Here is a 71581-nt window from a genome sequence, read left to right on the forward strand (position 1 = left end):
AAATGATTAATAGACCCACTTGTTTAACTACAGGTGCCGTTCCTGGTGATCTTAGGCCCTTAGGAGGGCATTGACAGTAAATTACTTATTTGTGTGCATTCATAAAGTGAGCTATCAATTCCTTAGGCCTGTAGTTCCCAAACAACTAAAAAGACTGAAACAAAATTATCAATTAAATACTAATGCACTACAAAACTAATAATAATTATTATTATTTATTTGTAATTAAGTTATTAATAATCATGATTTTTTTTTTTTTTTTGAGACAGAGTCTCACTCTGTCACCCAGGCTGGAGTGCAGTGATCAGTCATAACTCACTGTAACCTCTGCCTTCCAGGCTCAAGAGATCCTCCCACCTCAGCCTCCCAAGTAGCTGGGACTAGAGACATGTGCCACCACGCCCAGCTAACTTTTGCACTTTTTGTAGAGACAGGGTTTTTGCCAAGTTGCCCAGGCTGGTCTCAAACTCCTGGGCTCAAGTAGTCCACTGGCTTTGGCCTCCCAAAGGGCTGGGATTACAGGCATCAGCCACCACACCTGGCCAACAATGATTATTGTTACTGTTTATTCACCCAAACACTGCTGTATGTACTGTCCCTGCCTCTCTGATTCAATTCTCACAACCTCCCTGAGAAATAAATTCTGCATCCATTTAAAATTAGGCTTGACTGCATGTAATAGAAAACCCAAATAATATAGATCTACAAAATAAAGGGGTTTGTTTATCTGTTAGCTTTTGCGACATAAAAAATACCCCAAAACTTAGTAGCTTAACTAGTTTAAGTGCACCACCCTTCAGGAGGTAGAACACAACTCCCACTCCTTAAGCATGGGCTGCATGGAGTGACTGTCTTCCAAAGAGTACGGCATGGAATGGAGGAAAGAAAGAGTGCCTTTACAGTGGAGAAACATGCCAGCAATCAAGGTCAACATCCACAGTGAGAAGTCGTATTGATACTAGGTCCCCCCATCTAAAGCGATGACATTGGCACTTCACCTCTGCGGTCTTCCTCCCTAAACACATCACCCCTGTCTAATCACAAGAAAATCACCAGAAAAATACAATTTGAGGAATGTGTTACAAAATACCTACCGGTTGTCCTCAGAACTATCAAGTTCATCAAAAACAAGGAAAGTCTTTGAAACCGTCACAACCAGGTGGAGCCTAAGGAGACACAACTAAATGTAATGTGGAATCCTGGATGGGATCCTGGAACAGAAAAGGGATATTAGGGAGAAACTGAGGAAATCTGAATGAAGTATGGACTTTTCAGTTAATAATAGCAGTATTGGCTCATTCGTTGTGACATATGTGCCATACCCTAATATAAGATTTTTTGGTTTTACTATGTATCATACCCTAATATAAGATTTTTTTGGTTTTGGTTTTTGAGTTTTTTCACAGACAGGGTCTTGCTGTGTCACCCAGGCTGGAGTACAGTGGCGCAATCAGAGCTCACTGAAGCCCCAAACTCCTGGGCTCAAGTAATCCTCCCACCTCAGCCTCCTGAGTAACCAGGACTACTGGTATGCCGTCACACCCAGCTAAATGTTTTATTTTTATTTTTGTAGAAACAGGGCCTCACTCTGTTGCCCAGGCTGGTCTCAAACTCCTGACCTTAAGTGATCCTCCTACCTCGGGCTCCCAAAGTGCTGGGATTACAGGCGTAAGCCACCTCGCCTGGCCTATAAGATGTTAATAATAGGAGAAACTGGGTGTAGGGTATGCAGGCACTCTCTGTACTATCCTTGCAATGATTCTTACATCTGAAACTGTCCTAAAATAAAAGTCTTAGTTTAAAAAAAAAAAAAAAAAAAATCTGGGAAGAGTCAGCCCAGGGCTGCTGCAGTCTCTATGGTATCATCAATGTTTCAGGTTCCTTCCAGCCTCATGTTGCTTCATCCTTATCATGTGTCTTCATCCGCAAGGTCACTTCTTGATTCAAGATTGCTGCTGGGGCTCCTGCCATAATGCCTGAGTTCCATGTAGGGAGAAGGAGAAAGAAGAGCAAATGGGCTTTCCTCCCAGATGTATTGGCCCCCTCTAGGGGTAGTCCTCAGAAGCCTCTCGCTGAATAACTTCCACTCACTGGCCACCAGTAGCTGTAAGAGAGGCTGGGAATAAAGTCGTATTTATCTGGATATATCACCATCAGGAATAAAATCAGGATTCGGTCAACAAAAAACAGGGAAAGAAGGGAACTGCATAGGCAACAGCAGTCTATCAGGTGGTATTACATTTTCATTTTAAAGATGAGCAAAACTGAGGTTTAGAGAGGTCGAGTGATTTGTCCATAGTCTGAGGACTGGGCAGAGAGGAAGACGCATTTGAAGTCTGAAATTATGAGTCTTAAGCCTGCAGCCCTAAACATTAAGCTATGCTGCCATATCATCAATGTAACAATATTAATTAATTAATGATATGGTTGATGTTGCTTTGCTAAACCTGAATTGCCACCAGCAGTGTGAATGTGGGACACTCAATTGCGATGCCATTTCGTTTGGGTTTGTCATGCACTTCCACCCAACTCTGCATGCTGATGATGGCTTTGTTCTCCCACCATTTGGCACCATTTCACCCATGGTGAAATTTCTCCCCACCCTGTACTTCTGCATCACTGGCCTTCACTTAGCAGGAATTCATCTTTGCGTATCAAAGCCACCTCTGCCATTTTCTCCTCTGGTTACAATGGTAAAGTGTAGTGGGCAAGATCACAGGCTCGCTATTGACATTGCTGCAAGTTACTTAACCTCTCGGTGCCTGGACTGTCTGATCTGTGAAATGGGGATGCTGGTGGTATTTATCTTATAGGGTTGTTGTGAGGGTTAAATAAAATTTTTAAAAATAGATTAAAAATGCTAAGCGTAGTGCCTGGGCCATGGTGAATTCTTGACAAATGCTATTCTTTGCTGCCAGTGTGATCCCAAGTCCAAAGGCAAGCTCAGGTAGGACTTACCTGTGGCTCTGCAGATGATTCATGATATGCTTGAGTTACATTTTTAGGATTATCATCAAAATGAAAGCAAACAGTTTAAGAATTCCTTTGGAGAACTCATTAGCCACTACCCCCAATTCACCCTCCTTACATTTAAAGCAAAAAGCACCAGTTTTTCAGACCTGGCCCAGACCCTAGTTCTGCCATGAACTTGTGGTGTGACCCTGCACAAGCCTCTGTCCCTCTCTGGGCTCAGCTTACTCAGCCCCCTCCTGGGCCATTGATGCTGTTGCCAGGGCCAAACGTGACAATTGGTTGGGAAAGAAATTTGTGATCTGCCAAGTGCCTGGGGACCCTGTTCATCTGCGGTAAACAGGTCCTGGTGATAGTTAGAAACAAGCTTCCTAACCCAGGAAATTTTTCCCTCCAAGGGCTGGGATTTGCAGGGCCCAGCTCTCCTGGATCTGTCCTAAACCTGTTGTGTGGCTTTAAGTAAAGCCCTTCCTCTCTCTGATCCTTAGTGTCCCCATCTGCTTACTGAGGTGCCCCCTGGTTCCATCCCAGACAGAGAAGTTAAGTGATTTGCCCAAGGTCACACAGCAGTACATCATGAAGAACCAGACTCTGGGTCCAGTGCTCTTTCTGCCCAGAACTACTGCACAGCTGCCTGCACATAGTAGAGGGCCACTGCTCCATTGCACAATCTGCCCTTAACCCCCAACAATGCTGTCTCCCTAGCCACCACATTGGCCAAGGTGAACTGCGTGGCAAACACCAAAAAACTGACTAACCAAGGAGCCCAGCAGTGGATTTATGGAAAGGCACTCCCAGGATGAGGGAAGAGCAAACCCCCAACACGAGTACTCTTGCGGGAAGAACAGGAAAAGGCATCTCTGGGGATCTCAGGGGCAGGGCCTGTGGCTTTCCTCTCTAGGGTACTGGCCAGGAATGATGCATTTCCAGCCACTCTCTGTCTGTGTGCCCCATTCAAGTTTCAAATTTCCAATAGAGACTCTTGACTGCCCAGCCTGCAGTCAGGTATCTGTTAACACCGGTGAATCAGCTATGGCCAGAGGACTGCGTGTACAATTTATGGCCAGTGGGAACATCACAGTGATAACTACCCCAGTTTGTGTCCATGACACTCATTCCCACCTCCAGGCATGTGCACAAGCCACTGCCATCCTCTAGAGGGAAACAGGAGGTAGTTCTCAGAACTGGGAACAGAAATAAATGCATATTTTCATTTTCATAAACCTGCCCATGGATTTACCACTTATAAGCACTGTGATACTCAGAGCCTGGCTTTAGGTGGTTGCACAGGCAGGGGGTTGGAGGCAAATGAACTAATTTTGCTTTCTCAGAAATGCATGCAAGCCTGGCTCAGCCTACAAATGTTTGTCTCTAAGAAAACCAAACGTCCTCACCCTGGGAGGCTCGGCCCTGTTGCCCCTTCCAGCAGGTACAACCACTAGAAACGTGACTATGATGATGATAACACACCTAACTAACATTTTTTGAGTCACTCTACTAGGTGTCTGACCTGCATCTCTTCTGTAATAGAAGGTATTATTAATAGCCCCATTTTATGGGTGAGAAAACTGGGGCTCAGAGAGCTTGAGTAACATATTCAAGGTCACACAGCTAGTGAGAAGCAGAGCCAGAATCTGAATCCTAAAATAGTTAGAACTGCAAGGGCCCCCCAAACACATCTGGAACACAAGACTATTTAGCAGATGGGGAAGCTGAGGCCCATGCAGAGGAGGAGGTTGGATACATGCATTTACAGTGCTCCTGCCAAGAGTTTCATCTTCATTGGCTCATTGACCATCAGAGGAAAGCATCCCTATTCCCATCTTATACATGCAGCTCAGCAAAGGGGAGTCCCTCAACCAGGGTCACATAGCTGGTGAGTGACAGAGCTGGGGTTTCAGGCCTAAGGTTGTGATTGTTCCTCTCTTCCCTGGGGTCTCAGATTCAGGCCTGGCTCCTGCACCCTTGGCCTGTGCTCTGCTGTGGGGGTGAGGGCCTGGACCAGTGGGGAGCCTGCCTGAACTCGCTGCTTGGGGAGCTGAGGGTAGATAGTGGGTGGCCAGGGGCTGGCTCTCTGGGAGTCCTGATGAGCAGGCATTGGCGGAGGGACAGATACAGCAGCCTCCTAAGAGAGGAGAGGCTGGGACTCGTGGAAGCTCCAGAGCTGGGGCAGTTTCTGCCTGATGTCACCTCCCCGCAGGAACCAGGCTTCAAGTCCTGTGTGCTATTTGAGCCTCAGTTTCCCCATATGTACATGAGGGGGGTGGGCTTAGTGGTTGCTAAGCACTCTTTTAGCTCTCACATTGTAGGATTCTGGTATGCCCATATTAATCATCTATTGCTACATAACAAATAATCACAAACTTAGTGACTTAACACCCATTTATTTTCTTACAGTTTCTGCAGGTCAGAAGTCCTGGCATGAAATGACTGGCTTCTTTGCTTAGGGTCTCACCAGGCTGAAATCACCGTGTCAGCTGGGCTGTGATCCTTTGTGCAGCTCAGGGTCCACTCTAAGTTCCTTTGGTTGTCAGCACAGTTCAGCTTCTTGTGGTTGCCAGTCTGAGGTGCATGTTTCCTTGCCAGCTGGGAGCTGGGGGACCACTCTCAGTTCCTAGAGGTCACCTCGGGTCCCAGCCTTCCTTCATGTCCCTACTTTCCCCACATCCCACATCTAATACATCCCCTGTTGGTTCCACATTTGGGGTAAATCCAGAAAGATCCAGAATCCCACACCCCTCAGCCCCCACTGCCTCTACCCCAGTCCAACTCCTTCACCTCCTGCCAGGACTATTACAGTAGCCTATTCCCCGCAACCCTGCAGCCCATTCTCCACTTGGTAGCTGGAGATGGGGGAAGGTGTTAAAATGCAAGTCTGATCCTGTCCCACCTCTGCTTACCCCTCCCATGGGTTCTCAGAGGAAAAATCAATGTCCTAGGCCAGGTGCAGTGGCTCACACCTGTAATCCCAACACTTCAGGAGGCTGAGGTGGGCGGATCACCTGAGGTCAGGCATTTGAGACCAGCCTGGCCAACATGGCAAAACCCCGTCTCTACAAAAATACAAAATGGGTGTGGGGGCACATGCCTGTAGTCCCAGCTACTTGGGAGGCTGAGGCAGGGGAATTACTTGAATCCAGGAGGCGGAGGTTGCAGTGAGCCGAGATTGTGCCACTGCACTCCAGCCTGGGTGACAGAGTGAGACTCCATGTCAAAAGAAAAAAAAAAAATGTCCTCACCATGACGTATGCGACCCTATACCATCCAGCCTCATTCCACACCGAGCGCACCTCCTAGTCCTCTCCCCTCACGCCCTTCACTCCCTCCTTGATGGCCTCCATGCTGTTCCTCAAACACTCCAGACACACACTGCCTCTGTTCCCTCAGCCTAGAACACTCTTCCCTGCAGATACTCCTTACCTCCTTCCGGCCTCTCCTGAAATACCACCTAGTTGGTGAAGCCTGCCCTGACCACCCTGTTTAAAAGCATGAGATCTGCTTCTAATAAAGTTAAACATACACTTACCACCAGGTTCAGCAATTCCACTCCGTGGTAGTTACCCAAGAGAAATGAAAATACACATCCACACAAAGAGCTGTTCACAAATGTTTATAGTAGCTTTATTTGTAATAGCCAAGAAATGGGAACAATCCATATGTCCGTCAACAAGTTGAGTGAATAAACAAAATACGGTGCATCCATACCGTGGAATCCTACTCGTCAGTAAAAAGGAACACACTACAGATACACTCAGCAACACGGGTGAATCTCAACGAAGTCCATGATGCTGAGTGAGAGAAGCCAGATTCCATTTGCATGAACTCTGGAAAAGACAAAGCTGATCTACAGTGAAAGAAAATTATCTGTAGTTTCTTTGGGTGGGAGCAGATGGGAGTCAGGGGTTGACTGAGAGGGGGCATGAAGGAACACGGTGGGATGATACAGGAATTCTAGCACTTGTTTCTAGTACCATACAACTGTCAAAATGCATCCAACTGTACACCTAAAATGGGCCAACTTTATTGTTTATCAATTAAACCTCAATAAAAAAAGGAAAAAAATCTATAGTTCCCCATCCTTCCCTGCTTCGTTTCCCTCCTTAACATTTTCACTCTGGTAAGTATTGTCTGTGTCCCCTCCGGAATGTCAGCTCCTCAACAGCAGGGATTTTTATCTGTTTTGTTTTCTGTTGCATCTTCAGTTCCTAGAAGAGCATTTGGCCCACAGTAGGTGCTCAATGGATACTGATGAATGAAGGAATGAATTCAGTCCCTGCAGGCTGATTCATTGACAGGGATGGCTGTTTTGGAGTGTCCATACACCCACCCCACCTGGAGGTTGCAGAACAAAGGCGAGATGGGAGGGCCTGTGAAACTGTGGGCAGCGGCATCATTCCATCTGGGGCCGTGTCATCGCTCAGGCATTTGGACGACGCTATTCCCAAGGCAGTGTCATGCCCACCAACCACCTTGGCGCGTGGCCCAGCCCAGAACCTGATGTTCATTGGCTGGGATTTCCTTTGGGTGCTGTGTTTGTGGAAACCCAAATATGACCGTAGAGGGTGGAGCCACAAAACCAAGCTGGGCAGAGCCCACAATGAGGCATGAGGTTGCCCGGGGGTGGTAGCTGGCTGGGCCTGCAGGCCTGCTTGTCTGTCTCTGTTTCAGGTTTCTTGTCTACTTTCACTTGACTTTAAATGTATTTTTATTTTTTCTGCACAGATAACACATTCACATGATTCAAAATTCAAAACGTATGTAAAGTAAATAGTGAGTCTTGCCTCCCTCCCATCCTTGACCTCAACCTGCCGGTTCCCCTCCCCCGGGGCAGCCAGTGTGCAGGGTTCCCAGGATAATTCTCCAGGGAAGTTCTGTGCCAGTACAAGAGTACATGGGCATGTGTTCCTGCTTCCACCAGCAGCTGAACACTGTGGGTATCATGCCACAACTTGCTTTGTTCACTGACCTGTGTTGTGTATCTTGTGATTCCTGTTTGCAGGACGTCTTTTTGAGGGCTGCCTAGGATTCCCTTGCATATCTGGGCCTGAGTTTCTTCAGCCATTTCTTCAATAATTTCCAATTATTTGCTATTGTAAACAATGGTATAATAAATAACTTTATATGCTTGATATGGGGGTAATTTTACATTTAAGTAGTTACTTGCCAACATTTAAATGGTGAGAGAATAACATGTCAAACGTTTTTTGCAGCCTCACTAATCAGGAGAACTTGGAAGCTTTGGCCCCACTGAGTCTGAGATACTGGTGATGACAGTAGGCTGGGCAGGACCTCTCCATTCACCTCCATCCCATCCCTGATTTGCCAATAGGAACACTGGAGACAAGACAGGGAGTGGCACACCTACCCAGGGACACAACACATGCCACCGGGGCTTGGACCCCAGAGAGGTGAGTGCCCGGGGCCTCTGTCCTCCCTGGCTGTAACCTCAGTCACATGGCTTCCCCCTTCTGAGACTACGCTGGAGGAAATGGGAACCCTGCGCACTTCATCATGACACCCCCTCCAAGGAACGAACTCCCCTGGAGCAGCTGGCTCTGTACTGGACACACAGTTGGTGCCTGGGGCTTGGTAGGTATTCATTAGCTGGTTTATATATACATTATTCTTCCAATGGTTTAAAAGTGTAAATATTGATAACAAACTACTTTTTTTTTTTTTTTTTTTTTGAGACAGAGTCTTGCTTTATTGCCCAGGCTGGAGTGCAGTGGCACAATCTCGACTCAGTGCAACCTTAGCTCCCCAGCTCAAGTGATTCTCCTGCCTCAGCCTTCTGAGTAGCTGGGATTACAGGCGCCCACCACCATGCCTGGCGAATTTTTGCGTTTTTAGTAGAGATGGGGTTTCACCATGTTGGCCAGGCTGGTCTTGAACTCCCGAACTTATGATCCACCCACCTTGGCCTCCCAAAGTGCTGGGATTACAGGTGCGAGCCACTGTGCCTGGCATACAAATTACATTTTTTAAAACCTGTGCAGTGTATACAATGCTAGTCCTGATAGTGCCCCAGTGCCTGGGATTAAGGGATTTGTCCTATTAGCAGACACTGAGGTGGGGGTGGCCCAGCAATCCACCCAGTGCAGAAGTAACAAAGATGTGATTTGAACCCAGGCCACCTGGCTCCAGGTGCTTATAATCATCACACCTTATCAGAGACCCAGGGCACCGGTGGTTAAGGGAGGGCACTCTTTGATAGTGAGACCACACACACACAAACACACACACGTGCACCAGGTGACAGGACAGGGCTGGGCAAGACAGGCTTGAATCATAACTGCAATGTAACCTCAGTGAGGCAGCTGTCATCTCTGAGCCTCAGTGTCCCCACCAGTAAAGTAGCTACCGAGCAGGGGTGAAATTAGAAACAAACCAAGAAAAAGATTTGCAAGCTGCAAAGGCTGCAGGCCTCTAGAGGATTAAGGGATTTATCCTGCCAGTGGACACTGAGGGAGGAGGGACCATAGGTGGGGAGGGAGGTCTGGGACATCCAGCAGGCCCTGTTTGCCCTTAAGAACCTTCCAGGACTGCCTGGCCCAGCTGTCAGGTGGCCTTGATCCCAGCCCAGCACCAGGCTGGCAGGCTCCAGACAGAGTCCCCTGGCTCCAGCTGGGCGCCCCAGGGAGGGTAGGGGCCCAAGCTAGGGGCTGGGCTAGGCTATTTTCAAACACCAGAAGGCCAAAGAGAAAGCCCCAGCTCCCTTCTCCCCCATAGGCCCTGCCCCTCCACAGCCTGGAGTATTCCTTTCCTGTCCTAGAACCTCCCTAGAGACCACAAATGCCTCACAGCTCAACTGCAGAAACCAATGAACAGAAAGGATTGCCCAGCTAGAACTTGAACCCAGACTTCCTAATTCCAGTAGCTAGTTCTTTCCAGCATTCGCTCGCTCATTTTCACTCATTTCTTTATTTGCAAATGTTTATGGAATGCCTATACTTCCCCTGAGGCTGAGGACACAGACTACAGCAAGGCCAAGTCCCTGCCTGCCGAGCTGCACTCTAGTGAGAGATCCAGAAGAGAAACAGACAATGTGGCCTCTGGCTAATATAAGCCAGGAGCTGATATGTGCTAGGAAGAGAAATAAACCAGGCCAGGGAAGTAGAGACTGTTGGATGCTGACTGCTTAGCTGGAGGGGCAGGGGGGTTGTGGTGGGTGGGTAGGGAAGGCCCCTCTGAAGAGGCAGAGACGGAAATGAAGTGACAGAATGAGTCGACAGAGTATCTGGGTAGGATCGATACTGGTAAAGGCAATGGCAAGTGCAAAGGCCCTGAGGTAGGAATGTGTCCGGGGTGTTCCTGGAACAGGAGGGAGGCAGCATGGCTGCAGCAGAGTAGGTAAAGGGGAGACTGGAGGAGTAACAGGGTCCCAGATCATGAGGGCCTTGTGGAGGAGTTAGGCCTTTGGGTTTTATTTCAGGCTGCCTGGCAAGACAGACCCTCACATTGTTCAAAGGCTCCAGCAGCCCCACATCATCTGGCCCTGGTGCTTCAGGCCCAGCCCCACCCACCTTTTCTCTATTCCTGGAATCGACTCCTCCCACCACAGGGCCTTTGCACATGCCCTCCATCTAGAATCATTTTCCACTCCTATCTTTCTTCTCCTCATTGTCTCCTACCTATCCTTCACATCTCAGCTTAAATATCTTTGGCTTCTCAGATCAACCCGGCCGGGTCAGCAATCTCTCCTTTCAAAATCTACTCTCAATGGTCATAAAATTATTAAGATGATCAATTAATGTCTGTCCACAACATAGGCTGTGAGCTTCCCAAGGGCAGGTGTTTTGGTCCATTTTGTTCACTGCAATATCCTCAGGGTGGGACCAGTAGTTGGTACATAGGAGGCCTCAATAAATATGTGCTGCATTTGTAAACAAATGAGTTGCACAAACACTTTATAAAGATCATCTCGTTTCATTCAATTTTATCCAATTTATGGAAGCTCAGAGAATGAGGCAACTTGACTAAGGGTCAGACAGCAAGGATGGAAGAGCCAGGACTGGAGCCCAGATTTTTTTTAAATTCCAAAACTGAGAAATTTCCCTAGTTCTTTACCTGTACACATAGGTAAGTTGTTTGAAAATCAGCTACAATAATTCCTCCCTATCTGTACTCATCCCCTGTGTAATGTGACTGAGATGGAGTCTATGCCGGGCGCGGTGGCTCACACCTATAATCCCAGCACTTTGGGAGGCTGAGGCGGGCAGATCACAAGGTCAAGAGATTGAGACCAGCCTGGCCAACATGGTGAAACCCTGTCTCTACCAAAAATACAAAAATTAGTTGAGCATGGTGGCACGCACCTGCAGTCCCAGCTACTTAGGAGGCTGAGGCAGGAGAATTGCTTGAACTGGGAGGCAGAGGTTGCACTGAGCCAAGATCGTGCCACTGCACTCTAGCCTGGGCGATGGAGCCAGACAAGCCAGACTTGTTTTCGAAAAACAAAAACAAAAATGAGAGAGAGAGAGAGAGTGTCTATTTCTCCATCCTTTGAATCTGACTTGGCATGTCACTTGGGCTATTAGGACATTTATAATCTTGACACAAGTAGAGGCTCAAAATGCACTGTGCGTTGGAGCTTATCTTCTCTTGCTGAATGTGGAACCCTGAGGTCACCATAAGAATGAGCCCAAGCCAGCCTCATCAAAGCAAATGGAGGCACCCCAGCAAACAGCCTGCCAACTGCTAGGCATGTGAGTGAAGCCCTCCCAGACACCCCACTCTCAGCTGACTGCAGCAAGGCAAGCGAACCCAGGTAAAACCAGAACTGCCCAGCTAAACCAAGGCCAGACTGCCAATTCACATGGGCTAGTAAGTGGTTTTAGGCTTCTGGGCTTAGAGTGGTTTGTTATGCAGCAAAACCTCACTGATCCACATACCTGGTGTACACACCCTCTGAGACAACACACTCTCAAGAGTACACAGATGTAACTTCATAAATGGCCTCCATAGAAAGTCTGTTGCTGCCACACAGACACTCACACACCCCTTGCAGGCCACACACACACACACACACACACACACACACACAGCCATCACTCAACCCCAAACACCCCTTTATTTAGACTACTTTCCTGGCAGCTTGCATGTCAAGGTCAATGCCTATCTGGGAATGGGTGAGTCAATACTGCCCAAGCTCTATGTCCCTGGCCCTGCCCAGCCCAGGGCTGGGTGTGGAAAAGGCATCCAGTAGATCTGTGTTGAATGAATGGATGAATAAAGCAAAGGGCATGGAATGAGCCAGAGGTTAGCACCAGTGGGTAGACAGGAGAGGACCAGGTAGCTACAGGATGGGGTGGGGACAGGAGCTGTGCATCTGGATGTGAGACAGTGCAGTGTGTGGTTAAGAACCCAACTGCATGGGTTCGAATACTGCCTCTGCAGCTTATTAGTTGTGTGACCCTGGCCTTGGACTCTCTTGGCCTTAGTTTCCCCATCTATGAAATTGTGACAAAAATAGGACCCCCTTCAATGGGTCTTTGGGAGGATTTGATGGGATAATACATGGAAGTTCTTCACACAGCCCTTGGAACATAACAGCTATTTACTACCCTTACCCACCAAGACCCTCTTCCTCCGATGGTACTTCCTCTGTGAAACCCACTCCCTAGCTCCCCTTGCTCCCCTGCCATCCACAGCCTCCACTCTATCCCACAGCTCTAGTGAGCCCCTCAAGGGATGGGGAGATCATTGCTATGTACCCAGCACCCATAACAGAGCCCCAGACAACATGGTTAAGGAGTGATTGCAGAATGACAAAATGATCCTCATTTTACAAATAAGTAAATCTGGGCTCCCTGAGGTGCTGAGATTCCCAGAGGTGCTGAGGTGTTCCCAGGTTAATGCAGAGGCTGGGGGTGTGGAGCTTCAGTTTTCATCCCTCTTGGAAACCCACACAGGCAGGGATATCACCTATCTGGCTACCTTCCTACTCTGCCCAGCACAGCTCCTGGCACATAGTGGATGCTCACAAATCCTTATCTTACAGACTGTATTTGAGATTCTATTTTTAAAATTGTCTCCAATTTTTTAAAATGGACAGGGATGCTTCTTTAAAAGCACTTGAAGGGTGTCAGGATGTGTAATGTTAACTATGGGGAGATTGAGGGTGTCAAAGAATTAAGAGAATTAAGGATGGGTTAAGAGGAAACTGAGGTCAGGAGATCGAGACCATCCTGGCTAACATGGTGAAACCCCGTCTCTACTAAAAAATACAAAAATCTAGCCGGGTGAGGTGGCAGGCGCCTGTAGTCCCAGCTACTCGGGAGGCTGAGGCAGGAGAATGGCGTAAACCCGGGAGGCGGAGCTTGCAGTGAGCTGAGATCCGGCCACTGCACTCCAGCCTGGGCCACAGAGCGAGACTCTATCTCAAAAAAAAAAAGAGGAAACTGAGCAAATGAAAAAAAGCAAAGCCAGTAGTAACTCCAGGAAGAACAAAGAGTTGTATAGGAAAGGAAATGTAACCAAAATATATGACTAGGCTTCACAGGAAACAGTATTTATATATTTCTAATATAAATAACACTAAAATCCACTTCACAAAAAATTGTGATAAATGCCGATTGAAAGGGGGGAACCAAAAGCTAAATTTTTCTTGATAATAATCATTATGAGAAGAAAAAGCTTGACTACTCATTGAGTGATGTTCATTATTCTAAGCCTTTTACATGTTGAATCCTTACAACAATTCAATAACCTAAGCACGGCCGGGCGCGGTGGCTCAAGCCTGTAATCCCAGCACTTTGGGAGGCCGAGACGGGCGGATCACGAGGTCATGAGATCGAGACCATCCTGGCTAACACGGTGAAACCCCGTCTCTACTAAAAAATACAAAAAATTGGCCGGGCGTGGTGGCGGCACCTGTAGTCCCAGCTACTCAGGAGGCTGAGGCAGGAGAATGGCGTGAACCCGGGAATGCGGAGCTTGCAGTGAGCTGAGATCCGGCCACTGCACTCCAGCCTGGGCGACAGAGCAAGGCTCTGTCTCAAAAAAAAAAAAAAAAAAAAAAAACCTAAGCACTATTCTTATCACCCTCATTTTACAAACGAGAAAACTGAGGCCCGAGGAGGTTAAGTTACTGCCCAAAGTCATACAGCCAGAAAGAGGAAGGGCTGGGATCCAAAGCCAGGCAGCCAGGCAGTGGAGGCTACACTATGAAAACATCAGACCAGAAAGTCAGTCAATATATGCCTAAAATTGGTCAGACACAGTGGCTCCCGCCTGTAATCCCAGCACTGTGGGAAGCCAAGGTGGGCAGATCACTTGAGGTCAGGAATTCAAGACCAGCCTGGCCAACATGGCAAAACCCCATCTCTACAAAAAATACAAAAATTAGCCAGGCATGGTGGCATGCACCTGTAGTCCCAGCTACTTAGGTGGCTGAGGCAGGAGAATCGCTTGAAACTGGGAAGCAGAGGTTGCAGTGAGCCAAGATCACACCACTGCACTCCAGCAGGGGCAACAGAGTGAGACTCTGTCTCAAAAAAAAAAAAAATATATATATATATATATATATTTGTATATATATGGATATAAAAATATGTCCATGGTGGGCAGGCAGGAATCGGCAGGAGAGCGATGCAAGAAAACTTTCTGAGGTGACAATGATGCTTGATACTCTGATAGGGGCCTGGGGTACAGTATGCATTTGTCTAAATTCAGCAAATGGTACCTTTAAGATCTATGCATTTCATTCCACATAAACCTTGCCTCCAGAGGAACAAAACAAATATTGAATTCTAGCTAATGGCATGCATACTAAAGTACTTTAAGGGAAGTGTACTGATATTTGCAACTTTGAAAAGCTTTATGAAAAAGTAAGTTGTATTAATGGATGGAGAGATGGGTAGATTCCTGACAGAGCAAATATAGTGGAATATTAACAAGTGTGCTTTAGTAGGCAGGTATATGAATGTTCACTGTATAATTCTTTCAACTCTATGTTTGAAATTGTTTTTAATAAAATGTTGGAAGAAATGTATGAGTGAATTATCTGAAAAATAATATTACCTTTTTTTAATTTGTATTATACTTTAAGTTCTGAGATACATGTACAGAATGTGCAGGTTTGTTGCATAGGTATATATGTGCCTTGGTGGTATGCTGCACCCATCAACCAATATTACCTTTCTAAAAACCTGGATGGGGTGTTCACTCCTTTTTTTTTTTTTTTTGAGAGGGAGTCTTGCTTTGTCACCCAGGCTGGAGTGCAGTGGTGCGATCTTGGTTCACTGCAAACTCCACCTCCAGGGTTCAAGCGAATCTCATGCCTCAGCCTCCCAGGTGGCTGGGATTACAGGTGTCCGCTACCATGCCTGGCTAATTTTTATATTTTTAGTGGAGATGGAATTTCGCCACCTTCTCCAGGCTGGTCTCAAACTCCTGACCTCAAGTGATCTGCCCGCCTTGGCCTCCCAAAGTGCTGGGATTACAGGTGTGAGCCACCGCACCCGGCCAGGTGTTCAGCCCACCCGGATCGACCAGCCTGGATAGGGGACCAGCACAACTGTAAGCCCTCCTATATGCACATCTAATTGGCGGCCAGCTGCAGCGCGCTCTCACCTATATCCCCACCCTACCCTGGGGTCCTAGAGTCAAGGAATTCCTATAGCCAAATTCCTCAGCCCTTTCCTGGTCCCCTGCACACAGGATTATCAGGTAAGATGGGGGGTCTCCTTGAATGTTTTGGTAGCAGGAACAGAACTGTTTAACCAAGGACAGGAACAGGCCTCTGCAGCTACACTCCATCCTCTGCCAAAAGGGTAAACTGAGGTCCGTGGGGGGCTGCCTTTCCCAGGGCCCATCTACCTTCATGATAGAAGTGAGCAGCCAGGTTGCCTGGTTCCCAAATCGACGTGTATATAATTAGCTGGTGGGAAATGGATCAGGGAGCAGATCTCATCTCTGCCTAATTAGGGGCTAGGCAGCTGGGGCCAGGCTGGCCTGGGGGAGCTGCTTCGGAGGCTGGGCAGCCCCAGGAGACAGGGCAGCAGCTGCAGGCCCTCCGAGGGCTCACACTCCAACTGGAGGCAGAACAATAGAGGGGCTGTTTCCACAGATCCCCGAGGCTGCAGGGTTGTAGGAGGGAGGAGTGCAAAAGCCCTCCCACCCTGCTCCCTCCACAGAGGCCTGCAGGGAAGGCGGGAGGCTCAGAATCCTGGAAGAGGGGGAGCCCTCCCAAGACCAAGCCATAACCATTGGAGAAGTCAAGACTCAATCTGGCACCTTCCCTACTTCCAAGAATCCCTCCTTGCTCTCTCCCCAACAGACCCTCCCAGTGGATTTATGGAAAGGCATTCTCTTTGCAGCTATCCACTGGTCTAGCTCCTGCGAACAGCTCTGGTTTTAGGGCAGAAGTCCCTGAGTATACCTGCTTTACATTCTATGATTATTTATGTGCTGAATGTTTAGTTGCCCATTCTCTTCTCCAGACTAGGACAGGGGCCATGTCTGTCTTATCCACTGCTGGGCACCCAGTAGATGCTCAGTAATAAAGTAACCAGAAGAAAAGGCTGCCAAGATGAGAAAGAGTGGTGGGGTATGTGTTGGGAGAACCAGGAATACAGACTGCGATGTGTCTGGCAGGCAGGAGTGTGACCCCAGGCTGTCCTGTAGACCTGCTATGTGACAGTCTACAAGTTGCTATCCTTCCCTGAGCTCAGCATCCTGCTCTGACAATAATTCTGGTCCTCAGATGGCTACCTTGAGGATTCAAGCACTGAACCCTCCTTCAGAAACAAGGTGTCACCCACCAGTCCTGTGACCTGAACCTCAATTTCTTCACATGTAAAATGCAGCCAGCCCATCCACCTTCTTGCGTTACTCAGAGGCTGCCAGGTCACAGCAAGGGGCAATGACTAGCCCTGAATTCTAGCAGAGGTGTCCAGGAAATCTAGTCTTTGACACCTCAAAGGGCACCACGTCTGCAGATCCTGCCTGGATTCTCTCTCCTGACACCATCACTCCTTCAGCATGGGGACCCTGGAGGCCCAGCTCCTGCACTGTCAAAACTGCTGGGCACCACGGGGGGTTGTGGGTAGGTCACCACCCTCCTCATGCTTGTCTCCCCACCTGTATCACAAGCTCCAGTCTCGTGAGCTGGAACACCATCCTCTTCTAGAAGCCAATTTTCCCTTCTTTCACCAAACTGCCCAGGCCCATCCCAGGCCCCTGGGGGCGAGTTGTAGACAGGCAGACAGAGAGATGGACAGCTAGGCTGACCTGGATGTTTGTCAACAGTCCAACGGAAATCTCCTCTTTATGCTTAAAATAAAACCTACATCAAACCTGTCACCAGGGCCCCCATTAGAGCTTCCTGTTTCTGAGTGCTGTAGCCAAGGCAGCCTGTAAAAGGAAGCACCACCCACCCCTCTCCACTCCCACTGTGGGGCACCAGAGAGGCCACCACCACTTTCGCCCTTTGTAAGCCCAGCCCTAGCCCTAGCTGCTCCACTAGCCAAGGTGGGGTCTCCTAGTAGGTAACTAACCTGGAGGGAGACTGGAAGAAGCTGAGGCCTCAAAGCCCAGTGCCAGCCCCTTCCTTCCCCTCTCCCCAGGTATTGGAATATAGCATGAAAGGCCCAGAATGCACCAGTGCCCCAACCCAAGGAGGACTGTGCTGCCTAACTCTCCCACTGAGGCCCAGAGGGAGACTGGCTTGTCCAAGATCACCAGGCAAGGCCACTCATTTTGTGCCGTCCACCCCAAGTCTCTCGTCCTCCAAAAACTCCCATTTCCCATCCTCACTCTATGGTCTGTGCGACCTCAAGTTCAGGGTTTACCCTCTCCAAGCTTCCTGCCCCCTTGGGAACTGGGCAGGGCTTGGATGAGGATGGAACACTCATGGAGGGGGAGAGTCTATGCACCCCATCGGCCTTTCCCCTGCAGGCTTCCTTCCTGGTGCAGGGGAAAGACCCCATTCCTACTCCCAGCTCTATTCCAGCCCACTCGTGGCTGGACCTCAGTTTCCTCCTTGATGAAGCAGGCCTGCCAGCCTTCCAGGAGAGTTATGAGAACCCACCGCGGGGACATGTCTCCAGCCAGGCCAGCTGCTATCATCATGCCCCACCACTAGATCTTGGGGTAAACAATTACTGTTTTGATGGCCCCACCCCAAGACTTCTTTTACCCCTTCTCTTGCGAACACAGAAGAGTCTGAAGGCCCAGCCCTCGAGAAACAAGCATTTGTGTTTATTAACCAAGGGGAGGGAAGTCAAAGCAATGCAGACTCCTAACCAGTCCCTCCTATAGTCTGCCCGCCTAGGCCCGCTGCCAAGAACTAGGAAGAGCAGAGGATAGGCCCCTCCCCACTGCCCCGACCCCAGGGTGAGTTCCGCTGGGTAAGGAAGAGGAAGTCAGCAAACGACAGAGGCCAAGGAAGGAAGGAGGAAACAGAGCCGCTGGGGAGACAAGATTGAGGAGATCCCTTGGCCCCTCACTCTCAGTGGGGAGGGCAAAGCACCCCAAATGCAGGCCCACAAGAGGAACTAAGCAGGAGTACACTCATGTCAAAAACCTTGTATTGGGGTGGGAGGAGGGGGTTCTCAAGTGTCCAAAGTCAAGAGCAAAACCCTCCGAGAGTCAGTCCTTGTCCAAGAATGCTGGTCCAGCATCTAAGGCTTTGCCTCCACAGCAAGTTCACACCAGGGTGGAGCCTCTGACATGGCCATCCAGAGAATTGGATGCAAGAGAGGTCCAGAGACCACTTGCCTCTGTAAGATCTGTCCTGTGGCAAATTCCCCAGTGGCACCTAGCCTTCAGCTGCTGGGCTCTCCCGTGCCTGCCTTAACCCATACAGCCACTTGATCACGCGGGCATTGCGCTCCACCACCGACACGCCATAGGGAACGCGCTCCCGGGCCCGCTCCTCAACAGTAACCGAGCTGCGGCGGGAGCAGCCCCCTTCAGAGCTGCCCGGCCCAGCACTGGGCCCTGCCAGGGACACGATATCCGAGCTGGCCCGTGCCAGGTGGGCCACACCCAACCCTCTTGCCTCCTCCGGGTCCAGGCCGCAGAAGTTAAAAAAGCGCTCAAGGTCAGCAGCTGCCCTAGAAAAGCGCTCGCTCAAGTCGGACTTAGAGCGTTGCAAACCCGGCGGCCGGGCTGGGCTGGAGGCGGCGGCAGGACCCGGTGATGGGCAGAGCTGGGCTGGCGACGCAGGCAGGGGGCGGACGTCCACTCGGCGGACCGCAGAGGTACTGGGCGGCGGTCGTGGAGGGGTGGCTGGGGGAGGCTGGCCGGCTCCCTCTGCCCGTCCAGGAGTACGGCTGGCCTCGGCAGGGGACACGGGACTATCACACAAGTTGATGAGGCTGCTGAGGATGTCCAGGTCCAGCTGGGGCCGTCGGCAGGGGCCAGGCAGGGCTCGGCGGCTGGGCGTGAGCACTGTGCGGCGAGTCTCAGGGCTAAAAAGTGGCTGTTTGGACAGCAGGGGCTGCACAGGTTCCTGGCGGGTGTTGGCCACATGCAGGCTCTTGACGTACTTGGCCTTGTCGGCCTCCAGGCGTTCCACAGCACTCGGTTTCCGAACTCCACCATCTGCCGGCCGCCGTAGCAGGTAGCCAGGGACCTTGGTCCGAAGGCGGCAAGGTAGGGCGGGGGCGGCCGGGGCTCCAGGGCTCAGCGTGTCCACAGGCATGGCTGCTGCATATCCCGAGGGCTTTGGTCTGAGGAGACCGGAGAAATGAGGAGCCAGAGATCCAGGCAGAAATAGGCAGCTGAACACCGGCAACTGCTGCAGTGAAGGAGAGAGAGGAAAAAAAGCCGAGTCCGCTCAGACAAAGAGGTTCAGCCACCGCTGAGAGAGGGTAAGACGCCTTCCCTATTATAAGGTAGAGACCACGCCCCTCCATAAGGAGCCAATCAGCAGGCAGAAGGCAACAGCTGCGGGGCCTCAGGCCCCACCCACACCCCCCTCCGTCCTGCCGCGGGGGAACCAGGCCCAGCTGAGGCCAAGAGAAGAAAAAAGGTGCTAGAGAAGAAAGACCTGGGCAACCTGGGCAGAAAAGACAGGGCAAGGCACGCGCTAAAGGGAGTAAGGGAGGCTCCAGGCTCTGTGCTACGCACCAGTCAACTCAACCTCAGGTCCTCTCAACAGCCCCATTTTTTGGATGGAGAAACTGAAGCCCAGAGAGGCAACCAACTTGCTTACGTTAATCCAGCTCTGCCCCTTTACCACCAAGAAGGAAGGTGCTGCCACAGGGGTGTAGGGTTAAATGACCAAGAAAAAGGGCTCCAGCCCCACACCCCATCTGGACTTCCCAAAGGGAGCCTGGTACCACCTCTACCCCTCACCCATCCAGGCAGGAAGCTGCCCTATGCCATCCACCCGCCTAGACATGCCAGGCCGCAGGCAAAGGGCAGAGCTTATAGGGAAGGAGCAAAGAAAATCTCCACCCCCGCCCCAGTGGAGTCCATACATCCGTCAGCTTCCAGCATGGAACTGGATGGCCCACGATGATCCACAAATGCCTGTCACGTGGAAACGTCAGCCCTGAGCTATGCTATGCTGAGAGAAGCTGGAAATGTCCCAAATCACACAGCCCTGCATGGAGGCATCTGGCAGACCCCTGATCTGCCTGCAGCCATGGAATGGGCACTCACCTGGGAGGAGGGCATACACCTGGATGCACAAGTGTCCACGTGGTCACCCAAGTGTCAGAGCCTGATGTCCCAGGCATCAAGCCAACCCTGACCCTGTTTCCAAGGAAAAGCCCACAGAGTCACCCCACAAGGCCCCTTGGAGATGGGGCAGAAGAAAACCCATATACCAAGTCCCAGACATTCTCATCTGTAAAACAGAGGGGGCAGGTACTTAATCTAGGTGTTCCCCAAGAGGACATGCAGTTCAAACCATCTAGACCTGTGCTGTCCAGCTCAATAGCCACCAGCCACATATGGCTATTCAACCTTAACTTTAAATTTAAATGAAATAAAAACATAAAATTCCATTCCTGAGCCACACTAGTGGCATTTCAAGTTCTCAGTAGCCACATGTGGCCAGTTGTCACTGTACTTGGCAGCACAGAGTAGCGCATTTCCATCCATGGTAGGAAGCTACATTGGACAGCCCCACCTAGACATCCAAAAATCCAGGAGGGAGAGAGTCTGGATCAGGGTGGGGAGGCAGGGATCCCTGCTGGGTGCCATCCTCCCTATAACCTCCCACAAGCCTGTGGGTCATTGTGCAGATGGAGAAACTGAGATTGAGAGAATTGACTTTCCCAGGTCCCAGAGTAGATAAATAAGGCACTGATTTCAATACCACATCCTGTTTCTCCCCTGCGCTCCTGACCCCCTCCCCGCACTATTCCTTTTCTGCTTATTCCCTGCACAAGTACTCTATTTGTGTATGGGTGTTTTATTCTTTGTTGTCCCCATCCCCCTAAAATATCAGCTCCATGAGGGCAGGGATGGGGGGGGCAGGTGGGGGTGGCTATTTTGTTCACTATACCCCAGTTTCAAGATATTGCCCTAGACACATACTAAGGCAAAATATTCAATAAATATTTATTGAACTGAAATATTTATGGGAGCCAGATGTGAACTGGGTGATCAGAGATGAACTAGAGACATCTAGGTACCCTGCCTGCTGCAGGTATATGGGTCCAAGGTGGTAGGTGTATTGTTCCAGGAAGCTGGAAATCCACTTACATAAAAACTCTAGATTCTTAAAACTGTTAGCATATTCAATAATAATGATTAAAACATTGCATGTGCAGCAAACAAAATATGTCTGCAAACATATCTGTCTCCTCCTCCATCTGGCTCCCAACCACCAGCTGGAGACCTCTGCAGCAGCGATAAGTTGGGAATAGAATCTTGGGTGCTGCTCCCAAGGCAGGAGAGATGGAGTGGATGGGAAAGGAAGCCTTGCTCTACCAGGGCCGACCCCCAGGAGACCTCAGGTGGAAGGACCTGACAGGAAAGGAGCATAGTAGAGGCAGCCAAACTCTGCCCCACCCCCAGGCCGCCACCTCCCAAACCAGTCCAACCCGTCCACAGTGGCAGTTCCCTCGCGGGCACCATCCGGATAAAGAGGGAGAAGGAGGTCAGACGGGCGGGGCCGGGGCAGAAGCCCCGTGCACGACCCCGATCGGGCCCCCAGTCCCTGCGGCCCCATCTGCTGGCCCTGGTTTCCCCTCTGGCGGGGCTGGGACAGATGCGAGAGCCAACCCCGGATTTGGCGCCGCGGGCCCGCCGGCCTTCGGTTCGCCCACCCGCCCGCTGTGCGCCTTGCGCAAGCAGCTTCGCCTCTTTACAGACTCGGTTACCTTCTCCGTGAAATGAGGTTAAAAATAGACCTTCCTGAGCCTCCAGGTCATGATAAGGATGGAGAGATCAAACAGGTCAAGGGCTTTCCTTAGCATCTGGCAAAAAGGCGGAGCCACGAACCAGGCTATTGGTCTTTAAGAAGATTTTGACTACCCAAGTCCACAGACCACCCCCACGGAGGGGTCTCTAAGCAAGCCCCACGAGGGTCTGTCCCAGCCCACACCGCTGACAAAGCAGGCCCAAGACAGGCTGATCAGTGTGCTCACCTCAACAGCCCCATGTCACGGGTGGGCAAACGGAGGTGCAGCGGCTCCTGCCAGGTGAAGCCAGGGTCCCAAGTCCCAAAGCAGGACTCAAGGTCCCCTCTGAGGCCTCCTCTCACCGCCCAATGCCCCACCCACGGATTCAAATGCCTCCCATGAATGCCCCCAACCGCCGGCCCTTCTGGTTTGCATCCCCGTGGCACGCATCCCCACCTCACCCCCTCCCCACCAGCTCCCCGGCGTCAGCCTCCAGAGGCCGCGGGGCAAGACTGGGGGGAACTCAGATCCCCAGTCTGGCTTTTGCTCTCCCTCAATTCCGGGCAAGCTTGAGGAATCCCGGTGGCGGGGGATGGGGGGACGGTTAGCAGGGCGCTGTGTGACCCTCGCCACTCGCCGCCCCTCTGAGTCCGAGTTGGCCTGGATCTCAAATGAGGGAGCGAACGGCACGATCCCCGCGGTCCTCTTGAAGCCGAAAGGTAGATCCCTGCCCCGTTTCCGCCGTCCCGGGATGGAGGGGTACTCGGGCCGCCCCCTACCCCAGGTTGGGCACCCCCCACGCAGGTCCGCACGTACCTGGCTGCGCCCGCGCTGCTGGCCTGCGCTCCTCCGGCCCGGCCCACCTGGGGCTCCGGCAACCTGAGTTTGCGCAACTTCCGGCGGCTGCGGGCAAGTGAACCCGCCGGTCCAGGTATTACCTGAAAAGGGTAAGGAAAGCCAGGCAGGGGCCCGAACCGGAGCCCCGGCCGCTGGCAGCTGGCCTGGCTCAGTAACCAGGTCCAACCGGCTCCAGGACCACCCAGGGAAGTTCTTCCGGGAGCCGAGACCCGCCCACCGCACACCTGGCGCGCGGAGTCCCGGTGGCTCCGGCAGGCAAGCGCACCCATCTTAGAGAGGGACAAACTGAGCCCCCTTCCCTGACACTCAGAAGGACCGCCAGGTAATGTTCACTGTGCCAGGCACGGGAAAGTGTTTTTCTTGGTATCAGGTAACCCATTTTAATCTTCCCAACAATCGCTATCTGGTGAGTTCTATTGTTACCCCATTTGACAAATGGTAAACTGAGGCTGGGAGAGGCTGAGTCACTAGCCCAAAATCACTCTGGGGAGTCCAGCCTGCGCACTTTCCCTCCAGACCAAGCCTTAAGGCCACCACTTTCTAGCTGTGTGTCCCTGACCAAGCTGCGGGACCCTACTAGTGCTCCATTACCTCACATGTAGAGCCCATCCATCTGGAACAGGCTGAGCCTAAGGATGCCTTAGCAGCCTTGTGAAAAACTGTTAACATCGGTAACAACAACTGTCATAGTAACAACAATAACTAGAATTTTTGGGTGCCAGACACCATACTCATTTAACCCCCCAGAGCCCCCTCATTTTATCCCATGAGACTGCACCCCTGCAGGAAGGAATTCCCAGAGGGTGGTGACTGTCACCTCTTCCAGCCCAAGTCCTATAACTCACTTCAGGTAGGCACATTTGATAGGCCATTTTTTCACTGGAATCCTGAGGTGCAGAGAAGGAGCCGTCTCCCAGGCCTCAGCCTCAGCCCTCTGCTCTGCTCAGGCTGAAGAGGCTCCTGTTCCATGTCTGTGCCTGTGGGAGCTGGGCCAGGACTAGGGTGTAGGGCATGAGGAGGCCAGCAGTGATTCACATCAGCTTTCCCTCCCCCTCAGCACTGCAGCCTCCTCCAGTCCCCGACTTTACAGGGAATGGGGCAAAAATCCATCATCCTCCAAATGGCCTGCTGAGCCCTGCCTAGCCCTCCACTGAGGCAGAAATGGAGGATGGGGAGGGAAGGCTCCTTCAGGCACTAATAGTAGTAACAGCAAAGCAACAATAATTATTTTCATAATAGAAAAGAACAGTCCTTCCTTTCCAGCCCCAGCCCCGGATCCTACAGCTGCCAAGATGCTGATGCCTAAGAAGAACCGACTGCCATTTATGAACTCCTTTTTAAGGAGGGAGTCATGGTGGCCAAGAAGGATGTCCACATGCCTACGTACCTGGAACTGGCAGACCAGAATGTGCCCAACCGTCATGTCATGAAGGCCATGCAGTCTCTCAAGTCCCGAGGCTATGTGAAGGAAGAGTTTGCCTGGACACATTTCTACTGGTACCTTACTAATGAGGGTATCCAGTATCTCCATGATTACCTTCATCTGCCCCCAGAGATTGTTCCTGCCACCCTACGCCACAGCCATCCAGAGACTGGCAGGCCTCAGCCTAAAGGTCTGGAGGGCAAGCGACCTGCAAGACTCACAAGAGAAGAAGCCGACAGAGACACCTACAGACAGTGTTCTGTGCCCCCTGGTGCTGACAAGACAGCCGAGGCTGGGCCTGGGTCAGCAACCGAATTCCAATTTAGAAGCGGATCTGGTCGTGGACGTGGTCAGCCACCTCAGTAAAATTGGAGAGGATTATTTTGCATTGAATAAATTTACAGCCAAAAAAGAAAAGAACAAATCTCATCTGAGCACTTTCTTTATACCAGATACCATTCTAAGCTCTTTACAAAATGTTAACTCATTTAATCCTCACACCTACTCTATGAGGTCTACTATCATTATGCCAATTTTCAGATGAGAAAACTGAGGCTCCAAGAGGTAAGGCCACTTGCCCAAAATTCCACAGCTGATTAATGGTAGAGCCAGGATTGGAACCCAGGCTCACATCTGGGGAGGCGAGGTGGAAGAGACAGTGTTTTCCGTGTTGGGCTTTGGCCACTTACCAGATGTGCCCCGCAAGTAACTCCTGAATAATCTACTGCCTCGTCGGCTGGACCCCAGAGGGATAAGCCACCTTAGGAAGCACTCCCTGGTTATGGTTCTAAGTCTCGGTTTCCTCTGCTGTAAAATGGGGGCAATAATGGCAATGTTTTCCCAGCAGAAATCAGGTCTCATTACTGCTGTGTTTAAACCCTCCTGTGGCTCCCTTAACAATAAAATCCAAACTCCCTGCAGTGAGCCGAGATTGTGCCACTGCACTCCAGCCTGGGCGACAGAGCAAGACTCCGTCTCAAAAAAAAAAAAAAAATCCAAGCTCCCTACTTGGCCCTCAGGCCTTCCAGAACTCAGTCCTTGTCCAAATCTCCCATGTTATCTGCAGCCTCTTTCCTGCTCTGGCCACAAAGTCCTCCCTGCTGTTCCTGAACACAAGGTCTTTCCTGCCTCAGGGCTTTTGCACCAGCTGTTCTCTGCCTGGACTCTCTTCCTTCACCCCCTTCAGATCTTACTTCAAATGCCATCTCCTCCAAGAGACTCCCCAAGAGGGGGTGTCAGCTTTTTCACCCATTTTATTCCCTTCCGAGCACTCATTACATCCTGTCATTTTAGATACTCTTTTATCTAGGATAGGAAATATAATTCGTTTCCGTATCTCTCCCACTGGACCATGAGCTCCATCACACCCTTCCAATTTTCTTCCTCCAGGGACCAAACAAAGAGGAAATACCATTGAACAACTAGCTGGACTGGACCCAGGCCACCTCAAAGGCCAAGGCCACTCATCAAGAGGTATACATTAAATGTATAAAGCTTTTTCTTATATCAATAAGAAAGAAAGAAGAAAGAAAAAGAGGAAGAAAGAAAGGAGAGAAAGTTATACATATCTCTCAAGAATAACACAAAAGTGATGTTGTGTCCTTCTCAGTACATGGTGTCAGGAGGCTCCTTTTTTCTTTTTTTAGAGATGAGGTCTCACTGTGTTGCCCAGGTTGGAGTACACTCAGTAGCTCACTGCAGCCTCAAATAGGTGGGCTCAAGCAATCCTCCCACCTCAGCCTCCTGAGTGGCTAGGACTATAGGTACATTACCACACCCACTCATAACAACAGTTTGTCTTTTTTTTTTTTTTTTTTTTTGAGACGGAGTCTTGCTCTGCCGCCCAGGCTGGAGTGCAGTGGCCGGATCTCAGCTCACTGCAAGCTCCGCCTCCCGGGTTTACGCCATTCTCCTGCCTCAGCCTCCCGAGTAGCTGGGACTACAGGCGCCCGCCTCGTCGCCCGGCTAGTTTTTTGTATTTTTAAGTAGAGACAGGGTTTCACCGTATTAGCCAGGATGGTCTCGATCTCCTGACCTCATGATCCGCCCGTCTCGGCCTCCCAAAGTGCTGGGATTACAGGCTTGAGCCACCGCGCCCGGCCAACAGTTTGTCTTAATCTTAGTGATCAGCCAATTCGTTGGTTAAGGCAGTATCTGCCAAATTTCTCCACTGTACAGTTATTATTTTCCCTTTGTAATTAATAAATATCTTGTGAGAAGCCAGGGTCCCTAAGCACCAAGCCTCCTCTCCAAACCCTGACCCTGCTCCTGGCCTTTCCAGACCTGTCCTACTCTTCCTCCAACTTCAAGTCACCACCATTCAAGCTGGGCTCTGACCACTTCTACCCAAGTCCTGTTCTTTCTCCAAAGCCACCATATACAAACCTCTGCACACACTGGTTCTGCTGCCTGCAGTGGTCTTTGCCACTCCATCCCCCTGGCCATATCTGTAAGGTATAGCATGGACTCCAGAACCCATTGAAATCCCAGCTCCACCAATGATTAGCTATGAGACCTCGGATAAAATACTCAACGTCTCCATATCTCAGTTTCCCTAACTGCAAAACAGGACTCACAACCGTGCCTCCCTCTCTGCATGAGGCCCATGTATGAGAAATGCCACCAAAGCATAGGCTATGATAACTATTCAACCAACTAGATCATTCAGTGCCTGGCTCCTTCATCAGCCCAGAATGAAGGGAGGCCTTCATCAGCCCAGAATGCTGATCCACTATTCTCAGAGGTTACAAATCTAAGAGAAGCACAGGTAATAGTTAAGAATGCAGAGTCATGGCTGGGTGCAGGCTCACACCTGCAATCCCAGAACTTTGGGAGGCCAAGGCGGGTGGATCACAAGGTTAGGAGTTCAAGACCAGACTGGCCAAGATGGTGAAACCCCATCTCTACTAAAAATACGAAAATTAGCCAGCGTGGTGGCGGGTGCCTGTAATCCCAGCTACTCGGGAGGCTGAAGCAGGAGAATCACTTGAACCAGGGACACAGAGGTTGCAGTGAGTCGAGATGGCACCACTGCACTCCAGCCTGGGTGACAGAGAGAAACTCTGTCTCAAAAAAAAAAAAGAATGAAGAGTCACTTGTCACTTGAATAGACATTTCTCCAAAGATATACAAATGGCCATTAGGCACAGGAAAAGATGCTCAACACCATTAGTCATTAGGGAAATGTAAATTAAACCACAATGAGATACCACATCACACCCCTGAAGATGGACATTACCAAAAAAAAAATACAAACAGAAAATAACACGTGTTGGTGAAGATGTTGAGAAATTAGTACTTTGTGCACTGCTGATGGACACATAAAATGGTGCAGTCACTGTGAAATGCAGTAAAGTAGTTCCTCAAAAAAGTAAACAGAATTACCATAGGATCACCCAGCAATTCCATTTCTGGGTGTATACCCAAAACAATTAAAAACAGGAACTCGGCCGGGCGCGGTGGCTCAAGCCTATAATCCCAGCACTTTGGGAGGCCGAGACGGGCGGATCACGAGGTCAGGAGATCGAGACCATCCTGGCTAACACGGTGAAACCCCGTCTCTACTAAAGAAAAAAAACTAGCCTGGCGAGGTGGCGGGCGCCTGTAGTCCCAGCTACTCGGGAGGCTGAGGCAGGAGAATGGTGTAAACCCGGGAGGCGGAGCTTGCAGTGAGCTGAGATCTGGCCACTGCACTCCAGCCTGGGCGACAGAGCGAGACTCTGTCTCAACAAAAAAAAAAAAAAAACAGGAACTCACACAGGTATTTGTACATCCATGCTCAAAGCAGCATTAGTCACAACAGCCAAAAGCAATCCAAGTGTCCATCAAGGGATGAATGGATAAACAGAAGGTAGCATATACATAGAATATTAGAATAGAATATTATTCAGCCTTAAAAAGGAAATTCTAACACATACAACAACATGGGTGAAACTTAAAGGCATTATGCTAAGTGAAATAAGCCAGACACAACGAGACAAATACTGTATGATTCCATTTATAATACCTAGAGGTACCCAAAGTGGTCAAATTCACTCAAACAGAAAGTAGAACGGTGATTGCCAGGCACTAGGGGGAAAGGCAATGGGGAACTGTTTAGTGGATATGGAGTTTCAGTTTGGGAAGATGAAAACATTCTGAAGATGGATGGTGGTGATGGTTGTACAACAGTGTGAATGTACTTAATGCCACGGAACTGTATAGTTAAAAGTGGTAACAATAGTAAATTTTATTTTATATACATTTTAATTCACTCACCGCCCCACCCCACCCCCCTAAAAAATGTAAAATTTAGAGCCAGACTCTCTGGGTTCAAATTCCACCTCTAGGTTATCTTATGCAAATTATTAAACCTCTCTTGTGCTCAGTCTCCCCTCTGCAAGATGGAAATAAGAACAGCAGTAATTACCTTACATCACACAGTTGAGGGAATTCAATGAGTTCACACTTGTAAAGTACTTGGAACACAGTAACTGCTCAAGAGGTGTCAGTGATTTTTATTCTTTGGTGAGGGGGTGGGAGGTGTGGTTTCCAAAGGTTATAATTTTCATGACATTCTACACCCAACCCGCCCCCTTCCTTCCACCTGCTTCTTTCTTTCCCTTCAGCGGAAGCCTGGCCTAGATTTGGGGAGGCCCTTGCTTGCCCCAGAGGAGATCAGGAAGGCTCCAGGCAGTGGCAAGGGGCCAGCCAGCAGGACAGCCCCAGCTCCATTTCAGCCCAGCTGTCCAGGTCAGGGACACCCAGCTGGGCTGCCTCCAGAGCCACACCAGGCCCTGAGCTATTTCTGGAGGCCTCCCAGACGCTGGTGCCCTGGCCTGCCCAGGAGTCAGCCTTGCTCAGGGCGGCCTTGAACTAACTTTAGGAAGGGAGAAGGGAGTAGGCTGTGGAATGGGTGTGGATGTGGACATCCAGGCCCACTGATATGCTCACCTCTACCACGTTGATCTTCTAGGCCTAGGTCTGCACTTCAGGATGCAAAATGGGGACAAAGGATTTTGCAATGGGGATGGAATGAGAGAGATAATACATGCAAGGTCTTGGGGAAGGACCTGGCATGCAGGATTAGAAAGGTGAGGGGGAGGCAGATCCATAGCCAAGCCCACTTCCTATCCTAGACTGCCCTCTGCCCAGGCCTGAGTGCACCATCATGACTTCTTAGCTCAGCCCAGAGACTGAAGAAACTTAGTGTCACAGAGCAAGTCAGGGACAGGGCAGTGGTCTCATGATTTATAAATATGCATATATATATATATATACACACACACACACATACATATATATATATTATATATATTATTTTATTTTATTTTTTTTAGACAGAGTTTCCCTGTTGTCACCCAGGCTGGAGTGCAATGGTGCGATCTTGGCTCACCGCAACCTCCACCTCCCGGGTTTAAGTGATTCTCCTGCCTCAGCCTCCCAAGTAGCTGGGATTATAGGCTCGTGCCACCACATCCGGCTAATTTTTGTATTTTTTAGTAAAGATGAGGTTTCACCACGTTGGCCAGGCTGGTCTGAAACTCCTGACCTCAAGTGATCCACCCGCCTCGGCCTCCCAAAGTGCTGAAATTACAGGTGTGAGCCACCACACCTGGCCTTAATTTTAAAATTTTTAAAATAGATGATACATGCACACAACTCAAAATTCAAAAACGGTAAAGATAATGAACTTCTAAAAAAAAAAAAAAAAACCTCCTCCCACCCTGTCCCCATTTCTCCTCCCTGCAGGCACCACTGTGACCAGACAGTTGCTTATCCTTCCTGAGAGACTTTAGGCAGATGCAGGCAAGTATGAATATATATTCTGTCTCCATTTTTACACATATGGCATCATGATGCGATGTGTACCATTTTCATCTTGTTCTTTTTGCTCAATAGTATGTTTTGTTCTTTGTGCCACATCAGTACATAAAGAGCATGTCCTTTTTCCCAGCTGCACAGTAGAATTTCCCATCATCCCCTACTGGTGGCCACTTAGCGTGTGTCTCATTTCTGCCTACAAACCACATTGCAGCATCACTACATCTACATCATTTTGCTTAGAAGTGGGACAGCTGAGTCTGGGGGATGCATTTGTAATCCACAGCCAAGTCCGCTTTCTATCCTAGACTGCCCTCTGCCCAGGCCTGAGTGCCCCATCATGACTTCTTAGCTCAGCCCAGAGACTGAAGAAACTTACTCAATGTCACAGAGCAAGTCAGGGACAGGGCAGTGGTTTCATGATTTATAAATATGCATATACACACACACACACACACACACACATATATATATATAGAGAGAGAGAGAGAGAGAGAGAGATGGGAGGACTGTGCTTCATGAAGGCTGTGTGAGTTAACCTCCTGCCTGCAGAACACACAAATGGTCCATGAACATTAGTTTCAGTTATCTTGATTACTGAGGTTCGGGGCATCCCTAAATTTTGCATTGGTGGTGAGGACCTCAATTGCCTCAGCCCCTGCCTTGCATCACAGTGGGAGAAGATGATAAATTTGCTAATAAGTAAAATATATAGGACATAAGGTGGAGTAAATGCTACTGAGAAAAACAAAACATGCAAGAACAAGAGCAGGGCTTATGAAGTCAATAAATAATATTTGTTGAAAGAATAAAAGAAAGGCTTGTTTTCTTTCTGAGTGTTCGGAGATCTTGTCCCCAAAGCCAGGGGGAGGCTCCAGAGGAGAGGAGATATGTAACTCCCTTATGAAGAGATTCAAGACTCTCAAAATGCATGACTCTGAGTGTCAAGGATTCTAAGATTGAAGCCAGAGGGACCAGGAGCTAATAACCACTGCATTGTCTGACTGGGACTTCGTCAAGAGGCTTAACTTCTTAGAACCTCAGTTTCCCCACCTACAAAAGGAGACTGACAATAGCAACCTAGGGGGCAGGGGGTGTCCCCAGGAGACAGAGCAGGGTCTGGCCTAGGTCAGATGCTCCTCCTGAGGGGATCCCGGCCCCACTCCCAATTCCAAAGTCTCTGGTGACTAGTGGCTTTGGGTCAGGGACCGGCTCTATCCCCTTCCCCAAACCAGGGAAGATTCCCAAGAGGCCAGCAGCGACTCTGGGGGCTGGAGAATCTGCTGCCCCTGTACCCAGCCCAGAAATGTCAGTCCCGTCCGATGCCCAAAGAGTGGTCCTCTGAGAGGGGGAGCTCTGGAGTTCAGAGCCCCGTAGGCAGAAGGGCGCCAAATAAGCCGAGTCCAACCCCGGACTGCGGAGAAGAAAGACGCCCAAAAGGGGTATCCCGAGGACAGTGTAGGGCGCAGGGATAGGTGATCCAGCCAGGGGTCCATAGGCCGTGTCCCTGCCGATAAAATGCTGGGAAAATGACTACCACTTGCCCGTCTAGACCTCTCAAGGCAAGTCTAGATATGACTAGACTAGGGGCTGCGAGGTAGGGCGGAAAGCCTTGAACTGGATTCTCTGCCAGAGCTCGCCGAGCCAGGACATTTGCCTCTCTGAACCTCAGAGTCCTCATCTGTGGAATGACACGCAGGTACGACGCGAGGAGAAAGCAAACAGCAGGCGCTCGGGGAATGGAGCCCCCTAGACCCGGGGTCGCATCCGGAACCACCCGCGCCCTCACCTGGAGCCCGTGCTAGGCGTGTCCCGGCTCCTTCCGCGCAGTCTTCGGCGAGGCTGACAGCTCGGACCCGGGCTGGTAGTGGCCGCTCCCAACGACGCCCAGGAGGCCCCAGCGCCGCGTGGGCACCTTTGGGGTCCCCTTCGGAACTGCCCTCCGCAGTCGAGCTGAGCGGGTAGCCCTGACTGTCGAAGGCCCCCACCGCAGGGAAAGTCCCTCGAGCGCCGAGAAAGGGGAAGTGAGCACCCCCCCCTTCACTCCAGAATGGTTCGCCCCGGACTTCCTGATTGGTTCCTCGCTTCCGTTCGAACGGCGCGCCGCCGGGGTTGCCAGGCTACCGCTTAGCTTCTGCAGCCCGAAGGAGCGGCGCGGCTCAGCAGCTCCGCCCCCTCCTCCCAACCGGCCCCACCTTCTTCCTGCCGCCGCTTCAGACCCGGCGCCTGGTTCTTTCCCTTCCTCCTCCCTCCGGCTTGCAGCTGGGACTTCCTCTAGGACACCAGCTGGAAGAGCTCCAGTTAGAGGACCCTGGCTGATTCCCAGTCCTGACTTTGACGCTAACTCCCTATGTGACCCCGCACAGCGCCTTCCTTTCTCTGTTCTCCTAACTGCATGATGATGAGTTAATTTTAAAATGTGCACACCCAGCAGTCCCGAAATTTACAAAGGAAATGACCGGGCCGGGCGCGGTGGCTCAAGCCTGTAATCCCAGCACTTTGGGAGGCCGAGACGGGCGGATCACGAGGTCAGGAGATCGAGACCATCCTGGCTAATATGGTGAAACCCCGTCTCTACTAAAAATACAAAAACTAGCCGGGCGAGGTGGCGGGCGCCTGTAGTCCCAGCTACTTGGGAGGCTGAGGCAGGAGAATGGCGGAAACCCAGGAGGCGGAGCTTGCAGTGAGCTGAGATCTGGCCACTGCACTCCAGTCCGGGCGACAGAGCGAGACTCCGCCTCAAAAAAAAAAAAAAAAAAAAAAAAAAAAGGAAATGACCAAAGATATGAGCAAAGATTAATATTGCTCAGCCTTATTCATCATGGCAAAATAATGGAAACAACTTAAATGCCTCTTGAAAGGGGTTGGTTATATAATTCCATCCTGTGGAAGAGCTAACTTAATTGAGCGTTTTACATGCCAGGTAGCTTTACAGAACAATTCTTGTCAAGGCTTATGACATAACCCTCTAAAAGTACTTTTAATTATGAACACTTTCTTTTTTTCTTTCTTTCTTTTTTTTTTTTTGAGATGGAGTCTCACTCTGTCACCCCGGCTGGAGTGCAGTGGTGGGATCTCAGCTCACAGCAGCCTCAGTCTCCTGGGGTCAAGCAGTCTTCCCACCTCAGCCTCCCAAGTAGCTGGGACTACAGGTGTGCGCCACCACACCTGGTATTTTCTGTATTTTTTGTAGAGACGGGATTTTGCCTTGTTGCCCAGACTGGTCTTAAATTCCTGGACTCAAGTAATCTTACCAACTCAGCCTCCCAAAGTTCTAGAATTACAGGCATGAGCCACGCTGCCTAGCCTAATTATTCCCACTTTCTGATGAGGAATATTATGCAGCCATTAAAAATGAAGCAGCCACCAGGAGCAGTGGCTCACACCTGTAATCTCAGCACTTTGGGAGACTGAGGCGATCAAATCACCTGAAGTCAGGAGTTCAAGACCAGCCTGGCCAACATGGTGAAACCTTGTCTCTACTAAAAATACAAAAATTACCCAAGCGTGGTGCCACAAGCCTGTAATCCCAGCTACTCGGGAGGCCGAGGCAGGAGAATAGATTGAACCTGGGATGTGGGGGATGCAGTGAGCTGAGATCATGCCACTGCACCCCAACCTGGGCAACAGATCAATAAAAGTGAAGTAGCTAAAAGATATTTAAAGATAGGGGAAAATGCTAAGTATTAAATATTGATTTATTTATGTTTTTTAGAGACAGGGTCTAGATCTGTTGCCCAAGGTGGAGTGCAGTGGTGCAACCACAGCTCACTGTATCCTAGGTTGAAGCAATCCTCCCACCTCCCTCCAGAGTAACTAGGACTACAGGCCCGCATCACCATGTCAAGCTACGGGTCTCACTATGTTGCCCCAGGCCAGTCTAGAACTCCTGGCCTCAAGTGATCCTCCTGCTTTGGCCTCCTGAGTTACTAGGATTACAGGCATGAGCCATTACACCCCTCCCAAATTTTTTTAAAGTACAGGATGCTTCAAAACACTATGTACAGCATAAATATGTATTAAATACATATGTGTATGTGTATAATCATCTGTAATCACAGCAGTTAATTTATTCTTTGTGTTTTTGTGAATTTTCCAAATTTCCAATACTTGAACATGCCAAAAAAGTATAAACGAATTAACTCTAAGGGCCTTTAAGGTGAGAAAATTTTATAGCAGTCTGTCTGAATTGCTCAATTTGGAACCAGCTTCTCTGTTTTATTCCAGCTGGTGTCTTTCATCCTTTGTCTGGATTGCCAATAATTGAGAACTTACTGCGTAAACCTCTGACTGGGCAGGGGAGGAAGCTAATAATATATCAATAGCTAATAATGATTGTAAACTCTGGCATGGACAGCAACCAAATCAGAGCCAATCACTGTCATAAACAGGGAGTCTGCTGTATCTGTCAGGACCAGCTAAATATCAAACCTGGCCCTGTGGCCTCTGCTACATTGTGTTAGGGCTTTATACATATCATCTCATTTGACTTCATGACTATCTAAGGCAAGAGATCCTGTTGTTATTCCAATTATATAGATGAGAAAACTAAGGTCTGTCTGGATCCAGAGTGAATTCTCTGATCCACTCTGTTACATTCCCTTGTAAACATGCGAGAACTGCTTGGGAGTAACAGTGAGGAAAGGCAAGGGGGATCCTGTGATCCTGTAAGATGCAAGAGAAAATTGAACAGGTGGCTTCAGGCTTTGTACTTCCTAATGCTTATACAGCCTAGGGAGACTTCTCTCTTTTTTTTTTTTTTTTTTTTTTTTTTGAGACAGAGTTTCACTCTTATCGCCCAGGCTAGAATGCAATGGCGCGATCTCAGTTCCCTGCAACTTCTGCCTCCTGAGTTCAAGTGATTCTCCTGTCTTAGTCTCCTGAGTAGCTGGGATTACAGGTGCCTGCCACCATACCCGCTAATTTTTTGTATTTTTAGTAGAGACAGGGTTTCAGTATATTGACCAGGCTGGTCTCGAACTCCTGACCTCAGGTGATCCTCTCACCTCGGCCTCCCAAAGTGCTGGGATTACAGGCATGAGTCACTGTGGCCCTAGGGAGACCTCTTTAAGAAAAAATTACAGATATGAAATTAAGTAATAAAGTGAAGATTTGGTTAGAAAGAGACAAGAGGCCGGGCGCGGTGGCTCAAGCCTGTAATCCCAGCACTTTGGGAGGCCGAGGCGGGCGGATCACAAGGTCAGGAGATCGAGACCATCCTGGCTAACACGGTGAAACCCCGTCTCTACTAAAAGATATAAAAAACTAGCCGGGCGAGGTGGTGGGCGCCTGTAGTCCCAGCTACTCGGGAGGCTGAGGCAGGAGAATGGTGTGAACCCGGGAGGCAGAGCTTGCAGTGAGCTGAGATCTGGCCAGTGCACTCCAGCTTGGGTGACAGAGCGAGACTCCGTCTCAAAAAAAAAAAAAAAAAAAAAAAGAGACAAGAAACCACAATAAGGTGGTTCTTGCCTATACTCCCACCACTTTGGGAGGTCGAAGTGGAAGGATTGCCTGATTCCAGGGGCTTCAGACCAGCCTGGGCAACAAAACGAGACCCCCAACTCTACAAAAAATTTAAAAAAGAAATTAGCTGGCCAGGCACAGTGGCTCATACCTGTAATCCTAGCACTTTGGGAGGCCGAGCTAGGTAGATCACCTGAGCTCAGGAGTTTGAGACCAATCTAGACAACATGGCAGAACCTCATCTCTACTAAAAATACAAAAAATTAGCTGGACGTGGTAGTGGGCACCTGTAATCCCAGCTACTTGGGAGGCTCAGGCAGGAGAATCACTTGAATCTGGGAGGCAGAGGTTGCAGTGAGTGAAGATTGCACCACTGCACTCCAGGCTGGGCAACAGTGAGACTCTGTCTCAAAAAAAAAAGAAAAAAGAAAAAAAGAAATTAGTCAGGCATGGTGGCACGTGCCTATACTCCCAGCTACTCAGAAGGCTGAGAGGGAGGATTGCTTGAGACCAGGTTGAGGCTGCAATGAGACATGATTTCACCACTGCATTCCAGCCTAGGTGACAGAGCAAGACCGTGTCTCAAAATAAAATAAAATAAAATAAAATAAAAAAAGACAAATTGCACAAACATTACAAAACCCAGAAAAATAACATTCTTTTTATTAACTACCTGTCTCACAAACACATCTGTAATACTTTCCATAAACTAGCTGCTGGGTCCATGTATACATTCAAACCTCTCCTTCACATTCTTGTGGAATTGAGTGCTGTAGGACCATTCATATATCTCGAGATACAACCTCTGATCCTGAATCTTTATGTCACAACAAGTTGAGTCAGCTCAGTATGCTCGGTATGGATATTCCTGCAAGCCATTTCTATACCAGGTCAGTTAGTAATAATTTTTCACACAAGTGACTGGAAACAATATAAATATATCCCACTAAACCCAAAGTAAATGTTAAGTTCCTTTTAGCAAGATGCCCAAACTGCTCACACCAACCCCAACATCATCTGATGCAAAGGGAAGTTGGAATGAAAGGAGATAGTGGTTTTAACAGAGTGAGGTTAAGATGCCTTACGTTGGTAAATTTTACAGAAGCACATGGCCATGTGAACACATCACTAGGGTGCTTCCCAGACCTCAACTTCCCTGTTATTAACCGGGAATGACAACAATGGTGTTGACCAAATTCTTCTCTGAGATATGTAACTTTAATCAGGGGTTGGGAGATATTTGAGATGCCTGGATAAAGGTCCTGCTCACTAACCCTTGCATCTTCAAGTTTGCCTCTGCCATGCATACCCCAGAGCTTAAAATAAGACAAAACAAAAACTGGGAGGCCCCTTCCTAGGTTGAGAAAGTGAGGCAGAGGGCAGAAGGAACTTTGTCAGGATCCCAAATTAAGCCACGTAAAGAGAGATCATCTGGGCACACTCAGATTCTAGAATGGTGGGCATCTTTACGTGCCAACAGCATATTGGTCCTCTATTTTCAAGAATATATTAAGCACCTGGTGCCAACTCAGAATATTCAAGGCCTCCCAGTCCTTCCCCTCCCCCACCATGGGAAGTGTTGAGAAGGAAGATAAAGGTGGATAAACTGCCATTAACTGCACCCAGATCAGAGAGAACTGGGCCGTCCATATGGCGTTATCCTGACCCAGGACGTGAGCAATGATAACATCTCGCTGTGTTGACTGGCCTATGGCTGGTTCCGTGTGTGGGTTTTGCCTCCCTCAGAACATTGACCTTAGCGATGTTTTTGCCACTCAGCTCGAAACCAAGATGAAATCAGCCTTAGATGTCAGCTCTCGGTCTCCTGTGCACCTGTGGCTCTGTTTTCTTTAGTTTCATTTAATTTAAAGGGTGTTCTCTATGTGTTTACTTGCACCTGAACTTTCCTGGATTCACCTGCCAGAAACTGGTCCCAGTGGTGGCTACTTGTGATGACTGAGGGGAAAGGGGTGGGGAAAAGACTTTTATAAAATTTTTTTGGCCGGGCGCAGTGGCTCATGCCTGTAATCCCAGCACTTTGGGAGGCCAAGGCGGGTGGATCACCTGAAGTCAGGAGGTCAAAACCAGCCTGGCCAACATGGTGAAACCCCATCTCTACTAATGATACAAAAATTAGCAGGGTGTGGTGGTGGGTGCCTGTAATCCCAGCTCCTCGGGAGGCTGAGGCAGGAGAATCACCTAAACCCGGGAGGCGGAGGTTTCAGCAAGCCAAGATCACACCATTTTACTCCAGCCTGGGCAACAAGAGCAAAACTCGGTCTCCAAAAAATATATTTATATATTTTTTTATACCTTTTGGATTTTGCACCTTGTAAAGGTATTATCTGTTTTTTTTTAAGTAACATTTTAAAGACATTCTATGAGATAACAAAATAAGGTAGTGAAGTAAAAAAACTCATCCCAAAATATGTCCTTCCAAACACTGTGCATGAGAAGGTAAATTGAGATGTTGCTACTGAAGGAGAATATAGTTACATTTATTTATTTTATTTAAAAAATTTTTTTGAAACAAGGTCTCACTCTGTTGCCCAGGCTGGAGTGCAGTGGTGCAAACACAGCTCACTATAGCCTCGACTTCCCAGGCTCAGGTGATCCTCCCACCTCAGCCTCCCAGGTAGCTGGGACTATAGGTGTCTGTCCCCATGCCCAGCTAATTTTTCTGTCGAGGCAGGGTTTTGCCATGTTTCCCAGGCTGGTCTGAAACTCCTTGACTCAAGCAATCTGATGATCTCGCCTCCCAAAGTGCTGGGATTACAGGCATGAGCCACCACAGCCAGCCAGTTATAGACACAATTCTTTTTTTTTTTTCTTTTTGAGATGGAGTTTCACTCTTGTTGCCCAGGCTGGAGTGCAATGGCGCCCTCTTGGCTCACCGCAACCTCTGCCTCCCGGGTTCAAGTGATTCTCCTGCCTCAGCCTCCTGTGTAGCTGGGATTACAGGCAAGCACCACCATGCCCGGCTAATTTTGTATTTTTAGTAGAGATGGGGTTTCTCCATGTTGGTCAGGCTGGTCTCCAACTCCCAACCTCAGGTGATCCGCCTGCCTTGGCCTCCCAATGTGCTGGGATTACAGGCGTGAACCACTGTGCCCAGCCTAGTCACAATTCTTTGAAAAGATTAAATGCTGTGTCAATGGACTTGTACTCTGATCCAGCAACTGTGCATTTAGAAATTGACCCTAAGCAAATAATTAAGCTGATTCAGAAGGGCTTAATTAGAGGAATATTTACTATAGCATTGCTACTTTTTTTTTTTGAGATAGTCTCACTCTGTCGCCCAGGCTGGAGTGCAGTGGAACAAACATGGCTCACTGAAGCCTCAACCTCCCAGGATCAAGTGATTCTCCTGCCTCAGCCTCCCAAGTAGCTGGGATTACAGGCACCTGCCACCACGCCTGGCGAATTTTTGTATTTTTACTAGAGACAGGGTTTCACCATGTTGGCCAGGCTGGTCTCGAACTCCTGACCTCAGGGGATCCACCCTCCTCGGCCTCCCAAAGTGCTGGAATTACAGGCTTGAGCCACTGCAGCCAGTCTGCATTGCTATTAATGGCAAAAAGAAAAGAAAAGAGAAAAGAAAGAAGGAAGGAAGGAAGGGAAGGTAGGGAAGGAGGGAGGGAGGGAGGGAGGGAGGGAGGGAGGAAGGAAGGAAGGAAGGAAGGAAAGAAGAAAGGAAGAAAGGGAAGGGAAGGGAGGGGAGGGAGGGAAGGGAAGGGAAAGGACCACAAGCTAATTAGCTGGCCACAGGACAACAGGAACGGTGAATGGGACAATGAGACTCTCTCAGGGCCTCTCATGAAGTGTCATCTGAAGGCTGGACAAGGGTAGTTCACTAACATGACTGGCAAGTTGGGACTGTCGCCTGGGGACCTCAGTCCCTCCCCAAATGGCCTACTCCACAGGGCTTCTTGAGTAACCTCAGGACATGGCAGCTGGCTTCCCTCAGAACTAGCAACCCCAGAGATCACGGTGGAGGTTGTGATGCCTATTATGGCCTGGCTTCAGAAGTAACCCACTGTCACGTCTGTCACATGCTACTGGCCAAGCATGTGGGATGTGAGATGTATTGGTGTGGCCATCCCGGGGAGACGCACTCTGCCACCCCAGGTTATTCCAGTGTGTAGTAGCCAGGGTTGAGGACCATGGAGCTTGCAAGCTTCATAAACAAGGAAACAGAGCAGGTAGGAGCAATGTAGCAGCCAGAATGAACATTGGGGGTCACAAGCAAGTTATTTTATCTTTCTAAGCTTCAGCTTCCTCACCTGTAAAATGGGAGTTAACGAAGCTGTATTAGTTCATTTTTACGCTGCTGATAAAAATATACCCGAGATTCGGCAATTTACAAATGAAAGAAGTTTAATGGACTTCCACAAGACTGTATAGGCCTCACGATCATGGCCCAAGGCAAGGAGGAGTAAGTCACATCTTACTTGAATGGCAGCAGGCAAAAAAGCAAGCTTGTGGAGGGAAACTCCAATTTTTATAACCATCAGATCTCGTGAGACTCATTTTCACCATCACAAGAACAGCGCAGGAAAGACCCGCCCCCATAATTCAGTCACCTCCCACCAGGTTCCTCCCACGACACGTGGGAATTGAAGCAGTTACAAATCAAGATGAGATCTGGGTGGGGAGACACAGCCAAACCATATCACATGCCTACTTCCCAGGCTTGTGAGAGGCACCCTGACTGACCCTCTGCACCCTGTGGCTGCTGTTTCCGCTGCTGTTTTGGGGGATTTGTTTGATCAGTATGAGCTCATGAGGTTGTATGTCCCCAGGTATCACTGTCCAAACCCGCCAAGGGCTCTCCAGTATGCTCTGAATTCTGTGGCCTTTGGGAGCTGACCCTAGTCAACTTCATCCGTTATCACCCTCCCACTCAGCCCACCTCCCTCCAGGCAATGGCCCTGGTCTGCTTGTCAAATGCACCAAGCAACCTCAGGCCTCAGGGCCTTTGTGCTTGCTGTTCCCTCTGCTTGGGTTTCTCTTCCCCCAGACAGTCATACAGCTCTCGCTTACCTCCTTCCACACTTCCTTTGCATCTTTGTCCAAATGTCATCTCCTCTGGGAGATCCCTCCCCACTTCCCCCATGGCTCCTGTAGTCTCTCTGCATAGTGTTCCAACCTGCAGACGTGGTGTGGCCCGTGCTTGCATGCTGGCTGTCTCCTCCACCAACTGTGAGTATCCAGAAGGCAGCAGCCACACTTCTCTTGCCCACTTGTCCTGCAGTAAGAGACTCAACATGCCTATCTCCACATTAAAGTCTCTGAGAAGTAGTGGAGTGGAAATTTCTTTCTCTTTGCTTACACCACATTTCCCAAACACATTTAATCCTGGAGCCCTATGTCCACACAACACTTATGAAATGGTCCATAGAAATAGTGAAAACATGGCCGGGCATGGTGGCTCTTGCCTGTAATCCCAGCACTTTGGGAGGCCAAGGCGGGCAGATCATTTGAGGTCAAGAGTTTGACACCACCCTGGCCAACATGGTGAAATCTTGTCTCTACTAAAAATACAAAAAAAAAAAGAGCTGGGTGTGGTGGCGGGTGCCTGTAATCCCAACTATTCAGGAGGCTGAAGTAGGAGAATCACTTGAACCCAGGAGGCAGAGGTTGCAGTGAGCTGAGATTGTACCACTGCACTCCAGCCTGGGTGACAGTGAGACTCTGTCTTAAAAGAAAAAAAAAAGAGAAATTATGAAAACACTATCTCCAGAGGGCGGGTCTCTGGGATGTGATGAGGGACACTTCCTTCTCTGCCAGTGCCCCCCTTGAAAGCACAAAGTGCTTCCCCTGGGACACAGGGACTGCCCTCAGTATCCAGTTCCCCACAGCCCGTGCCTCTCAAACCAGCATCACTCTCTCCAGGTCACACCTTCAGAAAGAATCTGGCCCAGCTTCCTATGGGAACACTCCAGGTCTGAGGACATGCCCCACTGGCTCAGCCACTCTGTCGGCCCATCTTTAATGGGAACAATAATTTCCCTTACGACGTAAGATGTCACATCAAGTCTCTGAGATGATGCTGGCAAAACTTTTAGCACAGAGCCTGCCCAGAGCATGGTTCTATAAACAGGCATTATACTAATGATGATATCAGAGGGCATGAGTCTGCTCCGGCTGCCAAAACAAAATACCAGAGACTATGTGGCTCAAATAGCACACATCTAGTTCTCACAGCTCTGGAGCCTAGAGGTACCAGATGGAGGTGCCAGCTGATTCAGTCCCTGGTGAGGGCTCTTGTTGGCCTGTGGGCTGGCCACCTTCTCCTATGTCCTCACATGGCTTTTCCTTGGTGCATAGAACTAGGGAGGGTGAGAGAGCTGGTGAGAGAGAGAGAGAAAGAGAGAGAGAGAAAGAGAGAAATCCCTCTTGCTCTTCCTTGTTTGTTTGTTTTTGAGATGGAGTCTCTTGCTCTGTCACTCAGGCTGGAGTGCAGTGTGCAATCTCGGCTCACTGCAACCGCCTCCCAGGTTCAAGCAATTCTCCTGCCTCAGCCTCCTGAGTAGCTGGAATTACAGGCACACGCCACCATGCCCAGCTAATTTTTGTATTTTTTGTAGAGACAGGGTTTCAGCATGTTGGCCATGGCTGGTCTTGAACTCCTGACCTCAGGTGATCCTCCTGCCTCAGCCTCCCAAAGTGCTAGGATTACAGGTAAGAGCCACCATGCCTGGCCTTCTGTTTGCTAATTTGTTTAACAGAGAGGATGTCTCAGACTTGAGGATAAACCAGCATTTTTCTTTGTTTTCTTCTCTAAAATTTGTCTTTTTGAGGTGGTTTATACATAAAATAAAACTCACCCACTTTAAATGTAAGCTTTGGTGATTTTTGGCAAATGTATACAATCTGTAACCACCACCATCATCAAAAAACAGTTTGGATCACCCTAAAAAGTTTCTGCACCCCTTGATATTGTCAGCTCCCTCTCCCCAACCCTGGCAACCACTCCTCTGTTTTCTTTCTCTCTAGTTTTGCCTTTTTTTTTTTTTTTTTTTGAGGCGGAGTCTCACTCTGTCGCCTGGACTGGAGTGCAGTGGCCAGATCTCAGCTCACTGCAAGCTCCGCCTCCCGGGTTTAAGCCATTCTCCTGCCTCAGCCTCCACAGTAGCTGGGACTACAGGCGCCTGCCACCTCGCCCGGCTAGTTTTTGTATTTTTAGTAGAGACGGGGTTTCACCGTGTTAGCCAGGATGGTCTCGATCTCCTGACCTCGTGATCCGCCCGTCTCGGCCTCCCAAAGTGCTGGGATTACAGGCTTGAGCCACCACGCCCGGCCTAGTTTTGCCTTTTCTAGACAATCATATAAATGTAACCTTTTGTGTCTGACTTTTTTCACTAGAGGCTAGACTAGAATAGCATTGTTTTATTTCCATTTCATTATTTTTTCCTATTATGTTTCTACTTGTGGCAGATGAAACTGGTTTTCCGTTTACAGAACTGGAATAAAATTTCTTTTTAAATTAAATCTATTTAAGTAAAGGAGAGTAAGTTCATTTAAGAAATAGTAAGTGGAGATGGCTACAATTACAAAAGTGGGACGGACACAAGTCACTGGTATTTGGGGAACCAAGGCCCAGAAAGCGGAGGTGACCTGGCCTGGATCACACGAAGCAGGTGGCAGAAGCAGAAGAGGACAGATGGAGAAGGCTGCGGGGAGAGGCTGGGGTCTCCCCAAGGGTTGGGGGTGGGGACCCTCCTCTCCCCTCCCCTCCCCTCCCCAACGCTGCAGCCTGCGATGACAAAGAGGTTGAAGGTCAGAGGCTGAGCCTGACAGATGGGATTTTGCTGGGGAAGGGGATTCCCGAGGGTGGGGGTTTGGCCTTTGTCCTCACAGCTTGTAGACCTCTCCTAAAAAGAAACGACCTTGTCCCCGTGGCCCCTCCCCAGCCCCGGACGGCAGGGCCAGGCCGGGGAGGGGCGTTGGAGGCAAGGGAAGGCAGAGCCCCTCCTGAACAGGAAGGTCATGGCCTGGGGACAGAGTCTTTGTGGGAACTAACACCCAAGACCCTCTACCCAGGGCTGGCGCAGGCCTTCCCAGCTTTCAACTTGACCTCTCTGCTTCACATGCAAATCAGATGCAAATGAGTGGACAGGCACTGGGACCCCCGCCTCTCTTCCTCTCTGCTAGGGCCCATAGGCAGGCGGGTCCAGACACCCAGGATTTCCAAAGCCGGGGCCTATCTGCTCCACACCCTCAGACCCTCCACAAGGGCCAGACAGGAAACGGGCTCCCCTGGTCCATCTGTGCCTGGAGGCTGCATCAGAGCCTGGGCTGCTCCTACCTGTCCCCACCCATCCTGCACCCAGCACAGGCGGACCTTTCAGAATATAACTCCTATCCCATCCTCTTCCCACTCGGAACCTTCAACTGGCCTTCTGTGGCTTAGGCCTGCCCTCGCATCCTTCCCCTATCTTGCCTCCTCTGGGACCTCAGACTTCCTCTAGCAGACCCTGTGCCTGGTTCTGTCTCTCAGCACCCAGCTGGTGCTCACTTCGGGGCCTTAGCACAGACTGTTCCTCACTCAGGAATGCCTTTCCCCGGTTCTCCTTCCCCTGCAGGTGCCTTCTCATCCAACGCTCAGCTGAAACAAAGTCACGCCTCAGCAAGGCCCTCCTAATGTTCTCTTCCACAGCTCCTGTTGGTCCCTCCCACCACGAGTGACATCTGAAATTATTTCATATGTATGTTTGCTTGTTTTTCTTTGACTCCCACACCCCAGTGTAAGTTCCACAGAGGCAGCAGCCTTGCCCCATTTCCAGTGCCTAGAATACTGCTTGGGACATAGTAGATGCTCAGTAAATATCTGTGAGTAAATGAGCCAGGCACGGTGGCTCACGCCTGTAATCCCAGCACTTCGGGAGGCCGAGGCAGGTGGATCACCTGAGGTCAGGAGTTTGAGACCAGCCTGGCCAACATGGTGAAACCCCATCTCTATTAAAAATACAAAAATTAGCTGGACGTGATGGCTGGCGCCTGTAGTCCCAGCTACTTGGGAGGCTGAGGCAGGAGAATCGCTTGAACCTGAGAGGCAGAGGTTGCAGTGAGCCAATATCGCACCATTGCACTCCAGCCTGGGCGACAAGAGTGAAACTCCATCTCAAAAAAAAAAAAAAAAAAGTAAATGAGTAAGTGAGTTAATGAAGGACCAAATGTGCACTCTAAGCCCCCGAAGAGGCAGACATTTATGAGTGGGAAGTGTAGTAGTAACAATCTCTTGTTCATTCAACAAGTGTGCTGCACTCCTACTATGTGCCAGGTGCTGCAGTAGGGGCTGGGAGTACAGTGGTGAGCAAGACAGACTGGCTCTCTGCTTTGTACGTCCACACCTGGAGGGAGGCAGAGGCCAACAGGGCACTGCAGTGCTGAGTGATCCCAGGCAGCCGTGGGGCCCAGGAGAGAGATCCTTAATCTATTCCAGGGGCCAAGGCAGGCTTCCAGGAGGAGGCAACATCCTGGCTGAGGCTCAAAGATCAAGCAGGAGGGAGGGAGGGGAACAGAAAGAGGCTTGGGGCTGGGGGAGGAGGGAAGCTGGATCATGGAGGTCACGAGAGTCCTCAGGGCCCTGTTTGGTGTGGGACTGGGGACAGTGTAGGAGACCCTGTCCTGGCCTCACATATCCCCTTTTTACAGGCAAAAATACAGTGCCCAAAATCAGAGCAGGGACAGGCCCACACCCTCCAGCCCCACTGTCTAGTGCTCTTCCCCTGCTTCTGGCCTTGTAAGAACACCAGATCTTTCTCTGGAAACTTCTGGAGCCTCAGCCACCTCCCTCACCTAGGGAAGGGGCCACTTCTGGTGCCCCACCCTGCAGATGAACCCTGGCTTAAATAACTCTTACCCCAATCTGGAGAAAGTGACCCCCTTTCTAAGTCTCTTTCAAGTCTCATCACATCAGTGAGAAAATGTTCTTTGCTACTGCCCTGTCTTCAGATTTAGTAGCCACTGATCTCCTATTTGTGTCAAATAGAGAACAGGTCTCCACCCACAGCTCTGGGCCTGGCACCGTGTCCATTTCCAGGGATACTTTCTATTTATAACGAAGATAAGTTGCTTGTCATTTAGTATATCAAGTTTCCTTTCACAATAAATCCGTTGTCAACTGTAAAACACAATTTAGGGGAATTGCCATTGGGGAAGTCCATTGTGGATTAAATATTAGATATCTTTGACTGATGCAGACTAAAGTATTTGGATATGAAAATTCATGATATCTGTAATTTACATTAAATTATTTCAGAAAGAAATAGATGAAGCAAATATGGCAAAATGCTAATGTCATATCTGAGTGTTGGGTATAATTCAAAATGTTATTCTCTTCTGTGTGTCTAAAATTACTCTAATTCAATCTAAGTGAGTTGATTTAAAGAAAACATTGGCCAGGCGTGCTGCCTCACGCTTGTAATCCCAACACTCTGGAAGGCTAAGGCAGGAGGATCACTTGAGCCCAGCAGTTTGAGACTAACCAGAGCAACATAGTGAGACCCCCATCTCTACAAAAAATTAAAAAATCAGCTGGGCATGGTGGTGCATACCTGTGGTCCCAGCTACTCAGGAGGCTGAGGCGGGAGGATCGCTTGAGGCCAGGAGATCAAGGCTGCAGTGAGCAGTGATCGTGCCACTGCACTACAGCCTGGGTGACATAGTGAGACTCTGTTTCAAAAAAGGAAAGAAAGAAAGAAAGAGAGAGAGGGAGAGAAAGAAAGACAGAAAGAGAAAGAAAAAGAAAAAGAAGGAAGGAAGGAAGGAAGGAAGGAAGGAAGGGAAAGAAAGAAAAAGAAAAGAATGAAGGAAGGCGGAGAAAAAGAAAAGAAAGAGAGAGAGAAAGGAGGGAAGGAAGGAAGGGAGGGAGGAAGGAAGGAAGGAAGGAAGGGAGGAAGGAAGGAAGGAAGGGAAATAAAACATTCTGAGAACAATCCTCATGGCTGACTCTGGGTATGGCCAAAAGTGTGAACATGAAATGAGACTGGAAGAAGACTGGGAAAGGCAGAAAGTAGCTTCTGGGCTGGGAAAGCCGGCGCTGTATCTGGGAGGCACACAGGCCCTGTGCATCTATCTCTTCCCCCATCTGCAGCCCCTTCCCCTGGGCCCCCCTGATTCTCCACCCCAGCCCTGGCACCTGGTGCTCTGAACAGCTCTTCTCCAGTACATCTGCTCTTGGGTTTGGGGACAGGGAGGAGTCCAACAGCTTAGCTGTCCCCAAGCCCTGGGAGGCCTAGCCACTCTGCCAGTGTCTAGGCTGGGGAGGGGGCAGAGGGCCCAGCCACCACTCATCAGCTGGTTCCACCCCCTTGGATCTGGGCCCAGGCATCTGTCCTCTCACTGTCCACCTCATGGGACAGGCAGGGAAACTGAGGCCCAGGCCTGACCCAAGTTCCCTGTCCTGGGGCCTGGACTCTTCCTAAGGACCCAGGACACACAGTCCTGCAGAGGGAAGAGGAAGGAGAAGGCCAAGGGCACAGAAAGAGCCAACAGCCAGCCTTCAGCCCTCAGCCAGCCAGTGTTATACACAGAGGTAGGGGACAGGGCCCCAGAAGTCTGAGGTCCCTGAGATGAGGGAATCGCAGTGCAGGCTGTAACCTGCAGCCCCAGCAGGAGAGGGTTCTCCCCTCTGTAGCTGTGTCCCTGCTGTCAGTGCTGCCCCAGGCTCCCCAGCTCAGGAGAGGCACCCTTCACCCATTGCTCAAGCAGAAGCCTCAAAGTCACTCTCAACTCCACCTTCACCCCTAAATCCAGTCAGGTTCCCCTCTTCAATGTGTCCCCTTTTATTCACTCAGTCAACAAATGTGTCTTAGTTTGGGAGGCCGAGGCAGGCAGATCACTTGAGGTCAGGAGTTAGAAACCAGCCCAGCCAACATGGCAAAACCCCATCTCTGCTAAAAAAAAAAAAAAAAAAAAAAAAATTAGCCAGGCGTGTTGGCAGGTGCCTGTAATCCCAGTTACTCGGGGGGGGCTGAGGCACGAGAATCACTTGAACCCAGGAGGCAGAGGTTGCAGTGAGTGGAGATCACACCACTGCACTCCAGCCCGGGTGACAAAGTGAAACTCTGTATCAAAGAAGAGAGAGAGAGAGAAGGAGGGAGAGAAGCGGAGAGGGGGAGAGGGGGAGAAGGGAGAGAGAGAGGGGGAGAGAGAGAATGAGAGAATCCCAGCCTCAGGTTCCCCTTTCCCACCGGAATGGATTTTTTTTTTTTTTTTTTTTTTTTTGAGACGGAGTCTCGCTCTATCGCCCGGGCTGGAGTGCAGTGGCCGGATCTCAGCTCACTGCAAGCTCCGCCTCCCGGGTTTACGCCATTCTCCTGCCTCAGCCTCCCGAGTAGCTGGGACTATAGGCGCCCGCCAACTCGCCCGGCTCGTTTTTTTGTATTTTTTAGTAGAGATGGGGTTTCACTGTTAGCCAGGATGGTCTCGATCTCCTGACCTCGTGATCCGCCCGTCTCGGCCTCCCAAAGTGCTCGGATTACAGGCTTGAGCCACCGCGCCCGGCCCGGAATGGATTTTTTTGGTCAAATCCGTCAGAAGGCGACCTCTGCTGGCGAATTTTTAAAACTGCAATCCCTCAGGTTACGGGCCTTAAAGGACCAAAACCATGATCCCGCCAGCGGTATAAAATCGGAAACTGGCCGGGCGCGGTGGCTGACGCCTGTAATCCCAACACTTTGGGAGGCCGAGGCGGGCGGATCAGGAGTTCGAGACCAGACTGACCAACATGGAGAAACCCCGTCTTTACTAAAAATACAAAATTAGCTGGGCGTGGTGGCACTTGCCTGTAATCTCAGCTACTTGGGAGGCTGAGGCAGGAGAATCACTTGAACCCAGGAGGCGGAGGTTGCGGTGAGCCAAGATCCTGCCATTGCACTCCAGCCTGGGCAACAAGAGCAAAACTCTGTCTCAAAAAAAAAAAAAAAAAAAGTCAGAAACTACGCCCCACCCTTCACTCATTCTACAGATGAGGCTATTGTGACCTACCTATTGAGCTCTGGTCTCCTCCACCACTGCCCCTCCCGGCCTCCCAGCTATTGTTTTCCACAGCTGCAGGACACCCTCTGGAAGGATGCTGGCATGCTGCCTGGCTTGCATCTATCTCAGGCTTTGGCACTCCTGACACCCCAGAGTAGCCCCTACCTGCCCTTCCTAGCTGGGTGGGAAAACTCTGCCCCATCCTGGGCTGGACTTTCCATCCCCTGCACCCCTGGATTCCTGTCCTAAAGTCTGGCGTCCATTTACCATCCACACACCTAGAGGCTGCTCACCTGCCCAGTTCCTCCCGCTTGGGTAAAGGGCCTATTCCCAGAACTGTATCACGTGCAGATGGCCCCAGACTCCCCCCACCTCCAACCCCCAGCATGCCTTAGGCTGTCATTATTCTCACAGGACAGGGCCAAGAAGATGAAAGGAGGTCCCAGGTGTGGTCTGAGCAGAGCAGAGGGGGCTGTTGCCTCCCTTGAGCTGCATGTAAGACTTCTATTGATGCAACACAAGATAGCATTTGATTTTTTTGTTGTTGTTCCTTTTTTTTTTCTTTGAGCTGGAGTCTTACTCTGTCGCCCAGGCTGGAGTGCAATGGCACAGTCTAGGCTCGCTGCAACCTCCGCCTCCCGGGTTCAAGCGATTCTCCTGCCTCAGCCTCCTGAGTAGTTGGAATTACAGGCGCGTGCCACCACACTCAGCTAATTTTTGTAATTTTAGTAGAGGGAGGGTTTTACCATGTTGGCCAGGCTGGTATCAAACCCCTGACCTCGTGATCCGTGGCCTCGGCCTCCCAAAGTGCTGGGATTACAGGCGTGAGCCGCCACTCCCAGCCTTTTTTTTTTTTTTTTCCAAGTAATTTTTAATTTGTGACTATACAATAGCAGGGTTACAGACTCCTGGAAAATTAAAATGTTTCAGTTTAGTCTAAAGTCCCCTTTGGGGGCTGGGTGCGGTGATTCACGCCTGTAATCCCAGCACTTTGGGAGGCCATAGCAGGTGGATCACCTGAGGTCAGGAGTTCGAGACCAGCCTGGCCAACATGGTAAAATCCTCGTCGCTACTAAAATAAAATACAAAAATTAGCTGAGCGTGGTGGTGGGCACCTGTAATCCCAGCTACCTGGGAGGCTGAGGCAGAAGAATTGCTTGAACCCGGGAGACAGAGGTTGCAGTGAGCTGAGACTCTGTCTTGGAAAAATTAAAAGAAAATTAAAGTCCCCTTTGATCACTCCTCATTTTCCTTTTTGTCCCCTGCCCCCTCTACACACACAATAACAAAAGTAACCACTGTTGTCAATTTGACATTTACCTTTCCAGATTCTCCCTATAGATGTTTATGTGGTAAATACACACACCCCAAACTAATATGTAGAATTTATTGGGAGGCCGAGGCGGGCAGATCATGAGGTCAGGAGTTCGAGACTAGCCTGACCAACATGGTAAAACCCCGTCTCTACTAAAAATACAAAAATTAGCCGGGTGTGGTGTCACACACCTGTAATCCCAAATTCTCAGGAGGCTGAGGCAGGAGAATTGCTTGAACCTAGGAGCCGGAGGTTGTGGTGAGCCGAGAACGTGCCACTGCACTCCAGCCTGGGCAACAGACTGAGATTCCATCACAAAAAAAAAAAAAAAGATTTTATTTGTGGAGTTTTTTTTCACACAAATGAGATTATACTGTACATATTTATCCTGGAAATTTCTTTTTTAATTTTTTTTTAGATAACGTTTCCCCTGTCGGCCTCCCAAAGTACTTGGGATTACTCAGCCTCCCCGAGTACTGGGATTATAGGCGTGAACCACTGCACCAGGCCTATCCTGAAATTTCTTTTTCCCCTCTGTTCTGGGCTCTTGGGCTCAACCGTGGGCATAAGGAGGTTTTGGCTTTGCTGGGGTCTGCATCAATGCTGCAGGCTCTTATGGGGAGCTAAATGTTCCTTACCTGGCGTGGAGGCCCCCTCAGAAGCCCCTCTCTCTGCCTTCTTCTCCCACATGTCCTTTTACCCACTCCCCTTTCTTCCATCTCCCACCTTTTTCTCACCCTAGCATTAAGGCCCCACAGAAGCCCTTGGTGAAAAGGTCCTAAGTCACCAGACGCTTTTTTAAAAAGTTTTCTCCAGAATGTGGGCTCTCTGCGCCTCCTGGTGGCTCCTTTGAGTAACTGCAACGGCACCGTCAGCCCCTAATGCAATCATCCTTCAATCCCTCTACCCATCAATGCCTTCACCAGGCACTGCCCACCTACTGACTACTGCGTGAACCCTCTGTGCGAGCCCTGGGAGAAAAGACACAGAATGGAATATCTCTGTCCTTGACACTCCCGCTAGAAAGTGAGCTCCACCGTGACCTGCCAGAAGAGTCTACAAGTTTGAGGGAACAGCACTTTGTGCTAAAACCCGCGCCCAGGTGCAGCTCCTGTGGAAGGCAATCAGGTGATCTCTCTCAAGTTCACTGCCGGGAATTAATTCTGCAGATATTCTGCCCATGGGCAAAATGATAGATTGGCAGAATGTTTTTTGCAGTATTGTTTTTGTTTGTTTTCTTGAGACAGATTTTTGCTCTTGCCCAGTTGGAGTGCAGTGGCGAAATCTAGGCTCACTGCAACCACTGCCTCCTGGGTTCAATAGATTCTCCTGCCTCAGCCTCTCAAGCAGCTGGGTTTACAGGAGTACACCTGCACTCTAGGCTAATTTTGTATTTTTAGTAGAGACCAGGTTTCACCATGTTGGCCAGGCTGGTCTCGAACTCCTGGTGATCCACCCACCTTGGCCTCCCAAAATACTGGGATTACGGGCATGAGCCACCCCACCCGGCCTGCAGTATTGTTCTTGATGGCACATGGTAAGCATCTAGTAATGGCAGTGGGCGACATTTGTCCTGGTGCATCTGGATAGTGGAACACCATGCGCTAGCAGAAGGAGCCCCACCTGCCCTGCAGGTTCACCACTGACCTTGCCTTTCCGTCACTCTACTCCAGCTATCCTGCTCTCAGAGCCAGCACCAGAGACAGCTTCCGACCTCTAGGTCATGCCAGTCCCCCTCCTGTGATCCACTCCTCCTCAGAGGGGCTCTACTGGCTGCCCCTACCCTGCCTCTGTCCCCACTCGGTCCTCCCTGCATTCTAGGTCCCTCTCACTTTTTTCCTACAGAAAGTATCCTATAACATTCTAAATAATGTATTTATTTGTTGTATTTATTGTCTATTGTCTATCTCCTTACACTAGAATATCATCTCTCCAATTGGAAAGGACTTTGTCTACTTTGTTCAGTTTTATATTCCAAGCACTTCTCATAGTGCCTGACATAGAGCTGACAATAAATATCTGTTGAACAAAGGAATGAATTCAAATGAATGAGTGAAGCCAATGAATGAATGTCTCAATGTACAGAACACAGAAAGATCTGTAAGACATATAAGAGGAGAAAGGAAGCTGCAAGGTGATGTGTGTGGTGTGCTCCCCTGTGTAAGTAACATGGGTGGAATGCTATTCTGTAAACCTAAGGCCAGGCGCAGTGGCTCACGCGTGTAATCCCAGCACTTTGGGAGGCCAAGGCTGGCAGATTGCTTGAGCTCAGGAGTTCAAGATCAGCCTGAGCAACATGGCAAAACTCTGTCTGCACTAAAAATACAAACATAGTAGCCAGGCGTGGTGGTGCATGTCTGTGGTCCCAACTACTCAGGAGGCTGAGGTGGGAGGATCACTTGAGTCTGGGAAGCAGAGGTTGCAGTGAGCTAACATCGTGCCACTGCACTCCAGCCTGGGTGACAATGAGACCCTGTCTCAAAAATAAATAAATAAATAAATAAATAATAAACTTAAAATCACTCAAAAAATAATGTATAGCCAGAGACCGGGCATCGTGGCTCACACCTGTAATCCCAGCACTTTGGGAGGCCGAGGCAAGTGGATCACCTGAGGTCAGGAGTTCGAGACCAGCCTTACCAACATGGTGAAATCCCATTTCTACTAAAACTACAAAAATTAGCTGGGCATGGTAGTGCATACTTGTAATCCCACCTACTCAGGAGGCTGAGACAGAAGAATCACTTGAACCCTGGAGGCAGAGGTTGCAGTGAGCTGAGATCGCGCCATTGCACTCCAGCCTGGGCGACAAGAGCGAACTCCATCTCAAAATAAAAATATAAAGCAAATAAATAAACAACAACAAAGATTATAAAAACTTCTGGAGATTACAAGGAAGGGAGAAATACATTGGTTTGGGGTTCATTCATTTATGTATGCAACAAGCATTTATTAGGCTCCCAATATATACTGTTTATATCAGATAAAGATATCAGGACAGGTTTCTTTGGAAAAGGTGGCATTTGAGACTGGCTTTGAAATATGGATCAGATCCTGCCAGAAAGAGACGGGCAGAAAGGATATTCTGATGGAAGGATCAGCATGGAAATTTTGGTGGCTCAGACGTACTACAAATACTTACAGAATTATTAGCAGAAAGGGGTACCAAACCAGACCCCAAGACGGGGTTTCTGGACCTCATGCAAGAAGGAATTTGGGGTGAATTCATAGAGTAAAGTGAATGCAAGTTTATTTAAGAAAGTAAAGGAATAAAAGGATGGCTACTCCATAGGCAGGGCAGCGGCATGGGCTGCTCAAACTGAATATACTTACAGTTACTTCTTGATCATGTGCTAAACAAGGGGTGGATTATTCATTGTTTTACCAGGAAAGGGATGGGCAATTCCCAGAACTGAGGGTTCCTCCCCTTTTTAGACCATATAGGGTAACTTCCTGATGTTGCCATGGGATTTGTGAACTCTTATGGTGCTGGTGGGAGTGTCTTTTAGCATGCTAATGTATTATAATTCCTATGTAATGAGCAGAGAGAACGACTCGAGGTCACTTTCATCCCCATCATGGTTTTGGTGGATTTTGGCCGGCTTCTTTACTGCATCCTGTTTTATCAGCAGGGTCTTTGTGACCTGTACTTGTGATACCAGTCCTGCCAAACTCCTATCACTAAGAATGTCTGACCTCCTGGGAAAGCAGTCCAGTGGGTCTCAGACTTATTTTACCCAGCCCCTATTCAAGATGGAGTTGCCCTGGTTGGAAGTCCTCTGACAGAATAGTAAACAGTTCTGGTTGTAAGTAGCAAAGCCTAAAGTACAAGAAAAAACACATGGGCCAGGCATGGTGGCTCACGCATATAATCCCAGTAATTTGGGAGGCTGAGGTGGGTGGATCACTTGAGGTCGGGAGTTCGAGACCAGCCTGGCCAAGATGGTGAAACCCGTCTCTACTGAAAATACAAAAATTAGCTGGGCATCGTGGTGCACGCCTGTAATCCCAGCTGCTCAGGAGGCTGAGGCATGAGAATCACTTGAACCTGGGAGGCAGAGGTTGCAGTGAGCTGAGATTATGCCACTGCACTTGAGCCTGAGCAACAGAGCGAGACTCCATCTCAAAAAAGAAAAGAAAAGAAAGAAAGAAAGAAGGAACACATGATAAAATGTGGGGAAAAGAAAGATAGATCAGCTTGTTACTGTGTCTATGTAGAAAAGGAAGACATAAGAAACTCCATTTTGATCTGTACTAAGAAAAATTGTTTCTGCTTTGAGATGCTGTTAACCTGTAACTTTAGCCCCAACCCTGTGCTCACAGAAACATGTGCTGTATTGAATCAAAGTTTAATGGATTTAGGGCTGTGTAGGATGTGCCTTGTTAACAATACATTTGCAGGCAGTATGCCTGGTAAAAGTCATCACCATTCTCCATTCTCAATTAACCAGGGACACAATGCTCAGCGGAAAGCCACAGGGACCTCTGCCCAAAAAAGCCTGGGTATTGTCCAAGGTTTCTCCCCACTGAGACAGCCTGAGATATGGCCTCATGGGAAAGGAAAGACCTGAACGTCCCCCAGCCCGACACCCATAAAGGGTCTGTGCTGAGGAGGATTAGTGAAAGAGGGAGGCCTCTTTGCAGTTGAGATAAGAGGAAGGCTTCTGTCTCTTGCTTGTCCCTGGGAATAGAATGTCTCAGTGTAAAGCCGACCATTCCCATTCGTTATATTCTGAGACAGGAGAAAACCGCCCTGTGGCTGGAGGTGAGATATGCTGGCAGCAATACTGCTCTGTTGCTCTTTGTTACACTGAGATATTTGGGTAAAGAGAAACATAAATCTACATGCACATCCGGGCATAGCACCTTTCCTTGAACTTATTCATGATGCAGATTCCTTTGCTCACGTGTTTCCCTGCTGAACTTCTCCCCACCTGTTGCCCTGCTACACTCCCCTCGCTAAGAAGTAAAAATCATGATCAATAAATACTGAGGCAACTCAGAGGCTGGTGCCTGTGCGGGTCCTCCATATGCTGAGCGCCGGTCCCCTGGGCCCACTGTTCTTTCTCTATACTTTGTCTCTGTGTCTTATTTCTTTTCTCAGTCTCTCATCCCACCTGATGAGAAATACCCACAGGTGTGGAGGGGCTGGCCCCCTTCAATAAAGCTGTCATGGTTTATTGGTCCCAGTTGAGAAAGGAATTATATGTGAGGTTTAAGTAGTTTTCTTAAATTGGTAAGCAACAGGGAGTCTTTGAAGGTTGATGTTAAGAATGTATTCTTAAATTTTAAATTAAAACAATATAAGACCAGGCATGGTGGCTCACACCTGTAATCCTAGCACTTTGGGAGGCTGAGGCGGGCAGAACACTTGAGGCCAGGAGTTCAAGACGAGCCTGGTCAACATGATGAAAGCCCGTCTCTACTAAAAATACAAAAATTAGCTGGGCATGATGGCAGATACCTGTAATCCCAGCTACTCAGGTGGCTGAGGCAGGAGAATCACTTGAACCTGGGAGGCGGAGGTTGCAGTGAGCCAAGATCACACCACTGCACTCCAGCCTGGACGATAAGAGCAAGACTCCATCTCAAAAAAAATTAATTTAATTAAAATTAAAATTAAAATTAAAGTAATATAAGAGGCCCCTGTGAGAATATGACCTGCAGTGAGACCACAGCAGCAGGTCTGTAGGTCACACCTAAGGGGGAACTTCCTGCTGGGGCTTGCAGGGGAGCATCCCTGGGAGACAGGGATTAGGGACAGGAGAGGCCTCGCTACTGGGGGCCTGATGGAGAATAAGCAATCCCTACCAGGCCTCCGGCTTCCCTAGGGAGCAAGTTTATGTGTACCTGAGGCCTGACAACCCCAATAATCAAAAGTGGCTGCCCAGCGAGGTGTCAGAGCCTCAGCATTGGAAAGTGGTCCACTCATGGTTTAATAAGGGGAATTTACTGGTGGGCACAGTAGCTCACACCTGTAATCCCAGCACTTTGGGAGGCCGAGACAGGTGAATCATTTAAGGTCAGGAATTCAAAACCAGCCTGGCCAACATGGTGAAACCTCATCTCTACTAAAAATACAAAAATTAGCTGGACGTGGTGGTGGACGTCTGTAATCCCAGCTACTCTGGAGGCTGAGGCAGGAGAATCACTTGGGCCCAGGAGGCAGAGGTTGCAGTGAGCAAAGATCATGCCATTGCACTCCAGCCTGGGCAACAAAGTGAGATTCCATCTAAAAAAAACAAAAAAGAAGGAAGAAGAAGAAGAAGGAAGAAAAAGGAGAAGAAAGAGGAAGAAGAAGAAGACGAAGAAGAAGAAGACGACGACGAGAAGGAGGAGGAGGAGGAGGAGGAGGAAGAAGAAAAAGAAGAATTATTTATGGATGATAGTGTTGGTTTGAAAAAAGGAACGTTTTATTAGAAAGAAAGAACTCTGTAGAAGAACGCGGGGGAGCACCTTAGCAAGATAGAATGGAGAGTGGCAAGGTGGATTTTTCCTCAGGGGCATTTATGGACCTTAACGCAGGAACTTAAGGATATTTGGACCACATTAGCCACACAGGTCATGCTAAATGATTACATTTGTAGACATTTTGGTGCCTTGATGTCAGCAAGTGTTGCATAATGAGTTTCAATTTGCATGCATTTCAGAGATGTATAGAAATGCTACTTACTGCAAATCAAGAGTTATCTGAGATAAGTTTCAATCAATTTAGAAAATTTATTCTACCAAGGTCAATGACAAACCAGTGACACAGCCATAAGAGGTCCTGATGACATGTGCCCAAGGTGGTTGGGGCACAGCTAGGTTTTATACATTTTAGGGAGACATGAGACATCAATCAGTATATATGTAAGATGTACATCAATTCTGTCCAGAAAGGTGAGACAACCCGAAGTGGGGAGGTGTTTTCCAGGTCATAGATAAAGGACAAATGGTTACACTCTTTTGAGTTTCTGATTAGCCCTCCACTGCATATGCAACTTACAGGAGTAGTCACGTATGCCTTCGTCTGGCTTAGTGAAACAACAGAGCAAAGAAAGCCATCAGATATGCATTTGTCTCCCATGAGCAGGGGGATGACTTTGAGTTCTGTCTGTTCTACGTCCACAAGGAATTTCCTTGTGGGAAAATTGTGAGGGAGGTTTGTGGCTTTTTAAAATCTTTGTAGCTATCTGATTTAGGAATAGAATGGGAGGCAGGTTTGTCCGACGCTGTTCCCAGCTTGAGTTTTCGTTCTGGCTTAATGATTTGAGGGACCCAAGTTTATTCTTTTTTCACGTTCCCCCCCCCCCCACACACACACTTTTCTTTTTAAAAGCATTTTAGAAGAAAATTAGTCTCTGGTCTCAGGTTTTGTCTGATTTCTCATGACCAGGACATTCTTCCACATTTTTAGGAAATAGGTAGGTTCCACATTATTAGGAAAACTCATTTTAGCAGGTTGTGAAGTCTCATGTCCTAAGAGAAAATGGGGGAGGAAGGGAGAAAAACAACAACAACAACAACAATAATCCTGGAAAATCAATAAAGGTCATATTGGTCTGAAGTTCATACATCAGTAGGCAGGTATGAAAGTAGCTTATGTATGTAAATAGATTGTCTAGCTTTAGTTCACAGGGCTTTAAGAAACCACAGTTTAATATTTAGTGATTTCTAATCAGGAAAAAATGTAGGGGAAAAAGGAAAGGAAAAAAGAAAAAGAAATGAAAAAAATTATGTTGGAGACTTGTAGCCAGGAAAATTTTTAGAATTTAGTCCAAACTATAGAAAATAATAAAAATTAAAAAGCATTAAGCAAGACTAAAATCTAACAACAGGTGTACCATAGGTGATTTTGAAACATATTTTTTTCTCTCTCCAGTCGCCTTTCACTGAGGACAAATTATAGGACAAAATTCATTTGCAAAATAAGTTTCTGTTGTATTATATTTGGCTGGAGTAGTTGCATAAAATCATTAATAATAATTATTTGCCATGTAGGCTTCTTGTTTTTTTTTTTTTTTTTTAATTGACTTTGCTGGAACTTTATTCCATAAGTATCTCACATTCCACTTTAATGTCTTAAGCCCAGCCTGTGCCTGCAAATACCTGTATTAACTGGGTGAATTCCTCACCTCAGGAAGACTTGGGGCTCCTGGGCCTGTCAGAAAGTGACATTCTCTACTTACCACAGGTCAGGAACCTGTACAGGGACTGTGTAGACAAGATAGGAGGCCAGCTTTCCCAAGAGACTTTTATTAGCTCTGTAAGTCAACTTTGATTCCTTAAAGGAGTCTGCATCTGATAGCATGTTGCTCCAGTTGAAACCTTGGTAAAATGACCACTGTCTCCAATTATGTCCTCTTATAAAAGAAAACAGATTCTTATTCTACTTGTGCAGATAATTATATTGCTATACGTTAAGAATACTCACAACTAGTTTCCAAATTTTAAAGAAACTGGATAGAGAGAAATACGCTCCAAATTTTGTTTATAGGAGTATAATTTCCTCAATTGTTAAAAGCTGTAAATACAGAACTTGCCCTGCAGAGAAAAAATAAAACAAAAAAAAGAAAGAATATTATTTATTTGTAAATAATAATAAAAAAAATTTTTTTAAAGCTCAAAATAAATGTTTTCTTGGCTCTGAAAAACAAAGAAAGGATTAGCAATGTTTTAAGCCAAAAGTCATAAAAGGATTATTTCAGTCTTCTATTAGTTTAGTCCATGCAGTTAACTCCTGTTCTGCTTGATATTCATGAATTTTTCAGCTCTCTATGGGAGTATTGGACTTTTTTCTCTATTTCAGTGTCACAATCTCCAAAACCTGTATTCAAGAGCAACTGTCAGAGTCCTATGCTGATTATAAAATCATCCTACTGAAAAGAATAAAAGTAAAACAACTGTGGATGACAAAAGTTTTAGAAAAGTCATACTTAAAGACACAATTGACAAAGAAACTTGGTTACTTCCATAGCATACAACAATTTTACATAATAATTATAATGATTAATAACATATACTAAGTCATTCAGAATTATAGTTGGAACACATGCCAATAACATATTTATACAAATACAGCCCAAAGAAAGCCAAACACTATTTCATATTCAACAATGCTTCCTGTATGATTTTTATAGCAAAAAAGCTGACTATGTCTCTTTTGGACTTCAGGGGACTAATATCAAAAAATCATTGAGGAACCAAGTTAGATTTTGACTTTGGGAAGTTTGTCAAATATAAAAAGTTTAAAGGCCAGGCACAGTGGCCTTTAAACACCTTTCACACCTGTAATCTCAGCACTTTGGGAGGCTAAGGCAAGTGGATCACCTGAGGTCAGGAGTTCAAGACCAGCCTGGCCAACATGGTGAAACCCTGTCACTACTAAAAATAGAAATATTAGCTGGTGTGGTGGCACATGCCCGTAATCCCAGCTATTCATGAGGCTGAGGCATGAGAATTGCTTAAACTTGGGAGGCAGAGATTGCAGTGAGCTGAGATGGCACCACTGCACTCCAGCCTGAGGTGACAGAGAGAAACTCCATCTCAAAAGATTCAAATTTTAAAAATAAAACTTAAAAGTTAAAAAGGCTTGATTTGGGTGGGCACAGTGGTTCATGCCTGTAATCCCAAAACTTTGGGAGGCCAAGGCGGGTGGATCACCTGAGGTCAGGAGTTCAAGACCAGCCTGGCCAACATGGTAAATGCCGTCCCTATGAAAAATACAAAAATTAGCCAGGCATGGTGAAAGGCACCTGTAATCCCAGCTACTTGGGAGGCTGAGACAGGAGAATCACTTGAACCCAGGAGATGGAGGTTGCAGTAAGCCAAGTTCACACCACTGCACTCCAGCCTGGGCAACAGAATAAGACTCCATTTCAAAAATAAATAAATAAAATGCTTGATATCACAAAATAGGATCACAGATCAGGTCATTGTAAAATAAGTCATTCGTTTACCCAACTTGATAACTCAAACATTAAAAAAAAAAAAAAAGCAAAAACCTTGATTCTTTGAGAGAGAAGACTTAATTTTCTAAACAATAAGCCCAAATAAAAACAACATGAGGCCAATTAAATTTGTTTTCCAAAATTTATAAACAATCTATAAAATTTTAATCATTTTGACCACAAGATAAAAATTCCATAAGCCTTTTTATAAGCTTTATAACCTTATATTAAGGAGTGGGTTAATTCTCCAAGAAAACCTTGTTAATGTGACACAGCAGCCTATATGCTAGTCTTGCATCAGTGTGCCTTTGAGATTAATGGTTAATTTATAGAGAAACTCTCAATTATTTTATCTCTCAAGCTTGGCCATTACAATCTTTTGATCTTTCAAAATTGGCCCTTACAATCTCATGCACCCACTTCTTCTGTGATAGTCTCCAGACCTTGAGGAGTTGAATAGTTTTAATTTCTGGCCCTCTGTCTCATGAACACAGTTTATTTTGATTTGCATCTTCTACCAGGTCAGAAAATGAGGTTTTAACTGCTGTCAGTGTTTAATATTTAGCAGGACTTGGTGTTCTTTTTAGACCAAGGACTCAAAGCTCTGTAACTTAATGGCACAAGGACTTTAAAAACACATACACGGATGTAATAATCTTAATTTTAAAAAAAATTAATCTCAGGTTTTTTTCTAAACAAACCAAAACTTAGTAATAATGACATACAAATTATTTCAATAAAGCATAAAATCTGTTTATTAGGCCAGTTTCCCAAAGGGAAAACAAAAGACCTTGTGCATTTCAACTGCTGTTCCCTACAGGGAATATTATGTTGGAAGGAATGTTTCCTTTAGACCACAAAGATAAAACATTTATTAGCATCAGGCCACAACAGTTAGAACCCAAAGGAGAAAATAAAAAAACTTACAGGAGCTAAAAATGAGTGGAAAGATAGAGTTATTATTTCAGATGCTTTAAAAGGGGAGAGAAAGCTGAAAACAGTGAGATGCAAAAAAAGTTGAACTTTGCAGAAAAAAATATATATATAGTCTTGTAATTTATTAAAAGTAAAACAATATCTTAAGAAAATGCTGTTCTACCAAATTTTTTAGTGTATAAGTGTTTTTTAATATCAAAACCCAATCTCTCAAAAGGTCATTATAAATAATTTCCCTTTAATTAAAGACAACTTGATTATATAAAAGATTGTGGGGTTTTTTTCATAAATGCTCTTATTATAACTTAAACAGACTAGTCACTACATGCTTGGACTTTCTGGTTTGTATGAACATTCCTCTTTCTTAAACAACCAGTAATTTTATTCTAGGACAAAAATTTGCCATACAAGATTTTTCTCATGTAAAATTATTTTTCTTTAAGCTTTCTTACCAAAAATACTTTGTTCCTATAATTTTCTTTACACTTATTTTCTTGTTTCTTTTTTTTTTTTTTTTTTTTTTGAGACGGAGTCTCGCTCTGCCGCCCAGGCTGGAGTGCAGTGGCCGGATCTCAGCTCACTGCAAGCTCTGCCTCCTGGGTTTACGCCATTCTCCTGCCTCAGCCTCCCGAGTAGCTGGGACTACAGGCGCCCGCCACTTCACCCGGCTAGTTTTTTGTATTTTTTAGTAGAGACGGGGTTTCACCATGTTAGCCAGGATGGTCTCGATCTCCTGACCTCGTGATCCGCCCGTCTCGGCCTCCCAAAGTGCTGAGATTACAGGCTTGAGCCACCGCGCCCGGCCTTCTTGTTTCTTTTACCTTCTTTTATATATAACCTTTAAATAAGCTTTGAATTAGACAAAAATTATCCTCCTTTTAACAAGAACACATTTTTTTAGGAAAAAAAAGATTTCCTACAATATATTTTTAGTAAAAAATAGCCAGTTAATGAAATATCTATTATTTAATTTTACATAACTTCTGATCCTAAATTATGACAAGTTTGTCTACAAGTATTTATTCCATTACAATTACCTAAATATTTTATTTTATAGTTTACCCAGATTATTTATGAAAACTGTGACAGTCATCATTTAAAGTTATTTCCCTGTCAACCATTTGATAGCCTGTGAATTTCAGGTGTTTGCTAAGTAAGAAGCTTAAGATTAAATATATGAAACTCCGTCTCTACTAAAAAATACAAAAAAACTAGCCGGGCGAGGTGGCAGGCGCCTGTAGTCCCAGCTACGCCAGAGGCTGAGGCAGGAGAATAGTGGGAACCCAGGAGGCGGAGCTTGCAGTGAGCTGAGATCCAGCCACTGCACTCCAGCCTGGGCGACAGAGCAAGACTCCGTCTCAAAAAAAAAAAAAAGATTATATGGTTATTTTACTAAATAATTCATGATTTAGCTGTTTTCATTAAGCCAATAACAATGTCTTATTTATCAAAAATTACACAAGCAAAGATCATTCTGTTTTGAGCTGGGTTTATAGTTTTATAACCCTATGCCAAATTTTGACACCTTAAAGTATTTGGCAGTATATGAAATCCCCTGATCAATAAATGTAAACAAAAATTTATGCTAACAATTTTTAAGACATTTCTAATATTACTTTATCAATAATTTTAAAGCTAGCTTATTAAAGATTTTACTTAAGTCATGTGAACTTGAAAAGCATTTTGGCTTATTATTTAATTTATGTGTATTCTTTAACTTTAAGCCAAATCAGTACATTGTGGCTAGAAAACACAATGAAATAAGTTTATGTATGCATAAACACACACATACATACTCATACAACCAAAGATCCTATAATTTTTACCTCAGAACTGTAAGCATGAGATATTAATACAAACTTATTGGTTTGCTGGGATCATGCCATCGCACTCCAGCCTGGGCAACAGAGCGAGACTCTGTCTCAAAAAAAAAAAAAACCCACAAAAATTAGCCAAGAGTGGTGGCACATGCCTGTAGTCTCAGCTACTCAGGAGGCTAAGGTGGGAGGACTGCTTGAACCTGGGAGGCAGAGATTGTAGTGAGCTGAGATTGCACCATTGCACTCCAACCTGGACACAGAGCAAGACTCTGTCTCAAAAAAAAAGAAAAGTAATAGCAGACTTAAAACAGGCAGAAAAGCAAGCAGAGAGATAAAGAACTTAGGAACTTTACAGTTGGAGGTCAACCTTCAAGCTCTAAATTGTCCTTGATATAATTGTACACAAAGAGACCATAATATGTACATTTTACACAAACACTTGCAAAGTAGAGATGCCTTAAAACCAATGGGGTGCCTTAAAACCAATGACTCCCTAAAAGGGAGTCATTCTCCTATGAGAAGATTAAGCTCTGATTTTTTTTATCTTGCCTAAATTCCTATCTAAGGGGTCTGGTGAGTCATGCCCTACAAATCATAAATTCTCACCAGATGGATTTTATTTAACATTAAATATCATGACTACTTTCCAATTTGACTCTGGCATAACATTACATGACCAAGAAGAAAGTTAATTATTTTACCCCAAAACATGTTTCTTTGCCATACTTTGAAATGGCCCTGCCAAGCTGTCCTTTGTGCAGAGAAATTTGCAACTGTAAAGAATCTCTATTAATATAGCTAGATCTTTTTATTTTAGGCCCTCCCAATCCTGAAGAGATTAACTAATGGTCTAACACCTTTTTAAAGGTCTGAATAGGAAACATTTGTCACCTATTGCCTTTAAAGGCAGCTATGATAAGACTTCAAAAGAACCCTGGACTCCACAATCTTTTATCTTAACCTAAACATTTACTTTCTATTGATCCTAGGTCTTTAGATAAACTCAACCAATTGTCAGTCAGAAAATGTTTAAATTTAGGGCAGACAAGGTGTCTCATACCCATAATCCTAGCACTTTGGGAGGCTGAGGCGGGTGGATCACCTGAGGTCAGGAGTTCAAGATCACTCTGGCCAACTTGGTGAAACCCTGCCTCCACTGAAAATACAAAAATTAGCTGGGCATGGTGGTGGGTACCTATAATCCCAGCTACTCAGGAGGCTGAGGCAGGAGAATTACTTGAACTTGGGGGGCAGAGGTTGCAGTGAGCTGAGATTGTGCCACTTCACTCCAGCTTAGGTGAAAGAGTGAGACTCTGTCTCAAAACAAAACAAAACAAAACAAAAAGTTTAAATTTACCCATTTACCTATAGCCTGGAAGCCACCCCCACCCTGACCCTTGCTTTGAATTGTCCTGCCTTTCTGAATCAAACCAATGTATTTCTTAAATGTATTTGATTGATGTCTCATGCCTTCGTAAAATATATAAAACCAAGCTGCACCCTGACCATCTTGGGCACACATCCTCAGGACCTCCTAAGGACTGTGTCACGGGCCATGGTCACTCATATTTGGCTCAGAATAAATATCTTTAACTATTTTACACAGTTTAACTCTTTTCATCAACACCTTGTTTTTCCTTATTCTTAGATTATTTGTTTCCCACTTTTTTAAAGGAGTAACTGAGCTGTGGCCTAGGGTTTTTGTGGAGTAGGTTGAAGTGTAATGGTTGCGGTAAGACTCCACAGTGTGTCACCACTGAATCATTGCTACCACCCTCTTAGGTGTCTCAGTGTTTTCTCCAGAGGCCTAGTACCTCCAAGAGGGCTCAAAATTCAGAGTGACCAGCTCCTATATGTGTTACCTGGGCAAGCCTTTTTAAAACTAATTTTGCTGTGAGTTCCCTACAGAACCACTTCATGTCGCTGGGAGCTCAACCCCCAGACACTCCCGCAAGGCCCCATGGTCACTCGGGTACCTTTCTGCTGGGATTAGCAAAATGCCCTTTTTCTTTGGAGCTGAGGAAACTCAGTCTCTTATTTATCTATGAAAATGATAGTTCAGTTCCTCACGTGAATGCACACACAAGCCAATGTGTGAGATTAATTTTGGGGGGAAAGGCAATGGAGAAGCCTATTTAGAATGCACCTCTGAACTAGAATTAGGATCCTAAACAACAAGTTCCCAGGAAGGAAAAAACCAGCTAAGACCACATTCTGTTTACTGTCCTCACCCACCCCTAACTTTGTAGCTTGGTACTGAAGATGACAAAGTGAGGAGGAGGAATCAGGGTGAAAGAAAAGCAAACAAAACAATTTTTTTTTTTTTTGAGACGGAGTTTCACTCTTGTTGCCAGGGCTGGAGTGCAATTGCACGATCTTGGCTCACTGCAATCTCCACCTCCCTGGTTCAAGTGATTCTCCTGCCTTAGCCTCCTGAATAGCTGGGATTGCAAGCGTGTACCACCATGCCAGGCTAATTTTTTGTATTTTGAGTAGAGATGGAGTTTCATCAGGTTGGCCAGGCTGGTCTCTAACTCCTGACCTCCGGTGGTCCACCCACTTCAGCCTCCCTAAGTGCTGGGATTACAGGCGGGAGTTACCACACCCAGCCAATTTTTTTTTCCTACGTCAGAAAGCAAACACAGAAACCAAGTTCATGGTGGTGGTGGTTTTTTGTTTTTTGTTTTTTTTCCTTTTGCAGCTGTGAGGAATTTTAGCCAATTCAGAGAGGCCTTGTTCCCCAAAATTTGAAATTCTCATTCAGATTCGATGAAACCAGGTAAACTTGGTAAAATCTGATGGAAGAAAGACAGAACAAAAAAAGAACAAAACCCAACAATATGATTACTGAGCAGTCTAATGCTCAATAATTAAGACCAGCTGGCTGTTAATATTAACTTCATCAAGATAAAATTTCCAATTCAACCTGTCTTCCATCATCATGGAGGCAGGAAACCTTGCCTTCCTCGTTGGAAGCAAATAAAACCCACGAAAAAAGAGTTGTACAGCAAAATAAACTTTATATCTTGACCAAATTTGGGGAGATGAAGAATTATCTGGAGGGGGCTCCCAGGCCTCAGCCAGTTGTCCTATTGGTTTGAGCCATAAAGAGGGCTCAACCCAGCACCAAGCACCAATATATTTGTCAAAGACCAGGGTCATATCCACTCCGAGTCCCTTCTTGGATGGCCAATTTGTAAACCAGGAGTATCTGAGACAAGTCTCAATTAATTTAGACAGTTTATTTTGCCAGAGTTATAAACACACTCTTGACACAGGAGGTTCTGATGACATGTGCCCAAGGTGGTCAGGGCACATTTTGGTTTTGTACATTTTAGGGAGACATGAGACATCAATCAATATATATAAGATGTATATTGGTTTGGTCCAGAAAGGTGGAACAATTCAAAGTGGGGAGGGGGCTTCCAGATCATAAGTAGGTAAAAGACAAAGGGTTGCATTCTTTTGAGCTTCTGATTAACCTTTCACCGAATATGCAACTTACAGGAGTAGTCACGTATGCCTTCGTCTGGCTTAGTGAAACAACAGAGCAAAGGAAGCCATCAGATATGCATTTGTCTCCCATGAGCAGGGGGATGACTTTGAGTTCTGTCTGTCCTATGTCTACAAGGAATTTCCTGTGGGAATACTGTGAGGGAGGTATGTAACTTTTTAAAATCTCTGTAGCTATCTTATCTAGGCATAGAATGGGAGGCAGTTTGCTTGATGCAGTTCCCAACTTGTCTTTTCCTTTTGGCTTAGTGATTTTGGGGTCGAGATTTATTTTCCTTTTACAGTCTAAAGACTTTTCTAGCGCTGACAGACATGTGCCAGTTTTTGCTAAGGATATCTCAAGACAGGCAGTAAATTCCCATAGTGTGATTTCATAGCAAGCAAAACCTCCTCAAGGGGCAAGAGTTGTGACAGTTTGCATAACTATGGCCACGATAAATCCTAGACCCATTTTCTTCTAGAATGGAATTATAGATTGGAAGTTATGTTCAAGACAGTGATTTGGGTGAGAGCTATTATTCCCAGAGTACAATCACCATAATGAAGAGAATTACCAAGGTGGCATAGGGCCAAAGCTCAAAAAGGGTTTAAATAATTATTGGCAGTGCTGCAAAGCCATAAGAGTTCAGAAGGGGCGGGTAATATATTCTTGAGGCTTCTTGGACTAAGAGGGCCACTACTGCTAAGGCTTTAAGCAGGTGGTGGTGAGCAGGGGTAGGATGGAGTGCCTTCCTGAGATACTAGGTCTAAAGTTTTTGAAAAATACACTATAGGGCACTTAGAGGACCCCAGATCTTGGGCTTAAACGACCAAACCTTTTTCCCTTTGTTCATGTACATACCAAAAACAAAAACAAAAACAAAAAAAAACAGTTTAGCCAGATTTGGTAAAGTTAAGGCCAGGGCCAAGATTAAAGCCTGTTTTAAACTGTTTAGAGCATGCTTCATATCATTAGTCCAGGATAGAGGTTTTTCCTCAGTTCCCTTGAGGGCTTCATATAAAGGTTTTGCTATTACTCCAAATGAATAAATCTATATTCTACAAAACCCAGCCACACCCCAGAAGGACCAAAATGATTGGGGTTACTGGGGTTGTCATGTTTAAGATAAGATCTTTAAGAGCACTAGAGAGGCTGTTTGTATTGGGGGCTAAAATAAGACCTAAATACTAAAACCCATTGTGTAGATACTTGCGCCTTAGAAGGAAATACTTTGTACCCACCATCAGCAATTTTATTTAGTACTAATACTGTATTTTGGTCTGAAACAGCCTTGTTAGGTTAGATTAGTAGGTCATCCACGTCCTGGAGTAGACTGCTGTCTGGGAAAAGGTGTAGGATGCACAGGTCTTCAGCTGGGGCCTGCCCAGAAAAATGGGGGCTGTCTCTGAATCCCTGGGGCATGACTGTCCCAAGTTAACTGTTGAGTTATTTGAGTATCTGAGTCTTGCCATTCAAAAGTGAACAAAAATTGGCTATGTGGGTGTACAGAAATGCAGAAAAAGGTGTCCTTGAGATCAAGTACAGTAAACCAAGCTGTGGTGAAGGGAATATGTATGAAAAGGGTGTAAGGGTTTGGGACAATAGCATGAATAGGATTAACAGCTTAATTAGTAATTCTAAGGTCCTGCACTAGTCAGTAGGAGCCATCTGTTCTTTACAGATAAAATGGGAGTGTTGCAGGAGTTGCATGGTGCAATAATCAATGGGTTAAAATTTGTGTTATTAGAGGATTTTAATCCTTTTTGTGCTTCTGATTTCAAGGGATATTGGGGGTTCTAAGGAACTTATTGGCATTTTTTGTTTGTTTGTTTTTTGAGACGGAGTCTTGCTCTGTCACCCAGGCTGGAGTGCAGTGACGCGATCTTGGCTCACTGCAGCCTCTGCCTCCCAGGTTCCGGTGATTCTTCTGCCTCAGCCTCCCTGGTAGCTAGGGTTACAGGTGCCTGCCACCACACCTGGGTAATTTTTGTAATTTTAGTAGAGGTGGGGTTTCACCATGTTGGCCAGGCTGGTCATGAACTCATGACTTCAGGTGATCCACCCACCTTGGCTTCCCAAAGTGCTGGGATTACAGGTGTGAGCCACTGCGCCTGGCCTCTTACTGGCATTTTTACACTGATTGACAATGGGAGCAGCTGATCTTGAATAGCCAGGAATAGAAGTATTTTAAACCTCAAAAGGCACTTCTTAAATTTTTTAATTTTATTTATTAAGATAGAGTCTCATTGTGATGCCTAGGCTGGAGTGTAATGGCACAATCTCGGCTCACTACAACCTCCGATTCCCAAATTCAAGTGATTCTCCTGCTGCAGCCTCCTGAGTAGCTGGGATTACAGGTATGTGCCACCATGCCCAGCTACTTTTTGTATTTTTAGTAGGGACAGGGTTTCACCATTTTGGCCAGGCTGGTCTCGAAATCCTGACCTCAAGTGATCCACCCACCTCAGCCTCCCAAAGTGCTGGGATTATAGGCGTGAGCCACTGTGCCTGGCCAGTGCTTATTTTAAAATGTGATGTTCTATAGACTGCAGCAGTTTTTTGGTGAAGTGTGAGTTAATACAGCTAGAAGGTGAGGTCTTAACTGTAAATTTGCTTATAATTTTGTGAGTAAATTGTGACCTAATAAAGAAACAGGGCAGCTTGGCAGGACTAAAGAATGGGCAAAGGAATAGCCTTTCATTTTACAAGGGAGTGGCAGTGTGAAACAGCCTCGTTGAAGTTTATCATCAATACCATAATGAAATGGAGGACTAGCACATTGGGTTGTAATAAACACTTAAAGCTGAATAACTGGTCCCTGTATCTATTAGGAACATTATCTCTTGTTCAGCCACAGTCAGATTTAATAGAGGCTCATCCACAGAGATGGGAAAAATAGGGGCTTGAACGGCCTCAAAGCCCTAGAGGATGATTTTATTCATTTATTCATTTATTTATTTATTTATTATTTATTTTGAGTCAGAGTCTCACTCTGTCGCCCAGGCTGGAGCATAGTGGCATAGTCTCAGCTCATTGCAACCTCCGCCTCCCAGGTTCAAGTGATTCTCCTGCCTCAGCCCCTCAAGTAGGTGGGATTACAGGCACCTGCCACCATGCCTAGCTAATTGTTTTTGTATTTTTAGTACAGTTAGGGTTTCACCCTGTTGGCCAGGTTGGTCTCGAACTCCTGACCTCAGGTGATCCACCCACCTCAGCCTCCCAAAGTGTTGGGATTACAGGCATGAGCCACTGCGCCTGGTCCCAGGATGACTTTTAGTGGCTTGATTATTATCTAGGAATAGAGTTAGAGGTGCTTCTCCTTGCCCTTGCCCTTGTTCTGCCAGACTCCCTTGTCAAGTAGGTTGGTGAGGTTGTGGCTGTGATAGCTCAGAAGGAACAGGTGACCCCCCACCATGAGAGAGAGAGAGACACTTGCTCTTCCAATTGAAGCAGGAGAGTTCCCTGATTCTCCTTACAGGACATGCAACAGGGGGTGTGGCTCGCCTGTTTGGTCACCCCACTGCTCAAACCCCTGAGGGAGAGGGAAGGGGGAGCATGCAAATGGACAGGTGCTGGAGCCCAAGTGGGTATATGTTACAGTGTGCTCCTTTAGCCTTGCCATCCGGGGATGGCTGAATGTTAACTTCCCCAGATTCTTGTCTGGCATACTGGATTAATCAGGTCACGTGAACTCTTTGAAAGGTGATACATGCGGAGACTTTATTGGGCAGTGAAGGTGGCTTCCGACGTTCAGACGCCTCTTCCCTCCCTCTCTGCCATGCTGCTCTGCCACTCTCGAGTGCTCTCTGCCATTCTCTGCCACTCCATTCCTCTGCTCCTCTTGATACTCAGCTGCTTGTGTGTGCATGCCTGCCAAGGCCTCAGGTTTATATCGTTATATATAAAGTTTCGGTGCCACAAAATAAATACCACTCGAATATAAAGTTTTCTTTTTAATTATCAGATTTAATGATCAGATTTTAATTATCAGGTTTTAGGAAATTACAAAAACTGGTTGGGGCAGTCCATCCTTGCTCTTTGGTGGTCCACAGAACATTGGACCAACTACGGCATAAAAGCTGTAATCGTAGAGGGAAGACTCCTGGTTGCCACTGAGGTCTTTATAGAAATATCCTCGGATTAAATGGTCCCAATTCACTGATGCCTAGACTGAGGAGAGCCAGGAGGGACAGAGGTACTTCTCTGAAGTAGAGAGCTGTCTTTGGCTTGACAAATCCCCACAGGGTATAACAAGGCAAGCATCAAATGTAATCGTTTGAGGTGAAATTGACTTAGTTATGTTAATAACTAGATGGTCAGCAACAGAGTGAGGAAAGAAAAAAGAGTAATAGAATAGATGAAAGAGAGTTAAATTCTTGGCTTTAGTTTGGTAGGGTTTTCCCCTGGGACTATGGCCCACGACTCTGGAGGGGGCGGCGCTTTCTTGATTCGGGTGTGGTGAGTCCATCCTCTCTCTGCTGTGTGGACTGCAGTTTCAGTATTATGAGCACTAAGTAAGGACCTTCCTAGGCTGGCTCAAGCTTCTCCTCTTTCCAGCTCTTGATGAGGACATGATCCCCAGGCTGATGTTGATGCACCAGGAACGCCAAGGGTGGCGCCTGTGCTAGTAGACTTTAGTTTTAAGAGAGAAAGGAGAAGATAGACCAAGTATATAATTTTTAAGGAATTGATCGTTTGTTTCCAAGGTAGGAATATCAGTAGTGGAGTGCAAATAAGGTAACCCACAGAGCATCTCATAAGGAGAAAGACCAATGCCTTTCCATGGTGCAGTTCGAATTCTCAGCACAGCGATAGGAAGACACTTGGTCTATGGCAACCAATTCTCTAAGACTAATTTGGTTAAGTGGTTCTTTAGAGTCTGATTCATTCTTTCTACTCTCCCTGATGAGGGTGGGTGCCAGAGAGTATGGTGTTCCCATCTAATGTCTAATATTTGGGGTATCTTTTTAATAATATGTGTGGTGAAATGAGTTCCATTGTCTGAGTCAATATTTTCCATTAGCCCAAACCTGGGTACTATATTTTCAATTAGGGCCTTAACTACATTATTGGCTATTGCATTTGAAAAGGGGATAGCTTCAGCCCAGTGAGTGAGGTGGTCTACTATCACTATTTTAGACGACCTATTGGAGGCATTGCTCTGTAATCAACTTAGATACTTTGGAACAGCCTTTAGCCTGGATTCCTTCCCCTGAGAGGTAATCTTTTTATAGTATGTCTATTAGTTTTCTTACATACTAAGCAACTATCTGTACCT

The 71581-nt window shown here is 47.4% G+C and overlaps 1 protein-coding gene and 1 pseudogene across 5 annotated transcripts; one reads left to right on the top strand and one right to left on the bottom strand.

The window, feature by feature from the left end:
- Positions 1-6179: 6179 nt before the first annotated feature.
- FAM110A (family with sequence similarity 110 member A) lies at positions 6180-32495 on the bottom strand. 5 transcript variants are annotated; one of them, XR_004431180.1, is made up of 2 exons: positions 32147-32495; positions 6180-8057 (listed from the first exon to the last, which is right to left on the bottom strand). XR_004431180.1 is itself a non-coding variant. In XM_033185964.1 (2 exons), the coding sequence occupies exon 2, from the start codon at positions 19616-19618 to the stop codon at positions 18731-18733; it is 888 nt and encodes a 295-aa protein (XP_033041855.1). In that variant the 5' UTR covers positions 19619-19714; positions 32147-32393; the 3' UTR covers positions 18149-18730. The 5 variants fall into 5 exon arrangements, 4 of the variants coding, with proteins under 4 accessions (XP_033041855.1, XP_033041857.1, XP_033041858.1 ...); XM_033185964.1 differs by lacking the exon at positions 6180-8057 and adding an exon at positions 18149-19714 and having other exon boundaries at positions 32147-32393; XM_033185966.1 differs by lacking the exon at positions 6180-8057 and adding an exon at positions 18149-19711 and having other exon boundaries at positions 32147-32392.
- LOC117068586 lies at positions 24425-24957 on the top strand (annotated as a pseudogene).
- Positions 32496-71581: the final 39086 nt, after the last annotated feature.

This window comes from Trachypithecus francoisi, unplaced genomic scaffold (genome assembly GCF_009764315.1).
Source record: "Trachypithecus francoisi isolate TF-2019V2 unplaced genomic scaffold, Tfra_2.0 Lachesis_group21, whole genome shotgun sequence".
Taxonomy (NCBI): domain Eukaryota; kingdom Metazoa; phylum Chordata; class Mammalia; order Primates; family Cercopithecidae; genus Trachypithecus; species Trachypithecus francoisi.

Excerpts from the sequence above, each read along its gene's own strand:
- FAM110A (XM_033185964.1), bottom strand. The coding sequence starts at position 19,618 with ATGCCTGTGGACACGCTGAGCCCTGGAGCCCCGGCCGCCCCCGCCCTA.